At 42.3% G+C, this 72,089-nt stretch overlaps 4 protein-coding genes across 4 annotated transcripts; 1 reads left to right on the top strand and 3 right to left on the bottom strand.

The window, feature by feature from the left end:
- Positions 1 to 21,577: 21,577 nt before the first annotated feature.
- Positions 21,578 to 23,168, bottom strand: LOC133900044 (leucine-rich repeat extensin-like protein 5). The gene has a single exon (XM_062341125.1). The coding sequence runs from the start codon at positions 23,003 to 23,005 to the stop codon at positions 21,857 to 21,859; it is 1,149 nt and encodes a 382-aa protein (XP_062197109.1). The 5' UTR covers positions 23,006 to 23,168; the 3' UTR covers positions 21,578 to 21,856.
- A 1,230-nt stretch (positions 23,169 to 24,398) lies between these two features.
- Positions 24,399 to 26,605, top strand: LOC133900631 (probable protein S-acyltransferase 6). The gene is made up of 3 exons (XM_062341826.1): positions 24,399 to 24,858; positions 24,989 to 25,171; positions 25,300 to 26,605. The coding sequence occupies exons 1-3, from the start codon at positions 24,739 to 24,741 to the stop codon at positions 26,365 to 26,367; spliced, it is 1,371 nt and encodes a 456-aa protein (XP_062197810.1). The 5' UTR covers positions 24,399 to 24,738; the 3' UTR covers positions 26,368 to 26,605.
- A 19,004-nt stretch (positions 26,606 to 45,609) lies between these two features.
- Positions 45,610 to 46,989, bottom strand: LOC133901060 (uncharacterized). Its single transcript, XM_062342356.1, has one exon. The coding sequence runs from the start codon at positions 46,810 to 46,812 to the stop codon at positions 45,904 to 45,906; it is 909 nt and encodes a 302-aa protein (XP_062198340.1). The 5' UTR covers positions 46,813 to 46,989; the 3' UTR covers positions 45,610 to 45,903.
- An 846-nt stretch (positions 46,990 to 47,835) lies between these two features.
- On the bottom strand, positions 47,836 to 58,449 carry LOC133901061 (ATP-dependent DNA helicase At3g02060, chloroplastic-like). Its single transcript, XM_062342358.1, has 15 exons — positions 57,764 to 58,449; positions 57,120 to 57,345; positions 56,011 to 56,256; positions 55,426 to 55,560; positions 54,957 to 55,081; positions 53,578 to 53,717; positions 53,028 to 53,098; positions 52,113 to 52,274; positions 51,662 to 51,748; positions 50,513 to 50,686; positions 49,582 to 49,626; positions 49,291 to 49,461; positions 49,009 to 49,194; positions 48,446 to 48,801; positions 47,836 to 48,348 (listed from the first exon to the last, which is right to left on the bottom strand). Exons 1-14 carry the CDS (start codon positions 58,366 to 58,368, stop codon positions 48,700 to 48,702), a joined length of 2,475 nt encoding a protein of 824 aa, XP_062198342.1. The 5' UTR covers positions 58,369 to 58,449; the 3' UTR covers positions 47,836 to 48,348; positions 48,446 to 48,699.
- Positions 58,450 to 72,089: the final 13,640 nt, after the last annotated feature.

Here is a 72,089-nt window from a genome sequence, read left to right on the forward strand (position 1 = left end):
GTCTGCTTAGGGAATTGAAATAACATCTATAATATCGTGCTAGAAATCTTTCACAAAATATTGATATTTCCTGTCTTCTATTCAATTATTTGATACATCAGAAAAAATCCTATATGATACTTTATTTATGTGTGTGATACCTGAACCGGAGTGGCTTTACCCTGTCTCGGTCTAAGGACGATGTGTGACTTCACACGTGGAACTCGGTACGGTGCCAATTGAGAAAGGAATTCAAAATCATCCTCCGTGTCCTTGTTTATTATACTCACAGACCAACTTGTGGCTTCGTACACTAATAATCTTATTGTACTCCAGAGTCAGTCAGTGATTAGTAGCTACTGCAGATGAGATGAAAGTGGACCTAGACTAGTAGATCTGCTTTAGCTTTTACATAGGTTTTCCTTTCTCGGTCTTCCAACTTTACCGTGGAATGTAAGTCGAATCGTCCCTACGCGCACGTCCTTAGTTCTAATGACGGGCCTAGCATTTTCAAGTTAAAGTATATAATTAAAAAAAGTATTCGATAACTATAAATATTAAACAGTAATAAGATCTAAAATTTTGAGTGGAAAACAATAAAATTTACAGATTTACTACGTTTCAATCGATTGAAATTAGAGCTTTGTTTCACTCGACGCGTTATCCACCTGATCGTCCAATCATACGCCTGTTTTTTATCTGTACTCAGTCAGGAATTTTTATCTAGCATGTACTAAAAAATTGTATATATCTCTACTATAAAAATATATTATTCACTTGTGAATCAGCTTTTTTTTAACCATTAGATCTTCATCCAACAGTTATTGTCAAGTAAAATATACTTTTATTTTCACTCTATTGAAAATTAGTAGCTCCCTATCATTTATTAGTATCAGCAAGATTTTGACTACATATCACTGACAAGTAATATTAGCAGATGTTACTGTGTGCAAAAACTAGAATGCTTATTGACTCTGTTGTTATTACGGATTTACTATGATTCAATCGATTGAAATCAGAGCTGTATTTCACTCGATACGTTGTTCATCCGATCGTACGTCTGTCTTTTGATCTGTACTCAGTCAGAGATTTTTGTCTGGCATGTAAAAAAATTGTATATGTCTCTACTATAGAAAAATATTATTTACTTGTGAATTAGTTTTTTTGTCAGCCATTAAATCTTCATCCAACGGTTACTGTTGTCAAGTAAAACATACCTTTATTTTCACTTGATTAAAAATTAGCAACTTCCTCAAGATTTTGACTACATATCACTGACAAGTAATATTAGCAGATGTATGCACAACAGTTTTTTTGAAAAAAAATATATCTGTACAACTGCAGTCATCTGGACAGATAGATGATGAATCCTTTGCCAATTGCTATAGTCACTTCAGTCTATGAACAATATGAAGTCTAAAGTCATGTAGACAGATTGTAGGAAAGAAAAATTGCAATCATCTGGAATTAGAACTAACTAGCAATGTAAAGGTCATCTGGACAAATTGTAGGAAAGAAATGTAAAGGTCTAAACTCTAAATTAGCAATATGAACAACAAATTACTAGATTAGCAATAATGTCTATGAACAACTGAACAAATCAATGAATCACCTTCAGAATCAAAACTAACTCTGATGGGTGCTGCCGCAGCCGTCACACTCTGCGTCGCCGCCGTTCATCTCGGTTCTGAACTCGTCACTCGTGCGTGCGTTTGCCGTTTGGGGTTCTGGGCACTGGACCAAAGGATTGGTCGATTGGCGATTGAGCCAGTGGCCAGTCCAAACAAGGCACTGCGCCGGTGGCCAAGACCGCAGGCGTTGTTTGTGACGCGCGCGCGTGCGGTCAGGTCAAAGCCGGGCAAGGGGCCGGCCGATAGAGATGCCGGTCAGAGCGGGCGCTGCATTGCTGCTTTGCCCGCCGTGCGCTGCCCGCGTCGGCGTCGCCTTGCTTGCATGCACCGACCGGCCGAGCTGTCCTGGTGTGTGTGGCCGCGACGCAGCGCGCGCTCGGCTCAAACACATCACAGCTGTTGAAGATCTCGGCCCGGTGGCTGGTGCTACATATTTGACTGGAGGGAGTACTGTTGTCCAATTGTGTAGCCCGTGTCGATTACTAGTATAGACGCTGCTTCGCAACCGCCGCCGATGGCCTTCGTGAACTCGCTACCCTGGAGGAGAAAGAAACTAGTGATGTGCACCGGTGAACGCGTGTTCTACTTCTACCTAGCTCCGAACTGGCGGCAAAAAGAGCTATGTATGCGTTTTATCGACCGTTTGATCTGGTTCTCGATCGACGGTTGTGATACCTCCTCAAGAGAGGGGTGCAAGGAAATCCCTAGCTAGCTAGTCTACGTCTTCCTTCTTTAGTTCTTTTACCTGGCAATAGTGGACCACGGCTTGCTAGATGTCAATAGCGGTGACTGGTAGGTGGGCCCACGGTGTAAGAGCGGACCTCACATGTCGATGACTGTTAATACTATATCACAATCATGTGGCATGGGCATCCCAGTTTTGAGTTTTGACCTGGCAGTCAAAGATGCATGGGGCCCAGCAGTGGATCGATCCGGGCTTCCTTATCTACTCCAGGCATCATCCTCATTGTTTATCTAGTCATCGATCAACATGTGGCTTTTGCACGCTTATCTAATCTAATTGCATTGTAGAGTCAGGTGACCAGTAGCTGTGCACACTATGTATATCTATACGTATATGTGACTAAACTAAATTTTAGTTACTGTTATGCCACCTCTATTACAATAAAAAAAATAGTAGAGTTATAATCCGCAAGATAAGAAGTTATAATTAGACGTAAAAAAAATTAAGTACAATTACGTTACGAATGAACGTAACGTTTAACAAATTTCTTTCTTAATAACGTACAACATAAAAATATATATATGACTAAAAAAATTTATTTATTTATTTTACTATTCAAATTCGAGATTCACTATTAAGATAATGATAAGTAATATTTATCATAAGCGCGAGACGATGTAAAGATATAAAACTAACTCGTCCTCAAATATTACTATTTAGATACTATTCTACGTGCAATTCTATATTAAGAATTACTATTTAGATACTATTTGATACTATTTAGATATTATTTAGTACTGTTTGCACACTGGGTCAACAGTAAAGACTTGATTTAAAATTATTAAAATACTATTTTGAATAGTAACAACAATAATAAAATATTCAATATTAAAAGTGAACTTTTTTTTTCTTTTTTTTCACTAATATTTAGTGATGATATTCAGGATCTTTACAGGTTGATGAAAACCAACAATTCAGCCGGTTACCCAATAGTCATAAAAATCCTACTCGGTACTTACCATTCTTATTGCTAGGTTATTTCAGAAGTAGCAAAGCTTTCCCTGGATATCCTTAGTCATGAATATATGTGATAAGTTTTTATCATCATCCTAGGTAGTTCCATCCAAAGGGAACACTTTTCTACGGACACAGAGTTCTCCTTTCCCTATTATGGCTATGCCAGATGCAGGGATTACCTGAGAACTACCGAAGATGTTTCTCCTATAGGGTACATAGTATAAAAACTCATATCATATAGACAAACTAGAAAACCAAGGGTTTTTCAAAGATACACTACTTCATTTCCATAAGCATAGCTTACAAATAGTTTTCCCTTTCAGGAACCCTAAAAACTTACACACGGAGGATTACCTTATAGAGGTGGTAGCACAATTTCCTCCTTCAATATAGCATATTTTACAAGTGGACTATTACTAACCTATTTTATAAGTGGACTATTACTATGAATGAGAGAGAGTGCTATGGATACTCTCCCTCTGCTCTGAAGGATACTTGAAGGTTGGTGGTGCGGTGTCCGGTGTCTGAAGCTGCCTTTTATAGCCGCGAGAGGGGCTCTTTCCTCCTTATTTAATTTTATCTAGGTAGTAGACAGGAATCACATAGCCTGGAATATATTCACCTACCGATGGAATACGTCTGCCGACAAAGCATGAAAACCACGTGAACCCACGTGAAATTGTCTTTTGTTCGCTTCTGCCTGAGTGAATTCACTTATTGGTGTCTTCGTCTTCATATGAATGCCTCCGGCTATTGGTGTCTTTAGATCTATCGTCTTCTGCATTGCATGTATGGGTCTTTCATGCCCCAATTATTGATATTACTTATCAATACTATCGGTGAATCAGGAACCGGGGGTCCCCGAATCCCGAGGCTAGACCAGCAATCCGCCACGTGGCGCCATCCCGCGGAGTCTCCTCCGTGAGGTAAAAAAGATTAAGTCCCGGGAGAGGGCGCTCGGGGCCACAGTCAGTGGTCCCCGAGTACCCAAGTTCCCCGATGTTCTGCGAAGTCTAAGTGCCGGGAAGAAAGTGTTCGAGAAGGTGTACGGTGACTCCCGAGCACCTAACTCCCCCGACGACCAGGAAGGTTAAGTACCGGGAGAAGTGTGCCCGGGGCCGCGAGCGGTGGCCCCCTGGGCGCCCAAGTATCCCGAGGACCCACTGAAGGAAGTTCCGAGAGAGAGTGCTCGGGACTGCGTGCGGCGGCCCCCGAGTACTCGGTCCCCCGAGGATCCTTACAAGTGTGTCCGGGAGAGAGTGCTCGGGGAAGTGAACAGTGACCCCCCGAGTACTCGGTTCCCCGAGGACCAAGAAGGGCATTTTCGGGAGAGAGTGCTCGGGGAGGTGAACAATACCCCCGAGCACTCGGTTCCCTGACGACTCAAAAAGCCTCCTGACAGTGGCCCCGACAGGGGTCCGCTGATGAGGTGTCGGCCAGTCAGAGGCCTGAGGCCGCATTTAAGAGCGCGTGTGGCCTGTCACCTCCAACTACTCCCACCACGCTCGGTGTCAGTTCCTGCCACATTTTGGCAGAAGGGCGTGGGGTCATTAAATGCATGGGTCCCATCCCGTGCCATCTGGCCTGTCTCGGGATAACGTCATGAGGGCCGAGGCGTTTCGTCTACCGCGCTGCTGTGACAGGAGAACAAGACAGGACGGGCACGCCGGGCCGCTCTGCGGCTGTCCGGTGGGCCCTCTCCACGGCGCCCGTTGCCAGGGCATTTATGGTGATGGGCGACTGGGCGTGGGGCGCATTTTTCCGCCCCCGGTCACTTCGCACAGAGGCTATGATGACACCCTTTCCATTTATGGTGCCTTGGGACTCGTGCCCTCTCGTTCGGGGCACGCTGCTGCCGGCGGGTATTTGAAGCAGCCGGCAGCACGGACAAAGACAAGTTTTTTCCAGGCTTTGAAATCTCTGGGAAAGCTCTCCGGCACTCAAGAATACCAGAATAGGCTTTAAGCAAAGAAGAGAAGAGAAGATCGAGAGCACCAAAAGCCAATAAATATACACAGACCGAAGAACAAGGGGCCTCAGGCTCTAGGATAGACAAATATTCTTGTAACCAGTAACATCCTTGAGGGACATTCTCAGGGTATTTATAGTATCCATACAGGAGTAGGGTGTTACACCTCCGTGCGGGCCGAACCTATCTAAACGCTAGTGCATTTACTTCGTTCTGCACTAGGTCATTCCACCCCGCCGGTCATCGTATTTATACCCATTTATTTCTCCGGCGAACATATTCAGAATCATCCCCCCGGCCGAATCTCTAAAAAGGGGTCCCTCAGGATCCCTGCGACAGGAGTTAACCCTCCGACAAATACATCCGTACATATACTTTTTATTTTGAATTTTACCCATATCCAGCAATATCCATTATATCTTAATCTGAGAGTGGAATTTCAAATCTTTCATCATAAGCTTTCTTCATTTTTTCAAATTTATCATTCATCTCTTTTCTTAGTTCTTTTAGAATTTCTTCTTTCATTTCTATCTTCCATTGTAGTGATATTAATTCAATTTTTTCCTCAACTTTCCAATCTATATATGACACATCTAAAGGATCTACATCTTTCAACAAGCATTCTTTATATGCAGGCTTTTTTTAAGATCCTTCTTCTTTTATAATTTTACAAGGTGCTGCTGTTGTCATTTTTTAATTCTTTGCTCTTTTAAATTTCTAAATATAATCTTTTGCAGCTGGTTCTATATAATAATTTACTCCCAAAATTTTCCGAGCTTGATTTAAAACTTCATCAATATTTGCATATTTTTTCCATGACATTCCTCCTAACAATTTTGTTTCTATTTTTTGAGAAAATATTTCTTCAAATGATATATATATATATATTCCTGGTACCTTGCCATCATATACAACATATATTAGCTTCTGTTCTATTACCTTGGGATTATCTGATGTAGGTAGTACTTCATTTATCATATGGAAATATTCAGCACGACTGTTTAATATTGAAAGCATATATCCATTCTCTTCTCGTTTATTGTTATATTGATACCAGAAATTGTCTAGTATGCATTCTTGAACTTCATCTAGGATTATATGATCCTTTGGCTTAAATTTATATGAATTTGGCAGAAATATTCTGAGCTTATTTTCAGCTCCAAAACTGAAAGATTCAAACCCGCTAAAATTTATGGATCTCTTCATAACTGCAAAACAGATGATCGAGAAAATAGGTTAGGTAACATATTATCCTTTCCTTTTATATGTTCAAAAATAACTTTATAGCTATTTCCAGAAATAATATCTTCAAACAAAACCCATCTTCTAATAGAACTCTTCTTACTATTGATTTGTTTATAATATCTACATATTGCTTTACAGTCTGTTCTAACTGTAAATTCTCTGAATCCTAAATATATTTGGAAAGAATTTATTGCATATATTATTGCTAATATTTCTCTATCAGTATTGTTTACAGTTTTTAGCTTATAACTTCCTGAAGCATACCTACATATTTTTTCTTCTGTTTTTGGTGAATATTTATTAGGTTTTTGTTTTAATATAGCAATACATCCTTCTTTAGAGGCATTAGTTTCGATAATAAAATAATCATCATCTAAAGGTAATTCTAACGGTTTTAAGTCCTTAACTTTTTCCTTTATCAATTTTACTAACTTCATATCTTCAGAGTTGAAATACTTTTGACCATTCTTTCTTAACTTTACATATAGTGGCCCAGCAAGCTTGGCCAGAGTATCTATATAGTTTCTTGCATAATTTACAATTCCTAAGAATTGTTGTAGAACCTTTCTTTCATTCATGAGGTCAAGGAATTGTAAGATTTTCTTTGCAATATGCTCTTGTAGATATATTTTACCTTATCCTATCTCATGTCCAAGGAAATTAATTTTTTCTTTACAAATTTTCATTTTCTTTTTGAATAATATTAATCTATTTTGTTCAATTTTTCTAAAAAATATTTCAAGATGAGCAATATGTTCATTATAAGTTTTTGAGAATATTAACAGATCATCTATATAGGCTAATATAAACTCTTGATTTTCATTAAAAATATTTTGCATTTTCCTCTGAAATAATGCAGACGCATTTTTTAAGCCTAGAAGCATTACAAGCCATTCAAAATATCCTTAGGACATGTGAATGCTTTCCATTCTATAGATTCTTTTGCCATCTTGACTTGCCAAAACCCGGCTTTTAAATCAAATTTTGAAAAGTATCTGCTACCTTGAATCCTATTAATCTATTCTTATTTATTTGGAATATTATATGCATCATCCACAATATTATCATTTAGCCTTTTGTAATTTATTACCATCCGTGATTTTCCCCTTACTATTTTAGAATGATTTCTCACTATAAATACCGCTGATCTGTGTGGACTTTTACTTTCCCTTGTTGCCCCTAATTTTAATAACTCCTCAACATGCATTTTAAACTCTTTTATGTCTTTTGGAGTGGCTTCTATAGGGCATGTTTTGATTATATAATCTGGGTTTATTATGTTAATTTTACATACAATAGAGTTCTTATCCCAATATTTCATTGGTATTTCTCCAATTATTTGGATATCTTCCAATCTCTGTACAATCTTCTCTATATCCTTTTTAGATTTTTTTTGTCTCTATATCAGTTTGGTGCAAATGATTGTAATCCTATGCATTCTACACAAAAATTGTTATGTAATACGGAGTATTCTTCTAAGCTTGTATTAGACTCGTTTTCTTTATGTTTGTCTGAGAACTCATTGTCTATATTACTACCTTCAAGATTTTCATTTTCAAGATCAAGATTGATAATTTTTTGGTGTTGCGTTCCACCACACTTTCGTACTTCTGAGATATATGAGATATTATCTTGGTATGAAATAAATGTGATACCTTGTTCATGTATAATTGTGGTTTGTAAAGAATATTGTAAAAACCTTAATCCAATTATCATATCATCGTTTATCATAGATAGGTCTCGTATTGTAATTTCATCTATTATGTATTCTGTGCCATTTATTAATACATCAATATTGTATGCTAACTGGTTATTGATCTTTTTTACTCCTGACATATCAATGGAAGTCTCTGCTTTATTATCATCTATCGTATGTACTATTTCAGGATATTTTACAAAGAATTTATCATGAATAATATTTTATGTGCATCTCGTGTCTACTAATGCCAATATTTTATAGGTAATATTTGGCCTTAATTTTACCTTTACTGGAATTCTTATTCCTAATATTTTTTTAAATAGTAACTTAACTATATACTTATTTCCAAAATTTGTTATAGCATCTTTTAACTGGATTATCTTGTCTCCTTTACTATCTTTTAACGCTATAATTTGCTCTTGGCATTCAGTATTTTCTATGAACTTATCTTCTTTCAAATCTGTATTGTCCATTTTGGTTTTCAGATCCTCTAATTCTACTTCTAATTTATTCACTTTGTTTTCTAATGTTCTTACTCTGCTGGACATTATTTTTTCATCTGGTTCTATCTCTAGCTCTTTTCTCTATTTTTGCTTTTTTGCTTTCAAGCATTCAAAGCATGCTTGTTTTAAACATATGCTGCATGTAGCTCTATTTTCTTGACTTGGGTAGTATATACAAAAAGCACATTTTATATTATAATCCCCCTTTCCTCTAATCCAATCATGACCACAACTTACTTGATCTATTATTTCTATTTTTAGACCCGCTAATTCGTCTATTAAGTCCATTTCATTATTACTTGACTCGTAGTCAGTCTCATTGTTTTTAATCTCATCAGTTTCTATGATTGAGTATATTGACTCATCGTCTTTGATTTCATCATCACAAACTAATATATTTTCATTTACACTATCTATTATCAAAACTCTTTCCTGTTTTTCATATTTGCTAGAATATCTTTTCTGATCCTTATTAGGACAAGTTCTACTTAGGTGGTCAGGTGAATTGCATATTAAACATCTACGTGTCTTGTCGTAATTTTTTCCTAGGATTATAACGTCTTACGTTCCTCTTATGTAAAAATAGAGGTTTATTATCTGATCTTCTTAGAAAATATCTTTTCTTGGTTTTGTAATTATTATTATTCTTTCGTTGAGGTCTATAATATCTTCTATTCTTGTGCCTTTCTTCCCCATAGGTTAATGTATTTGGATTATTTTATTGCAAAAATTATAATATGAGTGTTTCATGGATCTTTGTGCTTGTATATTTGTGCATATTTTCTTCAGTTGTTTAAATACAAAAGTTATGGTTTGAGATATATTGATAACTGCCCCTTCAGTTTCCTTTTTATATTCTTCAAATATCATGCTCCCTAAGGGATCAGGTAATTTATTAAAATAACGTTTAACTACTCCCTTGTTATCATTCAGTGACTTCAAGGTGTTTGAACTTAGTAAAAACCCGAATATACCTTTAAACACTTGGAGTTCTTCGAATATATTTTTCAATGAAGTTGTTGTCATATCAACCATGACCAAAAAGTAAATAACGTCAAAGGCCTTCTCAACTTGTAGTATTTCTTCATTGCAATCAATTTCTTCAAACTGTTTCTTCCTAAGAGCACAACATTTTACTAGAAACGATGGCTCAACACCCATTTCAGAAGCAAGGTCTTTGGCAATGTTCAAACTAGATGTATACACTTCATTTCTATACTTCTCAAAGTATTTACAGTCAATTTGGTGTAAGGCAGAGTCGATGCACATGGATGATAATTGTAACTTCTTACTCACAGTATTTACATGAAATAAAATATCATACCAAATAATCATACCAAGTATAAACTCAAAGCTACCAAGAAAGTCGAATAATTGTTTTGCACGCTCTTGTCCTTGTGTTCATATCACAAGCTTGACGTAACTCAGATAAAGCTAACCTTAGATGAGAAGCTTGATATCTAATTGCTTTAACACTATTTATTCGACTCTCCCACGGGTATTTCTCAATAATTTCACAGTTAAACTTGGAACATGATCAAGTAAAACTTTTTATCTTTTGATAAACCAGAAAATAATATATATATATATATTCGTTGCACAATACCGATAAATGAAACAGATTTAACACATGATTTTGCCATGTCACAAAGAGTAAGATTAAGTACAAAGCTCTTGGATTGATATCAAGCAACTATTTTTGTACCCCTGGTGTTTTACTTTCATATTTGAACCGTTGTTGTAACCTTGACCCCTTATATCATCAATATTAAGACCAAAAGGACTTCATGGACTCAAGCAATACATTAAAAAGCCCCAAACTAGATGTGTCATCCACCTTCAAGAACCCCAGAAAGTACTCCTCAATTTTTGTTTTTCTCTCAGACCTATTAACACATCTAACTATCAAAGTCATTTGTTCTTTATAACTCATATCTGGGGTACAGTCAACGATAATGGAGAAATATTTGGCCTCTTTTACAATCTTTAAGATAGTATTTGTAACATTGGAAGGCAAAAGAGAAATCAACTCATTCTAAATTTTATGATCGAGATAATGATAATGAATTTCATTGTTTTGAATACGTCTAAGGTGGTCTTGCATTACCAAATCAAATTATACGGTCATCTCAACACAAGCTAAGAAATTACAATTATTGTCATTGTAAAGTTGCTCAGTGGATCCTCTAAAAGCCAAATTTTGTTTACCAAGATATTTCATAATGGCAACTATTTGTAACAAAACTTGTTTCAACCATTCCTTCTCTTTTGTGATTTCCTGTTGAAAATATTTGTCAATTGTTTCATTTTTTCTCAATCTAGTTCTTAATTCATTTCAAGAGTTCATGCTAGTAATATGCTCAACACTAGTTTCATGTTCTTTGAATCTTTCGCTGAGATGCCTCTAATCTCTAAATCCATTATCTTCTAATGAACTCTCGCTATTGTTAGATTTGAAAATCTTACAACAGAAGCAAAACACTTTGTCAACATGCTTAGAATAAACCAACCATTTTCTATCATGTACCTCTCTGTTGTTCATTATTCTAGAATAATGAGCATACAAAAAATATCTTGAGTTACCATCTAAAGGGAGTTTAAGATTTTCTTCTCTTATAGGTCCCGTCTCACTAAAATATGTCCATTGCTTTTGTTATCAAGATTACCCTAATTTCATAGATCATACTTATCCATAGGAAAAACTGGTTGTTCATCAACACTAGTAGATGAATTAAATATATGCTTATGATCACTCATATTGTTATTATCTCCGTTGGTGTCCATATTTTCTTCTGTAGGGCTTGGTCTTCTCAATTCACATTAGGTTGTTCCTCCACAGCAACTATTGCTAACTCATCCGGATTCCTTGAACTGCTCGCATTACTCTTAAAAAATTTGTGAATAGCTCCCTTCTGTGATTCTATGAACTTATCTACTTGTTTTCTTTTTTTTTCCTTTTTCGATATCAAATGCATGCTTTCTAGAAGACATGATATCAAGAACATATTAAAAATTAAAAAAAAATGCATTTGCGGATTTGCGGATGAAATACTGAAAGGGTCACCAATTAGATGACTAAGGTAAGTCACCGTCTCACCGAATGCAAGTGCTTCAGAAAGTGCACACTACATGACCACTTCACAACGAACGCGGATTGTCGAATTGCTAATCATGAATTCACGATCAGTCATGGTCACGAAGACCTCAACCCTAATCAAGTGACATTGGTAATATTAGGCATCAGTGCATGTGCATCACACCTAATCTTAATTCTTAGGATGATTTTATCGAATGCTAAACGGAAACCACTAAAGCCAAAAAAAAACCAACATATGGAACTCGAACTTACAGAAACAACACCAATTAAGTGACTCTAAGAGCCTACAGTAGAGTGGCAGACCGATGGCAGCAAACCGATGATTCACGCAAATAGGCAATCAGGCCTGGCGGGGATGTTCAAGTCACTCGCCAGGAGCCCAGCCACCAATACGAGTCACGTTCACGGAATCATAGGGAGCAGCAGCAGCATCGCAGGCCTAACAGGGGAGTCAAGGAGACGCAAAGGTGAATGACCGGACGAGAGGTCAACGGCAGGGATTGAGGGACGCAAGTCGGCGCCATTTGTCGCAATGCCGCCAAAGCTTCTTTTGCCTGGACCGCTGGATGGGCTGAATGGCTGATCAGCAGCAGGGTCGGCTTCCTTTGGGTCGGGCCAAAATATGTAGACTGCTACTACATATGGGGGGCTCCTAGGATTTGTGGGCCCGGAGCGGCTGCCCCGCTTACCCCCTTAGGGCCAGCCCTGGTTGGGCCTAGGTGTATAATATATTCTACACCTAGGATGTACAATAGCATATATATATATATATATATATATATATATATATATATATATATATATATATGCATATATATGTGTGTATATATGTGCATATATATACACACACTACTAGTTTATTCTGCGCCTAGATGCCTAGGCTCAACTCTAGTTATTATTGTGTCACCTAATTACAACTAAAAAATATGTCAGTTACAATCCACTAGTTAGACTAGTTATAACTGCGCATTCAAAAATACATAATTACAACACGAGAAGCTAACGATTTATAATCAGTTACAATTACTCTCTCTATATATATAGCCATTCACTCTACGCAAGGCCAGATCTGCTTTAGCTTTTCATAGTTTTTTTTTTCTCTTGTCTGGAAATTTCTCCCCTTTGGTCATGCCATGCTTTCCAAGAGACGGTGAGTAGTAGATCCGAAACTGGCTTGCGTGATGCATGCCGCATCTTTATGTCACGTAGTACTACATGCTATTGTGACCTACCTCGTGCAAACTTTGGTGCCACGGCGCTAGCTGTGGTGAGCACCGTGGAATGCAATATAATGCGTGGTGTGTATGACGTTCTTCTACTGTTCTCGGCTCTAGCATTCATGCATGAATGGGTTTTTGGTGGGATACAAGTACAAACTAGTGAGTAGAGACCTCAAGGATCACACCCGGACATGGACATTGGAGGTTAGATAGGAACCGAATTGAGTGAGACTTTATGGTATTTGATGTCTAACACTTGATATTATCAGATCTTATTATAGCTCGGGATAAGGGTATTTATAACCTATATTTAACCATTTTAGGGATGTTTATGATTCAGTCTATATAGGAGTATATTTCTAGGATACACATGTCTTTTACACCGACCTTAGAAAATAATAATTAATTTATATTTACTCATCACTATTGCAGACTCTATTGTGGCCATCTCTAACAGAGGAGGAGGTTTCCACTGCTACAGTACCATCGAAAACAATGTAGCACTCGAATTTGCTCTCCAACAGATGCAATATCTAGTGCTACAGTATTGAGGAGAGAGAATCTAGCACTCTCAATTTGCTGAAACACTGTAGCATCCGTAATACTGTTCATAGAGGTTGACTGTGGGTCCGGGGGAGGAAAAAAGTAGTAGAAGGTAGAAAATAGGGTAGTTGTTGGAGATAGAAAAATAAAGAGTACTGTAATAGTGTAAGAGGATGCTGTAATAGTATTATAGGTGATAAATTTTTAGAGTATCTGCTAGAGATGGTCTAAAACGGTACTACGTTGAAATCCTTCATGATCAGAATCACGCTCATAAAACACTCGGTCCAATGGCTCTTCTTCACAAGAATCTACTCCTTGATCAAAGGTTTCCATTGACACTCCATAGTTAGCTCTATGTCATCTTCATGATGGCTTTTGTTATCCTTGTCTTTGTCTTTTCTAGACCGAAGTGGAGGTCGATATGCCACTCCTCCAACAGTATCTAATGGGAATTAGGGGGCGTAAAGGAAAAAAAATGTGAACACTGAGGGCAAGCCATTTCTTAGTGTTTTATTAAGTTGTGTGTGATCCTCGAACGGCGTGAGTGGGCTAGATGAATTCTCTGCTCCCACAAACTAGGCGTCGCGACCATACACCACATCAAGATCAGAGCCTATCTTTCTCCATCTTAAGAGCTCCTTTGTAAGGTAGGATTGGAAAAATACAAGAATAGAAAAAACATAAGAATAGAATAAAGTGACGGGTGGAAAACAGAAAATTAGAAAGAAGACTTAGAAATTTTTCAGAAATGACTGTTTGGATAATCCATAGGGAAAACATAGGAATTGTAGCCATGATAAGCGTGTTTTAGTTTATTTGCTTAATCAGCCATCTATAAACATATTTTCTACTGCTCATCAATAATTAAGCCCCACTAATTAGAATCATCATTAGCTAATAGCAGCAGCATTAAGTTCCTTGTTCTTTCTTGTATAGGAATTTTACCAAGAGGTTTGAGTGGATGCTAAAAATCCTATGAAATCAGTGTGCAAACGAGTGGATTCCTACGGAATACTATTCATGTTTCTTGCAAGCCAAACAATATGATAGGAAAATTTCCTTTGTGAACAGTGTTCCTCAAAAAAATCCTGTAATCCAAAGGACCCCTTACAGTAGGACGATGGGTCGAATTGCCTTGTTGCTGACCCTGCAGGCTGCAACACAACATCCGATACTGTTACCCGGGAAAAAGAAGAAAGACCCATCTGCTACTGTCGCAATCAAGCAAGTTCCCATGTGACCAAAGCGGGGCGGACAGGTCAGAGCGTTGCCTTGCCCGCCGTGCGCTGCTGTCGCCTTGCGATCTTGCATCGACCCACCACCGATCTCGATGTGGTGTATGGTCGCGACGCAGCGCACGCGCGGGCGGCTCAAATACCTCTAGCCGCACGTGTGCTCGGTCTGGTAGTTGAGAGAGAGAGAGAGAGAGAGAGAGAGAGAGAGAGAGAGAGAGAGAGAGAGAGAGAGTGGACCAGAGTGTGCTGCTGGCCTGGCTTACTGTGTTTACTCCTTTTTCTCCTTTTCTCCAGCAGAAAAAAAATGTCTAAACTCTCCTCATTCCACTCTGACATACTCCAGCAGGCAGTCCGGAGTCGCTAATCATCTTCTCTTTGCAGGGATGGATCATGATCGATCAAACAGCGAGTCCAAGTCAACACACCGCAGATTGCAGTGGAGCAGTTAGGAACAGAGTGTTTTTCCAGTGATACTGCTAGATGGCGTGTATTATGATATAGCGTGCTACTAGATGGCGTAGTTAGATGCCAAATCATAAACAACTCCAAGGATGATCGATGCTTACTCCAGTTCAGTCACTGATAACTGACCGGCCGGTAAACAGCTTCCAGATAACGCAGAGCAGCTGATCGACCAGCAAGCGAGCGAACCACCTTTCACGGGAAGATGATCAACGGGCCGAGGGAATCTTCCTCTCAATGTTAACCCACGCAACGATGCGGCTAATAATTGAAAGGAAACTCATCTGGAAACCATTCCTGCAGATCGAGGACAGCAGCAGCTTACTACACCTCACTGATCATGTTTGCTGCAAAGTCAGTGAGTTGCGCCCAAGATTCAGAAGCCATTTTGCCGCCATGAATCGACCTTGCCCAAGGTTCAGAAGCCGCAGGACAGTGCGTGCCAACGGCCGCTAGGTACAGGTACAGCCATGGCCGCCATGACGCTTGTCGGAGGCCGGCCGAGACGAGCTGGCAAAGCTGAAGCTATATATGCAGGCAGGCATGCAGGCCGGCGACGGGACGGGAAAGCGACCACGCCGCGAAGGCCGAGAACGGAAACGCACGTGCAGAAGCGGCCATGGCTCCGTGGGCGCGTGCGTGCGGAAAGGTTGACAGGACGAGAGCTCGATGTGTCAGTATGTGGACAGATGCAGTACCAGACCACTTGCCCGGCCGATCATGGCGGACGCGCGTGCGTCTTTTGGGAGTACGAACGTTGCTTGACGCGGACAAGGCGCCGGGTCCGGGTGGAGCAGTCAGTGCATGCTCCGTAGGAGTGTACTGCTACTACGAGGAGAATCAGCTCCATCGTTGACGAGGTGTCCTGTCCAGATGAGCTCTGCTGCAGTCGCTGCACTGCAAAATCCTGCGACGGACCATGGTACAAGAAGCGCCATTCTTGCATGGAGAGAGAGAGAGAGACCTGGCCGGACATGGGCCTCCATTTGTGGTTTGTCACACAGTCACCTTGACGTTTGTGCCACCGTACGTGTAGTTCAGCTGTATTTGGGCCGCACGTTCCTTTTTCGAGAGTGAGTTTGCTGGCGGCCCAAAATGCTGCATCTTTTCGTCAAGTCCATTTTAATTGCCATTTCCCTAATAAAAAAAGAAGAGGAAAAATGACTGCCCCAACTCAAGGATTCGAATCTAACTCAGGTTACGTTTTGTCATTTGAGCAGCTACATCAATTGTTCTTCAGGGGCGATCCAACTCACGAATGTTCACCTGGGGTGTGTTTGGTCTCCTGGATGAGATTTTGTAAAAAATTGTATCGTACAAGTAGACTGAGTAGAGTTATATTTGTTGCTAAGAAAAGTGTTTGTCTAGTTGTATCTGTCTGAACAGATTAAACTGATTTTCTGTTTGATTTACTGAATTTGAGTCTGCATGAGTAGATGTAAGAGTTAAGATTGTAATTGATTATTTGTATAAAGAAGATTTTGTGACACTGATAAGTGAACCTGTCTGTATAGGCGAATGCAAAGCTTGTATCCACTTAGCCAGGTTGCAGAGCTTAACTCCCAAGCTATGATGAAGCTGTATATTTACATCCACTGAGTCATACTGCAATAGTGGATATATGTAACTAAACATATTTTTTAGGATTCTACTTATCCGTTGTACCAGGTAGGGATGAAAATTATACCCAATTACCCATTTACTCGCTGGTAAATATCCTAATAGGGTTAGACGTGTTCCATATTTAATACTCACGGGCACACATGTGGGCTAAAAACACTACTCGATGGGTATACGGATACGAGTATGGGTAAGGCGTATCCATACCCAGCACCTGTTTACCCGTCTAACTCCCTGACATGCTCTAATCAGTGGCAGACCCAGGATTTAATAACTTGGTATTCAAGCACCAAAAAAGTTGCTTCATCCAAAATAGAATTGGTCCACAATAGCTTAAATTAGGGTACAAATGATCCAAATAGTCCAAATTACAAAATATGTAAAGAAAATTACAATTCAACTTTGCATTTCTTCATAGCTTGGAAGAGATTTATGATGTCACTATCCTTGACTTGGCAAAAAATTAACGCTCCAAAAAGGTAATCAAGCAATCATTCAAATATTGATCCCCCATTCTATTTGTCAGCTTATTCTTCACATAATTCATCGAAGAAAATACCCCATCAACACTAGCAGTTGCCACGGAAAGAAGTAATACCAATTTGAGAAGCTTGTACACAATATCATAGTTGAGATTCTTCTTTGTTTCAACAAGCATAATTAATAGCTCAACAAGATTTTTCACTGCTCTAAACCTTTCATCTCTACACATATCAGTAACAAAGTATGCAAGTTGAAAAGGAAGATGAATCATTTCAGTGCTTGAGAAATCATTAGGATAGAACTGAGTAAGCTTAACTAATTTGTCCTTGTCAAACGCAACGATTTCTCACTTGCTAGCTGCTGCAGTGCTGTCAGCAGCGTCGCGTCGGTGTCTGGCTGCCTGCGTTGCCTCGAGGCTCGAGCTTGCTGCCTTGCTTTGCTTCAGGGGCTCACTGGCCGTCCAGTCTCCAGTGTCTGAGTGTCCTCAGTCCTCCGGCAGTCCAGTAGGCTCCACCGCTCCAGCCAGCTGCCAACAGACAATAGTAGAGCAGAGCAGGTCGCCGGGTCGATGCGCGAGTGCGTGGCTAGGCAGCGGGCGGCGCGTGCTGGCGTCCTAGTGACTAGCGTGCGCCGTCCGCTGTACAGCCCTGGCCAATTAGCGATTTGGGATCGAGGAGCAAGCTACCTAGGGTTTCTTCTCGATCTCGAGTTGGGGGATTGCGTTTGGGCTGGGAGCGTCGAGTGGTTTATTCCGCTGGGGCCTGGGTGATGGCGTGATGCCATGGCCATGATGGGCTTTTGGCTGGCTGGTGGGTGTTGCTTTAGGGCTGAAAAAAGATCCGGCCCAACTAAACTATATAGATTCATGTATAGCTTCTATATACTAGATTTTTTTGCAAAAAAGTTGGGTATTCAAATGAGTACCCTTGCATCATAAGAGGTCTATCCTTGGCTCTAATCCCTGCCGCAAGTCCCTACCCACCACCCCAGCCCTACCAATCCCCTTCATCCTTCTCCCTGTCGCCACCGCTTAGAGTCTCAGCTCTCTGCCACCCGCCGCCTAGCTCACCACCGCTACCCCATGCCCCGCTCACCGCGCCACCTCCCATGCCCCAGCCCTCCGTGACCATGATTCGGTGTAGATCAGCCACCGCCCGGCTCATCGGTTCCCCGCCGCAGCCTAAGTCCCCGTCGTTGCTCAGCTCCCTGCAACCCCTACACACCTAGCCCTCAGTACAGTCATAGATCTGCCACTGCCTAGGTCCCTGCCACCTACCACCACCTTGGTCCCATCACAGCGCCACCCGCCATCGTTGGTTAGGGCGGCCACGCCGGTTGCCGATTCGCTCTTCGTACAGAGGCGATGGCTGAGGATCCCTGCTTCGCCGTGGAGCTGTCCAAGCACCAAGTCACCAAGAAGGTCACTACCATCAACGTCGAGTCCGTGAGAAGGTCCATGCCAGCAGGCAGGTAATCAGGTATGCCCGCAGACAATGGGTTTGTTCTCCATTCCTTGCACGTCGACATTCACAGGTATACCCACGGGCAAACAAAAATTCATGAGTACAGATATATGAAAGTATTAACTGTACCCACCACACCTGATTGTCATGCCTAGTGCCAGGATAGGGAAGATGCGAGGAACCAAACACATTACTAGCATATTTCTAACTTCTCCTCTGTCCTCCGTTTACATAGCCAGCAAAACTAAGCTTCCTTTAGCAAAACTTCAACTTATAGCGTTTAAATATCCACTTTTGACTTATATAAGATTAAACAATCCTTTTTTTGGCAAATAAGGATGTAATCAGATCGGATACAGAAGTATATCAGTGATCCTATATTCTATCATATATTTTATTACTCTGATTCAAGGTCGGATACAGATAATCTCGACCAAGAATACGTATTGAATATGTGACAAGTCGGATACAGATAAAGTTGATCCCAAATATTTCTTTAGATATTGAGTAAAGCAACAACCATATATATCGCATATGTTATGATTATTTAACAATTCCACATATCCAAAACTCTACTATATTAGCGGCTCAATAAGCAAATTAGCAATATATTGGTGGAGAGAAGCCAGAGAATTTATGAGTGTCTAATATACTGGCTAAAGCTTTTATTAATTATATGGACACATTATAAACTTTAAATGAAAAATATCTCAACTACAAAGTTATAGACCTCATCGAGAGCTATAATTTTTATATAATATTATCTCCATCTAACTCCATATGAAAAAGATACGCACATTGAAAGATAGGCTTAGATAATCTTTTGATATGCGTAATTTTATTCTCGTATATTCGATGTTTGAGGTACCTATCTCCCTAAATCAGACTCCAATATCCGAAAAAAACTTCCTAAATATTCATTTTTCATTCTGAAAGTATCCAAACCCCTTGGAACAGTTGGGAAATATCGACCGGTTCAGCCAATTGACCTAACTTATTTGGATTCTCAAAGTAGTCAAATGATCCAAGAAGGAAGTGTATCACAGCGTGCGATTTTCATCCATGCCTGAAAGAAGGGGAAAATACAAAACTCTCCCAAAAGTCACTTGGATTTTAACTTTCCCCCTAAAAATTGTTTTGTTAAAAAAAACATCCTAAAGGTTTGATTTTGTTATAAAAACACTTCTAAAAATTTATTTTTTTAAAAAAAATCACAAAAAATTCTAAAAAAACTAGAGACAATTCTAAGACCTTTTGTGAAATCTTTTTTCAAAAATAATATCTTTTGCGTCATATTTCATGGAGAGTAAGTTTGAAAAAAAAGAAAAACATGCAGCTCATTTATTAATTCGAGTTAAATGCATAGTTAATTATTTACTAATCCAAAATTTACGAGACAAATTTTTTTAGTCTTCTTACATGATTCTCTATCTTCTAAAAATACATGAAATCTTGAAATAGTTATTGTAACGTGCAGGATTGAGTAAATGTGTTGCAGATATATTAATTCATAACTAATCCATAACACCCCCAAAATTAGTGAAACCACTTTTATTAGTTTACTTAAACAATTATTTGTGTAGAAAAAATAATGGTAGACATGATAAAGTTAAAATAACATGACTTAATAAATGAGCTGCACATTTTTCTTTTTTTCAAACTTCCTCTCCATGAAATATGATGCAAATGATATTATTTTTGAAAAAAAATTCATATAAGGTCTTCTAATTGTCTCTAGTTTTTTTATAGAATTTTTTGTGATTTTTTTTGAATTTTAGGGGGTTTTTTTCAACAAAATCAAACTTTTGGAGGGTTTTTTTGCAACAAAACAATTTTTGAGGGCGAATGTCAAAATTCAAGTAACCTTTGGGAGGTTTTTGCATTTTTCCCCTGAAAGAATATTCCCTTTGCAACCTGCACTGCAACACGTACACGGTGATCCATGCAAATTTCTTGGCATCGGCGCGGCACAAGTAGAAGCATCAATGCCTGCTAATAAAAAAAACGTGTGGGCCCCACCTGTCATCCAAATGGTGGAGGCGAACGTGCTTGACACCTAGCGAAAGGAGGATTATTTTTTCGTTTTCTTTATTCCCAGGCTGGGCCCTGCTGCTGCTCTACACGCTGGATCCGGATCCCTATATTAAAATCACTTTCGTGGTTGACACGTGAATCTGACTTCACGCATTAGCGACAATATGCGATGTCAGGATCCTTGTTCATACACGCTATGGCTCGAAGCCAAGTGACGAGTTATGGGCCAGTTTTTTCTGGCTTCGATGCCCAAGTGAAGGTTGTTTGGAGAGCGAAAATGTGACCAGAAATCGAACAATTCTTCAAAGAATTATTCGTTTCAAATGTAGTTTTTCGTTGCTCATCTTGGTGCTTATGGCACATATACCATTCCCAAAGATGTGGAGCTAGAAACTAGGATGTGTTTGGTTGCGGATCCCAGCACGCCAAACTAAATTTTAATCACATCTAGACAATTTAGCCTCCGTTCGGATCAAGATCAAAATTTGTCATGTTCTAAAAAAAAATTTGGTTGGCCAAATTTTTTTATAACAAATTTAGATAAGATTTGAGCAACTCTTTTTTAACTAGCCAAAAATTTGATTTAGTCTCAAACCCAGCGTTGTTTTCTTCGCCCTGATTTTGGTACGACCAAATTTTGACTTGCTTGTCGAGATCGTGAACCAAACATCCCCTGCACCCTGCTGATACAACTGTGACCAAATTCACGGAATAATGCACAAATATCTATATCATTCAGGCTTCTTTGAAAGAAGGAAAAACGAGTCCGAAAAAGAAAAATGTGCGGTTAGTTGACCCGAACAGTTGTTGCCTGCATCCGCCGCTGCATTCCGACATCGCACGAGGGAAGTTCGCTTGATCACAACCAGCACACCATGGCCATGGGCCATGGCACGAAACGGCGCAGCAATCTTGGCAACATCGCCGTCACAGTTCACAAGACTGCAGATTGATCCGCCGAATTCTTCCTACGGGTATCGAGTCCCCGGCGGTGGGTAGTAGTACGGCGTCCTTGCCGCGCCGTCGAGCTCGGGGTGCCGTGTCCCCGGTGGAGGGTAGTAAGAGCCACCGGAAGGCTGCTGCGCCGGGTAGTACGGCACTGCACGGTCCACTGTACTTGGCAGCGGCGATGGCGCCGATCTTGGAAATGGTTGGTAGGCTGAGCCGGACTCCGGCGGCGGCGGGTAGGTGCTGGTCGGAGGGGCCAAATTGAACGCCGGCGGTGGGTAGCCGCTGGGCGGTGGCGGCGGGTAGTTGGTGAGTGGTGGTGGCTGTGGCGGGTAGCTGGTGATGTAGTGTGCCGGAGGTGCCGGACAGGCTGTGCATGACACCGTTGCCGGCGGGTATGATGTAATAGGCGCCTTCGGCGGTGGGTAGTTGCTGCTATTTGGCGCCGCAAACTGTGGATTCGTCATCATAGGTTGCGGCGGCAGCGGAGGAGGAGCAGGAGGGTAGCTGCTCGGCGGCAGCAAGTCGTGCAGCGGCGGGTAGAGAGAAGCGGACACTGGTGCCCACGGCGGCGGTGGCTGCGGATAGCCGCCTCTGTGTGACGCAAAGTTTGCCGTCGCTGGAGATAGATAAGGTGCACTCGGCGGAGGCGGCGGCGGAGGCGCGCAGCAAAAGCTCGGAACTTGCTCGGGTCGCGCGCCGTCCGGGACCGGGTAGAGATGCGGCTGCGGACGCACGCCGCCGGCGCCGCCGGTGATGGAGTAGGCGAAGCTGATAGTGCCGTTCGGCTTGCCGTCGGGGGCGCTCACCTGGTAGCTGACGTGCCGTAGCGCCGCGCCGTCTCCAGCTCCTCCACCTGCTGCCAGGCCCGCGATCGGCACGCCGGCCGTGCCGACGAGCTTGTTGCCGAGGAGCGACACCTGCGCCTTCACCTCGAACTCCACTAGCTGCTGCTGCCCATCTCCGTCGAGGTCGAACGCGAACACCGCGCCGTCCCAATCCGGGTTCTCGCCGCCGTCGGGGTCGGGCCGCGTCTTCTCCCTGCGGCCGACGAGGGAAACCACGGCATAGAGCGGTGGCTTCTGGAAGGGGATGAAGGACTTAACGCCGCGGCAGGAGATGGATCTGATGGTGATGCGCCGACCGCCGGCGCCGGAGGCCGACGACATGGCCAGCTTCGTGTAGCTGGGATTGAAGCTTAGAGCGGTGGGAACTGGGAAGGAATCTGAGGCTGGCTTGGACGATGGATCTGGAGTGTGAGTGCCTTGCAGATTTGACCTAGTTTTCTTCTTGGTTTCTTGGATCCCGGAGCAGTTAATATTTGCTGATGTCTTTGTTTGTGTGACTGTTCTTGGCTGCAAATGGACATTATTTTTGTTATTTTTGTTATTATTCTTTTTTTTAGTAAAGATGGGAAAATACATTTCATCTTTAAATTTGTTCTGCTGTCACTTGCACGTTTCTTCAACTACGCTCTTACAAGGAAAAGAAAAGGACTTGACATTTGTCAAATGATGATTTTTTTCCAACTACGAGATAAAAAAAGGTTTCAAGGTACAAAAGCTTGCGTTTCATTGCTTACTGAACCTTTTGAAAATTAAACTTTGGACAACAGATTTACAGGCAACAAGCTGGTGGTTTCCAGTATGTTTAGGTCACCTGTGAGCAATACATTACATCAAATATTGCACTGGCTCTCAATTAATATTTAGATAATATGCAATCATTTTTTTTTCATGAGACTGAACATCACATTTCTCTGAAATAGATATTTTATCTGCAACACTCTTGACTTTTTTTCTTCTTCTGAAAACAGGGAGCATTCTCAACAAAAAAAAAACATAAAAATGTTCCACCTTGCCTCTTCTTCCTCGAGTAACACGTACCGTGACATGACTACACTTTTCTCCTTCCTCCTTTTCTTGTTCCGTTTTTCTTCTTTGTTTCTCCATTTGTACATGACATGTTGGTGTAGTGTGACTGCGAGAGTCCACCGCACACATGTAGAAAAATATTCGTCAACAAGTGAAAAAGGCCTAAAGACTTATCTTCAAGCAAAAAAAAAATCTGAATACTACTATTTCAGAGTTTTAATTTCTAAATAGGCCAAAATGAGCGGGGAGAAAATAGTTGATCAATAATCGTAGCCAGGAACTTCCATGGCCTGATGAACAATAGTATTCAGATTAGATCATCACTAATCCGTTGTTCATCCTCTTTCTTCCCCATTGTTCACCAATAAATAGTATTCCAATGTAGCTAGGAACTTCCATGTCCTGATGAACAACCGTGTTCTTGCCATTTTCTTGAAAATGATGCCGGCTGTCTCATCTTTCCTGATTCCTTCCATATGCATGGCCAAAATCAGGGATTTCAATTTCGTCATCAGATGATGAAATGATTGAAATTCATGAAATTTTATAATTTTTGTCCTCCGCCCTGTGAGTCCACATGTTAGTGAAAGAAAATTCTAAAATTAGATTTTTCGTTATCCTTTAAATTTTTCGAAATTCGGAAAATTTCACCAAAAATTTGGCGAAATTTTAATCGCCGGCTAAAACTGCTCCGCTGATGTCTTCCCTGCTTCTATATATGCATGGGGTTCTTCTCCGACATCGGCCGCCTCCCTGAACACGCCTTTCCGGAGCTCCGAACACGCGTGCTATCTTTAGCCATGGCGATTCCCCTCCTCCGATCCTTCGTTTGCACCCCCAATAACAACCACGATGCGCTATAGCTCCCTCCTATGGATAGCACAATGATGTCTGAAAGGGCAAAACGAGGGAAGCTCCCCCTCCCTCCTCTCCTCCCACCTCCATTCCGGCCGTTCTGCAAGGCCGGCCCATGCGGCTGAGGTGACGACGCAGCGGCGATCACCAGACCGGCTGGCGCACCGGAGACGATGAAGGGGAAGACGCTGTTTAAGAGCCCTCTCCACCGCAGCCACCTCTCCGACGCTTCCAGCACCTCGTCGGCGTCCGTCGCCACCCACCGCCTCTACCAAGTCTGGAGAGGAAAGAATGTACGTCGTTGGTTTAATTCAGCCCGCACGTTCTCGTCGGCCGGTCGGGGATTCCCACGTTCCGAACAGAGATGGTTGTGATCGTCGTTGTCTGAGATGGTTTGGTCGTCTCGTGTCGTGCATGTGGCAGATATTCCTCTGCGGCGGGCGGCTCATCTTCGGCCCGGACGCCAGTTCTATCGTGCTCACGGTGGCGCTCATCATGACGCCGCTCGCGCTCTTCGTCGCCTTCGTTTCGTTCCGGCTCGCCGAGCTCATCGGGAAGCCGCTTGGCCCCGCCGTCCCGGCGACCGCCATCGCCGTCGGCGCATTCGTGAGTCCGTGACACGTACCGCACCGTCAATCATGGATCCATGTACCTCGCCCAAAATTAATTTCCTCGACCAAATTTAGCACAGCATCGTGACGCCGCCATTGCGGTGATCGAAATCGATCGTGCAGGACGTCGTGGTGCTGGTGCTGACGTCGGGGCGGGACCCCGGGATCATCCCGAGGAACGCGAGGCCGCCGGACCCCGAGGACCGCCCCGGAACGGACAGCTCGGCATCTCCCGCGGCGGCCGGCGCCGGTGGAGGCGGGGGCGCGTTGTGGTCGCTGCCGCCGACGCGCGACGTGTACGTGAACGGCATGGTGGTGAAGGTGAAGTACTGCCACACGTGCATGCTGTACCGGCCGCCGCGCTGCTCGCACTGCTCCGTCTGCAACAACTGCGTCGAGCGCTTCGACCACCACTGCCCCTGGGTCGGCCAGTGCATCGGCAAGAGGAACTACCGGTTCTTCTTCATGTTCATCTCCTCGACGACGTTCCTGTGCCTGTACGTGTTCGGCGTATGCTGGGTGAACCTGTTCCTCATCACCCGGCAGTACGACTGCAGCTTCGGCCGCGCCGTCGCCGAGTCGCCGGTGTCGGGCTTCCTCATCGTCTACACCTTCGTCACCGCCTGGTTCGTCGGCGGCCTCACGGCGTTCCACTCCTACCTCGTCTGCACCAACCAGACCACGTACGAGAACTTCCGGTACCGGTACGAGGGGAAAGCCAACCCATTCAACCGCGGCGCCGCCGCCAACCTCGCCGAGATCTTCCTGTCGCCGATCCCGCCGTCGAGGAACGACTTCCAGGCGAAGGTCTCCCTCGCCGATCCCGACGCCGCCGCGCTCTACTACTCACTGGGCCCGCTGTCGTCGGAGTCCAGGGCCAGCTTCTACACCAGGGGCAGCCTCAGCTTTGACATGGCCAAGGCCAGCTTCGACCTCGACTACTCCGCCAAGCGCACCAGCGTCGCTTCCTCCGACTTCGGCGACATCTACGGCCAGCAAGCCCACGGCGCGCTCGACCGGTGCGCCACGCAGCAGCAGCAGCCGCGGCACTCCATCTTCGGCGCCGTCCCCGGCAGGGACGGCAGAAAGGTGGACGACGAAACGGACGCGGTCACGGCGGAGCTCGGGACGACGATGCAGTACGGCGCCGCCGCCGGCCGGCCGCACGGGAGGGAGTTCGAGGTGGTGTGAGCGAGTGCATGGGAAGAGAAGAAGCAAGTGCCGTTAGTTCTTTCCTGGGGATGCGATCGATTTGCGTGTCGCGTTTTTGTGTGGTGTACGTATACGTACGTGCATGTAGCCTCGATCAGCTTCGTCCTCCTGTTTGGAAATGGGATGGTTCATAGCATTCTGCTTCCATGGTACAGTGTAGTTTCAAGGCGTCATGTATAGTTGTACACATGTAGACTGCATACATACACACGTGCATGCATCCACATGAGTTGAGGTTTGGAGCTGAATGCTCAATGCTGGTTAGGATATATATACGGAGATATAAACGTGGGAAAAATAAAAAAAAAACCCTCAAAAGTTATTTGGATTTTAACTTTCCCCTCAAAAATTGTTTTGTTGAAAAAAAATCTCGAAGGTTTGATTTTGTCGAAAAACACCCCAAAAATTCAAAACAAATTTTAAAAAAATCACAAAAAATTCTAAGAAAACTAGAGATAATTCTAAGATTTTTGTGAAATTTGTTTTCAAAAATAATATCCTTTACATCATATTTCATGGAGAGTAAGTTTGAAAAAAAAAGAAAAACGTGCAGCTCATTTATTAATTCGACTTAAATGCATAGTTAATTATTTACTAATCCAAAAATCATGAAACAATTTTTTTTAGTCTTATTACATGATCCTCTATCTTGTAAAAATACATAAAATCTTGAAATAGTTATTGTAACATGCAGGATTCAGTAAATATGTTGCAGATAGATTAATTCATAACTAATCCATAACACCTCCAAAATTAGTGAAACCACTTTTATTAGTTTAATTAAACAATTATTTGTGTAGGAAAAATAATGGTAGACATGAAAAAGTTAAAATAACATGAGTTAATAAATGAGCTGCATATTTTTCTCTTTTTTCCAAACTTCCTCTCCATGAAATATGATGCAAAGGATATTATTTTTGAAAACAAATTTCACAGAAGGTCTTATAATTGTCTCTAGTGTTTTTAGAATTTTTTTGTGATTCTTTTTTTTTGAAATTTTGGAGATTTTTTGCAACAAAGTCAAACTTTTGGGGTTTTTTTTTTGCAACAAAACAAAAAAACTTTTAAGGGGAAAGTCAAAATCCAAGTGACTTTTGCAAAGTGTAGGATATACCCTTCTCGTGAATGAATAAATGATGAGAGCTCCTTACTGAAGTATTTATGTCCGCATGCGTGCATCACATCTGCTCGTGGCTTGTATGTCAGAGCTTTTTTTTTTTTAGCCCACGTTGCATCTGCATCGAAGCATGTAATGTTTGCATGAATACCGAAGTATTCACCTTATGTGTGTTTGCATAGTATAAACAAGATAAAGTATTTATTCTTACCTTTCGCAAGTATTTACATGTTTTTATGCTTTGCTTGAGGGTTTATTTCTTTATCCAATGCAGGTTTTTACCTTTGCGCATGACATATCTCATTTTTACATACCAAAGTGTTTTACTCTTTGCATACTCACATCACATGTGCTCGTTTTGCATGAGTGCCGAAGCATATACTCTTCCGAATATGTGTCATAACCCTTCGCTTGAGGGACTTAATTCATCGTTTGCAGGTTTTAGCAATTCGTATAGGGTTCTTACCCTTCGCTTGAGAGTTTTCATTCTTCGGTGTGACGAAGCATCCATCTTTCATATATGTTTTATTTTTCATATGGCAAAAAATATGCTTCATACATTGCGTTTACGTGCCAATGTGTTCATTTTGTGTATATTTGCATGAATGCATACTACGCGCATATATACGCTTTGAATGCATGTATATGTTCACTACTCACTTGCGATGAAGCGCATCCTTTTCATATATCTGCATAACGTCATCACTCGGGAATGCATATGCTTCGAGCGTTTTGCATTGCATAAGTGCATCGAGATATTTATTCTTCGCGTATATTTACTTTTTGAATGCTCGCATATGTATCGAAGCGTTTATCCTTCGCACAATTGCCGAAGTACTCATTTTCTTTATGCTTGCATTATTTATTTGCATCGAAGCACATCCTCTACAAATACAGGAATCTCACCTTTCGCGCGGGGGATTATCCATTTTGTTCAATATTCACCTTTCCTTTGTATGTCGAAGCATTTTTTCGCATATGTAGGTTCTTACCCTTCCCTCGAGGGAATAATTATTCCTTGTACACAGGTTTTAACCTTCGTATGAGAAAGCTCCTATTACTCATATATAGGAATTTTTAATTCACATGATGCAGCTTTTCCCTCATATACCGAAGGTTTTATCCTTCGCTGCTACATTTATCATTGTTCTAAAACATTTACTCTTCGATTGTACTCTTTCATGCATTTATTTATCACATGTACAAAAGATGGGGGCTAATAGTGCCTGCCCCAGCATCGAAGGCAAAAGAGACCTTCAGAAAAAAAGGCAAAGTGTTGTTTGACCTTAGAACAAAGGCAGCGTACCTCTCATCTTAAGACAAAATAAGGGGGCTAAGAGTGCTTACCCCCGCACCGAAGGTAAAAGAGACCTTCGAGAACTAAAATTCAAAGTGCTGCTTGACTTTAGAACAAAGGCAGCACACCTCTCGATTTGAAATAAAGGACAGGGGCTAAGAGTGCCTGCCCCCGCACCAAAGGAAAAAGAGACATTCGGATTACATCAATGCATTTAAGTATTTATTCTTCATGTGCACACATCTAACATACATATATTATAATGTGTTTTTCGTCTCCAAAAAGAATGTGAAGCAACTATGGTCATGTAGGACAGGAAGTCAAAGTGTCGCTGCTCCTTAGGTAAAGGCAACGCACTAATTGACTAAAAAGGCGAACAACGACCCATTAAAGAGGACCGAGGTGCCACCCAACTTCAAGTAAAAGCAACACTCCACTCGGACCTTAGACAGTAAGTCTTGAAGACACGACCCTTTGCACTCCATGGAGCCGAAGGACCCTTCGTACATGGGGCATTGCCGACCACCTTCATCGACAGTGGCTACTACTTCAGTTATGTTGACCCTTTCGACATCGACTCATCGTTACCTTCGTCATCGGCATCGACTCAGATAGAGTCGCCCTCGCCTTCAGCTTCGACATCATCGATGAGACTCCAGATGGAGTCCTCGATGGCTTCACCCCCGTCTACTTCAACTAGAGTTGCCTTCGGCCATGTTCACTTTGGCCACATTGACTTTCACGTCGACTAAGGGGGCTTCAACCGATGACTTCAGCCGCGACGACTATGCCTCTGTTGACTCTGACTACGTCGACCAGAGGGGCTTCAGCTGACGACTTCGGCCATGATGACTACACCTCTACCAACTCCGACCACATCGACCAGGGGGCTTCGGCTGATGACTTCGATCGCAATGACCACACCTCTATCGACTCTGACCATGTCGACCAAGGGGGCTTCGGCCGATGATTTCAGTCACGGCCACTACGCCTCCTTTGACTCTGACTATGTCGACCAGAGGGGCTTCGGCTGTGACGCCTTCACATGCGTCAACCACGACCACGACCGCATCGCTAGAGGGGCTTCGGGCACATAGACTTCGCCTCCATCGACTAGAGGGGCTTCGGCCATGACAACTTTGCCCACGGTGACTCTGACTACGTCGTCCAGGGGGCTTCAGCCGATGACTACAGCCAACACGACTACGCCTTCGTCGACTCTGACTACATCGACCAGGCGATGACTATGGTCATGACACCTTTGCTTTATCGACTTGGACGTCGACCAGAGGGTCTTCGGTTGTGATGCCTTCACATGTGTCAACCACGACCACGACCATGTCACCAAAGAGGCTTTGGGCATGTTGACTTCGCCTCCGTCGACTATGACTCCATCGACCAGAGGGGCTTTAGCCATAATGACTTCGCACATGCTGACTCTGACTACGTCAATTGCGTGACATCCTTCACCACTCACGAACACCGGTCAAGAGGGGCTACAGGGGGCACCCAGATTAAAATCATGTCCAGGGTCCCAGGAGTTTGGCCGGCACATGTGAGCAGGGATGCGAGGACATCATTGCCTTCACTAGGCCGTGGTAGTAGCTTTCAAACTTGGCTACATCGACTACGTTGAAGCTACGCCCGCTGAAGCCCCGACGACAGCCTTCGCCAAGCACATCATTGAAGATCGCCGAAGCCTTGATGGCAGCCTTCGCCAAAAACGTCATCGAAGATGTACCTTCGACTTCGACTGCAGAGGAAGAAGCACCTTCGCCAGCTGTCGAAGTCCTTAGCCTTCGCCCAAGACCCCTTCGTCAGGCAAGACAAAGCGTAGTTATAAGAATGTATCTAGCTCTAGCAGTCATGTAAAGAAAAATCAGTACCATGTACGTGCTCTTTTCTCCATGCCTTTTTTTCTCACTGGATTTTTGGGATAGAGTTTTTAGCGAGACATACATGGTGACTATAAGTCTGGACCTTTTCCTAGTTGTAGCTATTCGCCTGTTGTCCCATCAGAGCTTACAGCTGAGGGGCTATTATTGGGGGAAAGACCCAGACCCACAAAGGAGCCTATATAACAAAGCAGCTCATATAAAGGCCTAAGGGCCTTTATGTAGTATTTGTACCCCACCAAGGGTTGGAGAGAAAGTTTCGCTTCTCACCCTCACCTATGTAAAGGATCCAAGAGGTCAAGAGAGAGGAGATCCCTTCCACATCCACTTTTTCTCTCTGCCCCGATTGAACCCTTCGGTATTGTTTATGGAAATAGTTCCAACAATTAGATTATTGAAACTTGGGTTGAAAATGATCAAGAAGATATGACTTTCCTTCTCCAAATTCTTCTTCTAGACATTGGTCGATTTCAGGATCCTCTGGATCCTACACGAAATCCTCCGATTCTACAAAGCGCGATTACGATTAAAGTGGGCGTATGTTATTGAAGAATCAAATAACACCAAATGGAAAATCAAATAAGCCCTAATAGATACCATACTGTGATAGAAAGATATATCTTGAATTTAGATGAATTTAGCCGAAAGAATAATAGAAATCGGAATCAGAACAGAGAAGTTAGATTCCAAAAAGATTAATCTAAAATTATTTTGAGAAATTCTAAAATGATAATATTCATAATTAGGGCCATAGTGGGTCCCACTAAACAGTACTCTAGGGTCCCACTGAATAGTACTCTGTGGGTCCCACTGAACAGTGCTAGGCTAGGGCTTGATTTGGATTGGGTCGGGCTTTGGTCTGGGCTTGATCTGAGCTTGGACCAGAGTAAAGAAGGCCGACCTGTTTGAAAAGGGCCTTCATCCACTGGGCAGCACTAGCAGGCCGGCCCGTTAGCAGGCTGAGCCGTGTCCTGCTTGGCTGGGCCGCGCCGACGTGGCCGAGAGATCTGCGTGACGCACGCGCGTGCTTGCCGGACGGAGCGGAGCAGAGAAGGGGCCGGAGGCGTGGTACACGGCTGCGCTTCACCGGAAAGCTCGCTGGAATGGGGAAGGAAGGGGCTGGGGCTCTACGAGATCCTACGGCCGGGTGAGTACGAGGGGCAGCGACGGAAGAAACGGACAGCACTTCCCCTGGATTAGGCATGATCTTCCTGCAAGAAAAGGAGCCTAATGCTCCTGGGGCTCGTCGGCACGAAGGCCGACTCACACAAAGAGAGGGTGGAGTAGTTGGCGGTGGCCACACCGCGGCGGCGGGGAAAAATTCCCACAGACACAGACCCCCTAATAAACTACGGAGAGGGGGTATCAAGGAGTGGGGAGGCTCACCGAGATCAGAGGGTTCTGCATGTGGCTGGCAGTGGAGATCCCGTCTCGGCGGCGGAGCAGTCTTTACTCCGAGCTCCGACTCTCCACGACGTGTGCTCAAACTCTCGCGCGAAGCTGAAGGGCAAGCTCGGGATGTGCTGCAGATCACCCTTGGCTCCTCCGCTCCTCGGTTTCCAGCGTCGTGAGGGATGGCTCGTAGTGGTGGCGGTGGTGTGGGATGCAGACGACAGAGAAGGGGAAAAGGGCCTACCCATCTTATAGAGAGAGAGAGAGGAAGCAGGTGGTGGCATCGAATCATCATCCCGATGAGCAGAACGGAGGGCGGGGCGGCGCCCACTGGGAATCCCGCGGTGCGTGGCCGCGTGACCGTCATCCAGCCGGGGAGGAGTGACCACCGAAGTCGCATGCTGTCAGCGCATCACCTCGAGCTGCGCGCTTGTGAGAGCAGAGAGAGGGAGAGATGACTGGAGAGAGCAAGGCCGGCCGGAAGTCGTCGTACCTTGATTACAGGGAAAAGCGGCGGCGTGACTATGAACAAAGAGAGGAGAGTTGGAGGAGGGAGAAAGAGCTGGCTCGTGGGGTTCACTCATCGGTGAGGGAGGAGAGGGAAGAGAAGGGGCGCACGGCTAGGCTGCTGCGCGTGGCACTGGGCTGAGACGGCGTGGCGGCGGCCCATGTGCGTAGAGGAGGGGAGGGAGGGTCGGCTAGGCTGCTGGGTTGGGCCCGCGCAGAGGGGGAAGGGGCCAGGCCCAGGGGAGAAAGAGAGAGGGTGAGACGGGCTAGGTCAGGAAGGAAGAAGGAATGGGCCTAGAAAGGAAGGAAATGGATTTGAAAGGGGGATTTGATTTGGTACTAATTAAAATAAGTTTATTTGAATTAGGAAATGGATTTGAAAGGGGAATTTGATTTGGTACTAATTAAAATAAGTTCATTTGAATTAGGATTTGAATTTGAATGTGATGTCTTGATTTTTGGGAGATAAGTGATCTCAAAGTATTTGAATTCTGACAGAGTTCGATCTGATATTGGATTCAACTGAATTTGAATCTATAGATTAGATTTGAATTTGAGAGATATTCAAATTCAAATCTCCACATAAAAAACCATAAAAACCAATAAACCAAATACGCACATGGTCATCTTAATGCAATTTTTAAGTTTAGAAATTAATTCGGTGCACACTGGAACACTTGCCAATTATTAACATATCTGAATATATATATATACCAACATATATGACAATATGGCTCTTTTTCATGAAACAACATTTAAGTAAAACATTGAAAAGTAATATTGATTAAGTAAAAGATAGTAAATAGAGAACCACCTCAATATTCCAACCATCTTTACTTATCCAACATTCCAACACCTCAACCAATGTTCCCACCACCAAGGTTAACACATCTCAATCATAGTTCCCACCACCTTGATTGACTCAACCTACCAAACCATCAAATTATAATCATGTGAGGTGTTCCTTGCCACTCGTAACCGTGAGTACGGCTGATTAACCAGTTTTACACTCACACTTTACCCACAAGTCATGATCATACTCTGTTATCGGTACCCGTCAGTACCTTATATATTTTCGAGGTGTGCATCTAGTTGACCACTTCAAACCTTTACAATGCCCATCTCAGCATGTGCATACCCGCTAAGGTTTCACCACCGCGTGAATACAACTCATCAACAAAAGCCCTGTCTTGCGTCAATCGAACACCCCAAAAGTACACCCTTCTGTTCCACACAATCGGATGCTCTACACAATGCTGAGAGTATGCAAATTAATCAGCTAGGCCCGTTCCATTTCAAGCTTGTGGTTGTATCATTTACATGGAAAGATCATTCCATGAACTGGTCCTTAGATTTGATCAAGACTACTACATCCCTACAGTATAACCTATACCAGTCTCTTCAAATCATTGCTCAAATATGTCATCATCTTTCATCATTGTTGCATGGGACTATTATCAAAATTCGTAGAGCCATTATCATGATTACCATCCCAAAGCAAGACTAAGCATCATCTACCCTCCCATAACCTAAACCATAACCTTGGCTATAAGGATGATAAGGGAAAACTAGGAAAAAATATATCTCTTGGGATTCCTAACAATTTATTAGCATGCATGTTTGTAAAATAAAATATTTGTAAAACTGAGATAAATATGTTCAAAAACACAGCTTACCTTCACAATATTTAGTTGGACCTGCAAAGTCTCAATCATATAGTACTTCTAGATCCTCCGAAATATTAGTATCTACTCGCAAACATAAGCAAAAAGGTAACATATAAACACCAAGATCGAAAAAAAAATCAATTATCACACAACAAACAATATCACACATGATCACGCTTTTTCGAACAATCTGGTGAAAGAATGGGTCAAAACAGAGCTACGATTAACAAGTTACAACTCAAAAAAATTAAAATAGGACAAAAACTATTATCTAAAGATAAAATTATTTTTCTAGAAATTTTCTAGAATTTTTCAAAGTCATCTACGATTTTCTAGGATTTTTTTGGATATTTTAGCATTTATTTGAATTATAAAAAATATATTAAACTACTAAAACATTATTAAAATTATTTTCCAAATTAAACCTATTTTAGAATTATTTTTATACTAAAAAAATAATTATTACATAATATTATAGGATTTATGATGTCAGCAGATCATAAAACAATTAAAAGAAAATGCTAACTAGGCTTGCTGACGCAACAACTTTTGCCGTGTGACCTACTACGTCAGCAAAAAAGACTAACGTGGCCTACAACTAAGCAGGATGATGTGGCAAAGACGATGGTGTCACGGCCGGTAACGGCGCCGTCTAGCTTCATTAAATCCGAGCCATCCATCTCGGAAATAACGGCTCACATCTACTCTCACCAAAACTCAATCTAATATGGGCCCTACAGATAGATCCAACAGGTGAGATCTCACCTCTCCGTTCTCTGGCGCGAAAATGATGGTGAACAACTTTTCTGTTGCGGCGCCTGACCGAAGACTCACCGGAATTGAGCTACGGCGCTCGGTTTTCCCTGACGAGCGCGAAAACAACAGCGGCGGGCTTCGTAGCTCGATGTTGTAGGGTTCCTATGGCGTATTTGCCTCGGTTCTTCAGGGAAAAGCTGCGGTTCTTTGGGGGCACATATTTATACATTGGGTGTGTGAGAGTTCTAAGTCAATCTGATTTAGGGTTCTGTGGAGTTTGGCTTGCGCACGTTCAATCCAAATCAATTCTCCCTTGTTTTATCTCTATTTCGGCTCGGTATTGAGGGCTTTTGCATAGGTGTCCTTATGCAACACGAATGAGCTTCTAGAAGGTCTCCACCACGTGGTTCTTGGCATATTTGATCGGGACTCGTCGATGTTTTGGACTAGGCATAGTAGAGAGAGGGGAGGGGATCGCAGGAGGAGGGAGATGACTCATGGGCCTAGGATGTCAGTGACTCAACACGGAGAGAGGGAAGAGGGGGAGCAGCTGGGCCGGTCAGCTCCGTGAGGCCCTGGCGGAGGGAAAGAGAGGAAAGGATGTTGGGTTGGGTTTCAGCCTAAATGGTTTTCTCTTTTTTCCTTTCTCTTTTCTATTTCTTTTCTTCTTTTCTCTAGGTATTCTATTGTATATACTTGTATATATTTATACATATACATCATATACTCGTGTGTGTGTGTGTGTGTGTTAGCTCACAGAAGCAATCAAGCGATCAATCAAATAATTATTTATATATATACTTATATATTCTTATATAAAGAAAATAACCCTTTCCTAGGTATATATGCCTATACATATATACACATACACATATATACATGTATGTATACATATATGCATATACACACTTAGGGTTTATTTAGTTTTGAAAAGCCTTTTATTTTCTTTATATAAGAAGTTTTCTTTATTTCTTTTGGTTTTAGAAATTAGGCTGTTGCAGAGGATGAGTAATATTCGGGCAGAGTGGAGAGTGGATCGGAGATATTAGATGGAGATCTAAAAGCCCAAACTATTTTGACGTGCATGGTGTTAACATTTAACCAGATTTTTTTATTATACACTAGCAACACACGTGTTATAAACATATGGAATCAACAATATTGTAATGAGAGCCAAAAATTTATACAGGTGCATGTGTAATGCATCGAATTAATAATCTCACCCAGCAATACACATGTTGTCAATATAAATTCAACAACAAGTAATTACAAGAACATGGATATATTTTTCAAGAAAGCAAATTATCAAAGTATTGCAATATCATCCAAATTTAGCATACCCTTCTCAGAGCCCAGATAATTTATCCAAATAACTGATTTCGTGTAGCTCTAGAAAATGGGAACACAAGATTCCGAATTACCTATTATTAAAACATGATGCCTCTCGTGTATGTTGTTCATGCATGCATTAAAACCGTAACATAGCTATGATATTTAACTACCTTTTAACTAATCCTACATGGAAGAATCACTCCACAAGAATCAAACATCTAAAAATTAATTGAAATAAAATATCAAAATTGCAGTTGAAAAATATAATAGTAAGAAGTATTCCATACCTGAAAAGTGAAAATAACTCCTGAAAATATCTTGTGCCAAGTGCTAGCTAGGATCTTGCACTTTCTTTCATAGACTCGTCGTTATTTTTCAATTCCAATATTTTAGAGTAACAAGAAAAAAAATTAAAGCATCTGATCCATGACCACCTAAATATAACATAGGAAATAACAAACAATTTTTTCACATAGATTGTGTTTGGCATATGGAACTGAAATTATGGCATTTCAACAAACAAGAGATGTGCGTAAGCGTCCATGAAAGTTAGAACCAATAAAGCACATGGAAAAATAGTCTGGTACACAAGAACACGAGCAATCCAACAGACCGTAGATCAAATGGCAGAACGGATGCCTCACCTCGCAACATCGGTAGGAGGTGGCCGCCAGCACGGGATCATGGCATGGGGCAGTTGCGGATACACAACAGCGGCATGGGACGATAGTGGTCCCCCAGAGGTGGCATAGGTAGAGCGAAGTAGGAGATCAGCATAGGCGTATATGTGAGGAAGTGATGAGATAATTGTGACAAGCAAGAAAGATTTATGAGAGGAGGAGGTTTCCAAATTGATCATAACTAATTGATTGGGGTGGTATTTTGGAAGGAGATTAATTGATTTGGGCTGTATTTTGGAATGAGATTAATTGATTATTTGATATAGATGAAATGAAATAGTAATATATTAAGGATATTTAATGTTGATAGCATCCGTTAATTGATTGCAAATACAAACTGATTGAAGATTTCCAAATTGATTGGGGTGAAGGTGTCGTGTGTTGCATCATCAACAGATCTCAGCAGTTAGATGCAATGGCATGGCATGGAACAAATCCTGGTTGTTGGATGTGATCGCTGAGGATAGATCTAAAGGTGCTGGTTGTTCCATGTACACTTTTGTGAGTTGCACATATAATAGTTTCAACTCGTACTTTTTATAGTTTAGATACATAGATAGATTAGTCTAGATAACAAGATACACGCAACTATTTTGGATTGTACCTCCAGGTCGAAAATTGAGAACGACATCCTGCAAGTACATGAAGAACACTCCATTTCTGCATGGATTGTACCATTTTATGTTCGAAGTCCATGAGTGCACCGGAGACATGTAAACACATTAACGCAGCCAAGTTGATGCTGTGTATACAGTGTAAGAAGCTCTAGAAACATCTCAAAAAAGAAAAGGAAAAAAAAGAAGCTCCGGTAAAAGTAATCATCTGGACAGAATAATTGGCTTAACTGTCACTTAACAGGTGTCACAAATGGGTTATGCACGGTTTCGTTCGATCGTTGGTATCTGACTGTACTCAAACAACAAAAGGTCCATTTCATGATGCAACGTGATAAACCGGCAGTTTGGCAAGCACCCATAAAGCTGGAGCAGAGTATTGCTAACCTATGCATCTGTTTGGAAAGTTAAGCACCGTCAACAGTGGCAACCTTCACCTACAATAGAAAGAATAAACATAAAAAACGTCAGCTTTGTGCAACTAAAATAACAGATTAGACACTTTTCAGGAAAGATAACAGGACTTACATTTGATATACGAACCCAAAACCACGAGCTCATGCACTTGCGCAATGAACCACCCGGAACTTCCTTTAAATAAAAAAACAACGGAAACTCATTCAGGTCCTACTCTACATTCTTTATTGCCAATATCATGCCATGTGTGCAGCTTCTAATTCGTGCAAGATTTTCTTTTAAGGAATTTCTTTTGTTCGATGTTAGTAAATCCTCTTGAACTTGTTTGATCTTTCACTATCATGAGGTTGCTCATACCTTTGCAAAGCATGCGCTCCATTCAGTTATGTTGAGAGCTCAAAGAGAAGAAAAGTTTGGCAACTGACCCTCTTCTCCTTCTCTTACCTGGTTACAAGTGAGATGATCAATAGCATCCACAGCCTTGTAAAGATAAGAAACTTACAAATCCCACATTGTCGATTTCTTATACATCCGGCAACCGATGCCGGTCCAGAAAGCTAAGTTCATTTCGAACAATCAACACAACAAACGGTTACTCAAGTTCTTATAAAAAAAACAACTGATCAAATACACAAACAATTAATCACTACACATCTTGGCTGTTGGGCACAGGCACTGTGGCTTGTTTGGTTTCCCTCTTCCCTGAAGGCTTTCCCATGAGGCATGATGGATATGTGCTAGCTGTGAGGCCAACAAGACCTACCAGGGAAAGCCTTCAAGGGAGAGGGACCAAGAGAGCCATGCCAATTGTCACACTTGGTTCTAGACTTACAGTGCAGACAACATTGGAGGCGCATGGAAATGAGAGAACTTAGTGGACAGTTATATAGTGTTCAGAAGCTACTATGCATGATGCAGTGAGCACAAAATACTAAACTAATCTCACCAAGACAAGCAATAACTGAGGTATAATTAAACAAAAAGGTGCTGGTTGGATTACAGGGTGGTAAAGTGATAAGCATAGGCTCAACTGCCTAGAAAGAGACCATATGCTTTACCCGGTGGCAGTATCCTTTTAAGAGAGAGCTTTGTCCAATGGTATCTGACTATGCCATCAATTGGCCCGACTCATGGTTACATTTGATTCCCAACTGCAGTTAACCACTATCTTTGATGTAGAAACACCTGGTAGTACAAGGATACAAAAAAAAAACAATCAGCTTTAGTATCAAGAGAAAGTTAAACACTTACATTCCTGTGTATGATGTTTACCTGTCTTTATTCATAGACTTGACACCTATGCATAAGACAATAATACAGCTTGCCACAGAAGTTAAATGCATCGAGTAGAGTTGATACTTAGCCACATCACAGGGTTCAGTACCCTCTTAGAAGATGCAAGATAGAATCACAATTTTATTTGTAAAGCATGCCAGCACTTCCCTAAATATTAATATCTGAATAGCTAAGGATTAGATGTGCTGGCCATGTTAAAGTAACATACTTGGATAGTTGTATCAAAATGCCGTGGTGCAAGGAAGGAATGATCATATGGTTCCCACTCACCACTACATGGAACCACATGGAGAAAATTACTCGTCACAAAGATTCATATACTCTCGAATACGCAGGAGAGTTGCGTATCATTGAAATAAGAAGAAGTAAAGTAACTACAGATGGGTTTACACAACGACACTCGGCGGGTCACAAAAGCTGCTCGTTCGAGAAAATGTAGATGAAGTATTACACGATTAGGTAGCTACCAACAACTAACCGAAGTGGTAATCAAGTGACCGAGCCAAAAGAACGTAGCCTAGCCATGATGGTCGCTAAGTGCTTTGCCTCGGCCTTGCACCACCGACCAATGTCATCTCTGATGAGAGCTACCAAGGAGTCCGAGGAGAGATGCGGTGGTTGTTGAAGATGATGTTGTTGCGCGATAACCAGAGCCTTCAACAAGTGAGAAGGACTAATGAGTCCACTCCTTTGCGAAATTCAGTAGCAACTCGGTGTCGTAGGTTAAGCCACCAAGCAATGAGTGGAGTTTCCGCCATCGGCACTTGGATCCCCAGTATCCACCACCATGCTTCTCTAGCCAAAGTGCAATGAAGAAGCAAATGGTCGGTAGTTTCTGGTAGCTGCAAATAATGCATGCAAGAATCATGCACCTGGAGTCCATGGCGGTGCTTACGGACTGCCGTCCAGAGCCGGTCATGAAGACCAAGCCATACAAAGAATTTAACCTTGGCGGGAGCCCGAGTTTTCCATACCAAAGCAGCACCCTCAAATCGGACGGAGCCTTGGAACATTGCATGATATGCCGACTTGGGTGTGTATTTTCCTGTAGTCAATGTGTTACCAAACCTATAGATAGTGTACAAGCGCCGGTATAGACAGAGGACCAGTAACGTCTCTAACCCAATGTTGATTGTTTAATGCCTCCATGCCTCCATCATTGTCATTTTCTTGGCGGTAGAGGGAGCAACACAATTGAATAGCTCAGGGGAGATAGCTTTGATAGATTAGCTATTGATCCAGGAGTCGGTCCAAAAGAAAATGGAGGTGCCATCTCCTACCTCAAACCTGGTTGATGCTTCAAACAGTACGACAACCTCTCTTTCGTGATGTAATGGGAGTAAGGCCCATGGTTTTGTAGGGTCACTCCGTTGGCACCAAAGCCATTTGAAGCGAAAAGCAAACCCAGCTAGTCGGAGGTCTTGAATACCAAGTCCTCTGAATCCCAACGGTCGGCAGACACGAGACTAGGAGAGGGAGCAGCGGCCTCCTATCATTGCTCTATCCCCTCGCTCATAAGAAAGCCTTTCGGATCTTATCAATCTCCTTGATCACCCACGAGGTCACTGCAATGGACAATAGTGTGTGCAAAGGAGTTGATGAGAGGACGGACCGCACCAACGTAGCATGCCCTGATTTGGATATCTACACAATTGACAATAGTGTTCTGAACGTAGCAATTCAATTGCCGCATAAGCACAAGTTCAACCAGAGACCGGTGGTATTCACCTAGACACCCACAGACTAACTAAATCAGAATTTGGTAAGAATCTCTACTGGGCTGATGTACTAAGTGACCCTTTGGTTTAAGGAGTAGCCAAAAGGTTTTTCCACCAACAAAAAGAAGCACTAGGTGAGAGATCCATAAAGTGTAGATCTGGTGCACAGTTGGTACGATAAATAATTAATTGTCAATGTCAGTATCTCTAGAGGACACCTTTTGCTGCCAAGCATATCTCTGATAAGTCAATAGAAGATTCTTGCAGCTAATGAAGAAAAGTTTGCAGCACAGTGACCCCGGGAAGCATACGAAAACACATCATTAATTGGATTTACTACATGGAAAAATTGGTCTCATAGCAGACCGATCTAAAGATAGAACAATACCCATACCATATATTAAACTAGAAATCAAACTCAATATATAGAGATTTCATAGATAATAACAAAACACAATGTCATAACTTGATGAGAATATTTGTTATTACATAAAGGACCTTCAAGGATTAAAAGGTAAATAAACACCGTAGCCAGCGCGATCTTCTTATTCCGCATCTTCCACAAACAATCGATGTAGAGCACCAACTTAGAATTCTCCGCCCTCGGAGTAATCCTCAAAATCTTCCCCGATTGAGCATTATGGTTATAACAACTTTGAGTACGTCTCGTATCCTGCAGGTTGTGGTAAAAGACAAAATGAAGGCATTCACAATAACAAAGCTTATCGGGGCTCATTTGCATAAAGGCGGAATTTAACAATGCATTTAATAAAAGTGAAAGTCAATATATGAATAAAAAACCACATCAAGAATTACTCCTCTCGACATAAACCATCTAAACCCAAGTTGACCACTTCAAACATGGTTTCCACAACCATGAATGAACCACCACCCCGAAGTTGACCACCTCAAACCATTACTAGTGTATCCTAATCGTGTGTTGCATTTATCGCCGCTCATAATCACAAACACGGCAGATTAATCAGTTTTACACTCTGCAGAGCTTGTACACTTTACCCACAAGACGTGTCATCCTATTTTTGCTGAGTATTCGTAGACCGACAAAAAGTCTTACATACTTCTGTGGTGTGTGCTAGGAATCCATTGCAAGTTCTTTACAAAGTCTATCCCAACAAGTATCTACCTGCTAAGGTTTCACTGTCGTGTGAATAATACCTCAACAATGGAAGTCCCCTCTTGCACCATAGATCCAGGGAAATTATAATTTTGTTTCCCATTCCACCATCTAGTCTACACTATGTTGGGAGAAAAATAATTAGTTGGCTAGACCCGTCTCATACAATGCTTGTTGTTGTATTGTAAAGCTCGATCCGATCGCACTATGAATCGGTTCTTAATCAAATTGATTAAGACTACCATCAACCTGCCCTTAGCAACTCAAACCACCCTCTTACTAAATTTTCTAGTCCATGTTGCTAAAAAATATTATTACAAAATTTATCTCATGTTGCATAGTACCATGATCAAAATTATTATACTAAGTGTCATGATCCAACTCCCAAAAAAAACTAAGCAAATTCTACATTTGATCCCACCAAAACCGAGGCAACAAGATAGATTCAGAAAGAATAAGTCAGGCCTATCTTGGGTTTCCCATCGAAAACTATAAGCGTGCAACTTTGCAAAACAAAAACATTTAAAAAATTTAGGAGCAAAATGCATCAAGGACAACTTGCCTTCACCCTAATGCTCAGCGAGTTCCTCGACTCCTAGTCCTAAAAACATGCAAACTCCTCCTCCTGAGCATCGGCATCTAAGCATAGAATAAAACAAGCAATAAACATCAAGAACCAAGAAAAAGCAAAAAAAAAAAAAACACAAAACAACTCAATTTATCACTTTTATAATTTTTAGTGATTTATTGGAGAAGGGAACGATTAGATCAGAGTTGCAACGGTGGAGATATGACTTGGAATGGTGAAAGGAAGGTGTATGAGTTTTCTTAGATTTTTTAGAATTATTTGGATTTTCTAGCAATTAATAGGAATTAAAAATAATTGTTAGGAATTAAATAAACTTTAAAAGGAGTTGAAAAATATTTTCCTAAAATATTTTACTAAATAAAAACCCATTTCTTAATTTATTCTATTTATTTAGAATTTTCCAGAATTAAAACATTAAAGAAAACCTATTTAAAACATCAACATAATTATTCTAAATTTTCTAAACAATTATTATTAGGAAAAGGGCTTTATTGTGCATGATGATGTCATCCTGCTGACGTGGCTTGCTAACTGGGTCGGTTTGTGCTAACTAGGCTGCCACGCCAGACAAAACGCGCATGTGGCACGCTGACGTGGGTGTGCTAACTTGGCTTCGACCTAATTAAATCTAGAGTGTACGATCTACATCCAGTGGCCGAGATTGATAGCGTGAACTAGTATGTAATCAATCTAATCCTAATTGATCTATCACGATCCAACGACGGGGGAGAGGACTCGCTACCTTGGCTCCGGCGGCTGGGTGACGTCGACAATGAGGGTTCACGGTGGCACAAGCTCGGGAGGTTGACGGAATTGCGCTCCGGTGCTCAGACTGCGAGCTGCTGAAGAAGACCCTAGGCGACAGTGATCTCGTTTTAGGGGCATGTGGACGTCGAGGAGGCTCACAACGGCACAACAAATGGAGCTCAGCGGGAGCACTCTCAAACAACACTAGAGCTCTGGGAACCCGAGAAAGAGTGCGAGGGTGTTAGGGATGCTCAAGGGGGTCTCAGGGGAGGGGGTATATAGCTTGGGGTGGCAAATTCGAGTTGAGCTAGGGTTCGGTGGATGACTGGGATTTCGCATGACTTCCATTTTCCAAGCCCCGATCCCTTCAATTGTGTGGTCTCCTTCCCTTCTTCTTTGTCAAGCCTTCCTCCTATTCAACTACGGGGGATTCCTTTTCTTTTCTCGATGCGGATTGAGCGGGTGCATCAGTTAGGCTGCAGAGAGAGAAGAAAGGAAGGAGGGGGTGAGGTAGAAGGAAGGTCCAACATGTGGGCCCAGGCGTGAGAGAGGGAACGGGAGTTGGACGCAGCGCGGAGACATGCCGAGGAGCGGCTTTGGCCTAAAGCGAGGCGTGAGTGGAGGGGAGAGGAAGGGAGGGGAGCAGGCTGGGTGGCTTGGGCCGGGATGCACGAAGCTGGGCGGTTCGGCCTACGGTGCTTGGGCACGGGAGGGAGGTGGGTCGGAGCCCGGTTGGGCCAAGGGAGGTGGTTCGGCTACAGAGAGAAATTGGGGGGTGGGGTTGGGCTAAGAGGGGAAAGGGGCCCGGGAAGGTTTTCTATTTTTCCTTTTTGTTTCCCTTTTCCATTTCTCAAGCATTTCCTTACTCTATTTTCCTTGCAAATTCATTGATCACATTAGTTCCTTTATTTGGTTTATGCAAAAAAAGGCATTACGAATTCCATTTCTTGAAGAAATTTCCAGGTGGCAAATTTGGGGTGTTACAATACTACGGGCTTTCAAACATACTGCTCAAACACTACTGGTTAGTTGCACGGTTTGCTCCATCCACCACTGTTATTTAACCAGCAAAAGAAAATTTGCTTGACCGCAACCACAAAAGAGGAGACGAGAAGAAAATAACACATGGTTTGCCACACTCGACCGAGAAATACCTATATATTACGGTTATATATGATAGACAGCAAAAAAGGGAATAACATCCACTATACAATAAAGGGATCATTTGCAAAATTCAAGGATAAATCTGAAGGTGAAAATTTGCTCAGCTAACTCCCTAAGTAATATTATCTTCTGCAACGAAAGATAAGGATATGGGTGAGTAGCACATAAAATTGATAATAATGCATCATGACAAGCCTATCACTAGCAGAAATATTCTTTTCACTAGTTAAAGATATAGGCTAAGAAAATGCAGTGAATCATGGTAAAACTGAATATGGTTCTTGTCAACCTTACTAATTACCTTCAGTTTGCTGGATAATCCTTTTCTTCATGTTCTAATAGAACAATTGAGAATCCATACTAAATGCAACAAATCACGCGGATACAAATCTAGCATTGGTGTCCATATGGCCTGCAGGTGGTGAATCATCCTCTTGCTTCAGAGCAATTCCAGATTTCCAGTTGCATCAGTTCATTGTTTATACCACTTTATGAATATGTAACATATGATGCATGCACCTAACATCATCATGAGGTTATCAGTGGTTACTTCAACTTCTCTCATTTCTCTCACATTTGTGGGTTTCTCAGAACAAAACTGCAAAGAGCTCATGGCGATAACGGCGGACCTTTAAAGCATAATAGAATCCTAGTACAATGAACTCAGGATAAATAGCATTGGATAGATGCACTCATACAATTCAGCAAATGTGTTTTGCAAGGTACCATGAAGTTTATTCATGAACAAACATTGTGCGCACAAAGAGGTTTGGCATATGGATGCTGCTTCAAACAAAGCACAACTTCCGCAGACAAACAATGCCATGGTCAGTGCAGCTAATGAAGCCAGTAATAAACGAGTAATAATGGGAATGAAATCTCATGATGGGACTAGACAGGACTACCAAATACTACATTGTATACATCAGCAAAAGCAATGAGGTCAGTGGAATGACCTACAACAAATGTCGAGCTATAGATTGGGCTCCATTGGCCAATTCAACAAGGCAATGGTTCCACAGGTGCCACTAGTACCCTCTTTAGCAACTAAACATCAGCGTTCCTCAGAACAAATTCTGCCGCCATTTCGACCCAAATCTCCCATTCATTTCGGGGAGTTGACACCTGAACAAGATCAGATAGACGGGACGATCAAGATGTACCTAGTTAATCCAGTACAATGCATCCTGTTTCATTCCTGCGCCACGCTCTTGCCAACGCCCTTCCCCGGCAAATGCTCCATCTCAGCCATTGCTCCAGCCGACGCCACCGTGGGCAATGCATCGTACGATCCATTATGTCTCTTCCCCATACCAGCACCACCGCCGGCACCGCCGTCCACCCCGAACCACCTCGCCACCCCGAGGCAGAACCCGGCCGCGACGGCGGCTACGATGACACAGTGCACCGACAGGGCAAGGTCCATGACGGCGACGGCCCTGAGCCTGGCCTCTTCGACGTCGCATCGCGTGGCCGGCGCCGAGGCGCCGGCGTCCATGAGGCGGTGGCAACCCGCGGCCACGCACGCGTCGACGTAGAGGCTGAACCCGCTTTGCGCCGCCCAGAGCCCGCCCACTGCTCCCGCACAGGCCAGCGCGGTCTCGGCGGCGAAGTGGGCCGGGGTCCTCGGCGTGGAGAGTGAGGACGCGAGGGAGGCCCCCGCGGCGGCCAGGAGGAGGAGGCGCGCGACGGCGAGCGCGTGCGGCTGGAGGTCGGTGGCCGGGAATGAGGCGGCGAGGAGGTTTGCGGCCCGCGCAAGGAGGAGGAAGGGCAGGGAGAGGAGAAGCGGGCGGAGGAGCGGGAGGTGGGGAGGGAGGAAGGGCAGCGGGAGGAGGGGGAGCAGCGGCGGGAGGAGGAGGAGCGGGAGGAGACCGGAGGCGGTGGCGGCGAGGGGGAGGAAGGGGAAAGGGAGCGCGAGGAGCGGCGGGAGGAGGCGCAGGAGGGGGTGGCGGAGGACGCGGAGGAGTGGGTGGTTGTTGTGGTGGTGGAGGGAGGAGGGGGAGAGGTGGGAGACGGCGGCGAGGAGGAGGTGGGAGAGGGAGGCGGCGAGGAGGGCGAGCGCGAGGGCGAGGTGGCACGCGAGCAGCAGCGCCTCCGCCATTGGGTTTGGTTGGGTGCGGTGCAGAGGAGGGGAGGGAGGAGGCCGGAGTTTTGGACAGGTGAGCAGGGGAGGGCGGCGAGAAATGCGGCGGTGGGGCTGAGGGAGATCGCGGTCAACCGTGTCCGCGAGGACGACGGCGGAGGGCAGGAAAGGCAACTCCGTATTCTACTTATCTCTTGCAACTGATGTTAATTCTCTCATCAAATCTACTCCACTCCGTTCAAAAATAATATACGTATTTTTTTAAAAATAAACTTTTATATGCTAACTAACAATGAATTAAATTATAAAAATATTTAACATATAATAAATTATATAACTAGATTCATAATTTAAAATAATTTTACACTATATAAATTTTATATCTATAAATAACATATTTTATAAAAAAAAAGTTTAATCAAAATTCAACTTCGAAGATCAAGTTAAAAAATACATATACTATTTCTAAATAGAAAAGGTATAATTTTTTTACCTATTTTAATATAAATCTCAACTGAACGACCCTAAAAGCTCGTACTTCCGGCGGAGGGGTCCGTTTCCCGCCGGGTACTTACACCGACAACACTACCGTACCGTGCTCACAACCCTCGGAATAGCACACAAAAATTCAACCAAAAAACACATGATGTTTACACTTCTAAAATACCATAAAAAGAAACAAAAAAAATATAACTATCGCGGAATAAAAAAGTTAATATTAAACGTTGTAATTTGTCCTCTTCGTTCTACTTGTATCCGATATCGTTTCAGATACTTGATAATAACACACTCTACATTATCAAATTTGTTCTGGATTTTTCATGACCACGTAGGTGCTCTTATACGGCTTGGAAGCATAACAGCGCAGTAGATTTTCCATTCGACTAGCCCCGCTCTCTTTTTTTTTATAGGAATCACTAATTCATTTTGAAATGGATTAGTGATTCCGTATAAAAAATAGTCATTTCATTCAAAATAAAAAAATATAGTCATTTCTACAAGGACTAGTTTACCAGCAAACTTAGCATCCAGCACACAAAATAAATAAATAAAAAGTCATTTCATTCAAATTTCCCATCTAACAGATCGGAGTGTGGTTCTGCAGTTTTCTTTTTCTTTTTTGCATCATCAATCATCTACTATGCTAAGCTACAAAATTTGAAGGACAAATCTTGCTGTTACACAACTTGTTGTGCTAAACCACTAATCAGTGTCACTATCTGTTTGGGTAGGCATTTACAACAAATATATTGACTTACAGTTCAATTGGGCCCAAGTTCCCCTCTGATAGCTAATGTTTTTTGTCAAACAAATGGTGTCAGGTCAACAACAAGGCCCTAACAGCTAGTCAAGTTAACATTTCGATAGTTCATCTATCAAAAATTCCTAGAAGAATTTTGAATATGTTCTATTTTGTCAGGTAGAATCGCTTCCCAATGGATTTAACTATGTCATGCTGCATCTGACGTTAGTGACTGCGCAACACGCAATCCATCGACCACCGTTATTAGCGACTGTAGAAATGCATTCTGCGGCTTCGCATCGAGCATCCTCCTGCAAATTTTGCAGGAGACGTCACATAGGGAAGGCAATACAAGGAATAGTTGTCAAAGAACTGCAAGAACAGAAGCTTGAAGGTTCAAGAGAATACCAGTTTGTGTATAGGTTTACTCCGTTATGTTAACAACTTTGATGGAGCTTTTCTAGAATAAGTATTGCGTATGATTGGGCATGCCTTGGCTTGCCAGTCCCTGAGTGCCAATACCAAAGCAAGGAAGAACCATCCGTCGCAGACTAAACAAATAGCCAAGATTGCTTTCTCAGATAGACCATTCTCTTGAGCATGGATAGTTTATTCCCTGTCATGGTAGTGGCGGAAACCTTCACTTCTGATGACAGTATAATCTAGTACTTCACAAGGGCTGGTATTACAGCATAGCAGTCTGCTAAGCAGTGGAAAAGCCAGTTCAGAATTAGTGTGTCTGGCAAACTGACGAGGAGTTCAGCCTACAAAAAAGAGCACAGTTGTCAAAAAGGAATTAAAAATGGACATAAAATGTTAAAAATGGTAGAAATTGAAAATGTAAATTCAAGTTCCTCCACGTACACCTAGAAAGGGAATTTATGTGCTACATGTTTAATAAATTGATAATACTTGTATATCTTTATGTGCTACATGAAATTATATGTTGGGACACATGGATCGATCTTTACCTTAATTTCCTTTCCAGCGTATGATAGGGAATTTCGATATGCTTCAGAAGTCATTGCTTCTGTCATGAGCCTAAATACCTTCTTGTTCATGTTTGTTTTCATGAGGATAATTTTTCCAGATGGATATACCTGACTGATACCAAGATCTGCTGCCATCCGCCTTACATAGAGCTTCTTCAATAGCAACTGTAAGAGAAGGAAAGTAACACACAACAAAGTAAGCTACTAAACGTAAACCGTCAACTCTGATCATGGAGGCATAAAATATTAGCATCGGTGAACCTCCATATCACGGGGCTCCTTTCCATATCGTCGACGAAGGTCTTCTGTGAATTGTATTAAAGTCCATAGATCTTTCTCTGCAGCTTTTGCTGCTTCATTGAGCAATTCAACTGGATTTTCAAGGTAACTTATATATTCAGAGGAGAGATGCGGAGAAATGTTTATATCCAGCTGCCCAAAGAACAGAGACATTCAGACACTTGGTTTGTATAAATCGCAAAATATCTTGACAAATTTATTGCATAAAAAAGCTATTCTACCCAAAAAGAGAACTATTTTTTTTTAGTTCACCTGAACATCTTTGTAAGGAACGGGTACAAGACAAAATTTATCAACCTGAAAGAGTAGAAATAATCTTGTCAGAATTATTGCGTGAAATAACATGTCATGCAGTAATTAAAGGTAGCTCACAAGTGTACTCATTTTTTTTATATGAAAGCACAATTCATTTCACCCCCGGTAGTTGGAAATTGGAATTGCAAAATATGAATATACAGGTTGATGCATAAGGACCAACTAAAATTGCCCTAATTTTTTCGAGAACGTGTAGTGCACGTAAAACTGCTTAAGTGTCTTTGAGTAATCCCAAGAGTCAACAAAGACAAAAATGTGCATCCATGAAGAGGCAAACAAAGACATAGAAGGGTTGGGAAAAGGGGACTACATGATCAAGAAACTACTATAAGAGGAAGCAGAAAATTGTTCACAACCAGAGTTCTCGCCTTGGCCAAGAAATATGCACCTTCAGATTCTGAGAAGTGAACTAGCTTTACTGAAGTGAATTTGCAAATGTATATACAAGGACTAGAACAATATCTTGCATTGTTAGTGATTTTTTTTTCATATCAAATAGCTTTGCATTGTTAGTGATTTTTTTTTCATATCTGAGATGTTTACAATGTGTTAGGATACACCGTTCAGAGTGTTTCAGAACTTGCAAGTTGGGTGGATGTTTCTACCTTTTCCCAAAAAACTTACAAAATACAGTTTCCATCATCATATTGCATCAATAAGATCATTTGTCTGATAAAATTTCCTAGGCAAAAATATTTTATTGCTTAAGGTTCAACATGATGTTAGATAACCTATGCCATGAATGCAAAATATAAACAATCAGAGTAACACAGTCTATTACAGGTCCAAAAGCATGCAGTAAATACACCAATAAGAGAACAAAATGGGGGGAAATTATTAGTGAATTCTATGGATAAAATGAGAATACCTTTGACAAGCTATCAAAAAGCATATCAAAAAATAGATCGATGCCGACATTTGCAACGTCTCCAGATTGTTGCTCACCAAACAAGCTTCCAAACCCCCTAATACCCATATCCTTCTCTGCAACATGGAAACCTTGACCAAGGTCTGAATGCTCTTTGATAGCTCCAAGTCTATCCTGTAGATGGAAATGGTAAATAGCTATTGAAGAGCTGAAATATATTGGGTTGGAGGGCAAATCACATACTTTAGTGGGAAATAAAGTTCGCAACATTTCGTGTAAATGGGAGGTGGGCCTCCATTGTCCATTTAAAAATAGGATAGTTACAGTTTTAGATTCCACATAAGATGATCTGCCATCCTTCTTAAAAGAGTAAATTATGGGCCTAGGCATGAATGTATGATATACAAATGTGATTAAATTCATGCATCACGGAAGTATTGCAGAATCAAGTGGGATGGGGGGTGCTGGTAAGGACGGATGACTGCTTGTAAGACATTTGGTTTCTATAATCAAACTGGAGTAACAGTGTTTTGCTGATAAATCTACTAATAGTTTCTTTGTGTCAAAACTAAATACCTTCACATATGTTAGTGGTCAAACGTCAAAGTAGTCAAAAGTTGACTGCACATGTTCTGGAATGATATCTATTTTGGACCAGAGGTAAACAAATTAAACAATAATAATTCCTCACAAATAACATTGGATCCCTGAAGGCAGTGAACACGGAGCACTACAATTTAGTTCACTGCATTTGGCACCAGAATAAGGCTGGTCATGCAAGTTGGATAAGGAAGCATCAACGCTAAACCTGAAAGTTAGTTGACTGGAGTAGTTCCTTTAGGTTGTGGTGTTTTTAGTCCTTGTGTGTGCGTGTGTGTGGCGCGAATGTTAAACTAAGCTAAGGAAAGTGTGTGCGTGTGTGTGGTTTCGGTTTCTCCTCTAGAGGAGAACATGTGTATTCGGTCCGTTTCTTCTCTCATTAATACAAAGATATGCAGCTCTCTTGTTTGTTCGAGGGGGAAAAAAGGTTGTTCTTAGAACTTCCACATATTGCATAATACCCTCATGTACTTACAGCATCAGAAAGAAACGCTATGCAACAAAATATTGGATACAAAACAAATTAGAAGGTGTTACTTTCGAGCTCACCATTGCAACCCTTGAGAGCAAAGACTTATCAGTGTAGAAGAGGTATGCAAAACCTTCTCTGCCTGATCGTCCTACTCTTCCTCGTAACTGAAGGAAAGGCAAAAAAGCGAACTTGAGATTTAGGGTCATTCGTTAGAAAGCACAAAAATAGCTGAGGCACAAGTTAGTTCGAGTATGATAACAGTATCTCGCAGCAATCTATGTAGAGAAGATACAAATCAGTTAAGTATGACAAGTTGATAACAGTCTACAACAGGAGCAAGCCAGATACCCTTCTTTGTAACTCAATTTGCATAAGTGCAGAAAGCAGATATTCTAACAAGATGCCCAGTTAGCTATTTGTCAATTAAGCATGATTCAACCATTAATCATATAAATATGATCTAAGCTTTGATACATGAAAGAGTTCTGCTACAAGGCTAAGAAAAAATGTACAAGAAAATAAAGCTACCTGATACAGCTGCGCGAGTCCAAATAGTTCAGCATACTGGACAATCATTGTATTAGCATTTGCAATATCTATTCCACTTTCAATGATATGTGTGCAGACAAGAATTTTGACTTCTCCACAAGCAAATTTTTCCATAGCTAGTTGTATGGTCTTTGACACTTTCTGTGGAAAAAAATTGACTAGAAATTTGGTCAGCGGGGCCAAAGCATCATTCATCTATGCAAGTAGAACATAAATTGTAATCAAACTTGTGATAGCAAATGTAGTCCGCCCAAGATATTTCCAGGGAACAGTTAGCATTAAGATAAATACTTGAATAAAGTTGGCAGCTTAAGCTTAAAAAGATGAATCAAGCATAGAGCCATAGTTGGCAAAATTATATGAGTTATAGAAGAATAAGATCATCCGTGCGTCCCAGATAGAATCTCCTGTTGAATTAATTTGGTCAATAACCAACCACACCAGGATATCATACCCACATCCCACAATGAAAGATGCTAAAGCTAAATTAGTGGGCAATTCTCATTTTTCATCTTGGTTTTTAATACAATGCAGGGTACACAAATATGGATAGTGTTCACTAAGGAGAAAGCAATTACGAAATAATACCTTCGTTCTTTTTTACTTGACGTTTAGGACATCAATACGGTCTCCAATACACATGTTGTAAGTTGTAACATTGCTTTTTATAATTATTTCTTAGTGAAATTTGTTAAACATATAATCATATGAAAGTATTTTTCATGGCAAATCCACTCGTATCATTTGCATGTGTTGAATCCTAGCATTTTTTGTGTACTAATGGTCAAAGTTTTTTAGGTTTGACTGCAAGCATTCTAAAACATCTATTTGAGAACAGAGGCAGTAGCACAGTAAAGCAGAAGTTGTGTTCCTTCAACAGCTTAGTCAACCTACCTTTCCATGAGCAACATCAATTGGTACATCCGGCAGAGAGTCCTTGAGAAAATGCAACACATCGTCTATTGCTGTTGAATAATGAAATGAAATATGAGAAATGCATATGCATGTTAAAAGGCAACAGTGCACTATTTTTACCAAAAAGTCCATATAAGTGCATCTCTTACAATATCAGATCCCATGCACCATATGATATAGAGAGAAATCATATGCACAGTTGTAAAACGAGACTTTTAGCGATTCAGCTGAAAGAGTTGAAACCAGAGTGTGGTGAAGTTCCAGTTCCTATCGTTCAACCATTCAAATGAGATATCAAGTAAACAGGCTAAATCCAAGTTAACCAAGCCAGTTTTGTACCAGGGATTTATCTATTTAACATAATAATTCAGTGAATTTGAAACTCAACCAGGCCAACTGTTTCCTGTAATAACAAGCCAAATTTACAGAAAAGTAAACTGAAAATTATTAAGAACAATATTTTCAGGTTCATGCATCATGAGGGTCTATCATGAACAAAGTCATCTGAAAAGATAAAAAAAGCTGTGACCTTTTATTCGAGGTACGACATAGAAAACTTGACCGCCACGCTGCAGCTCAAACTTGATAGCTGATAGAGCCCTTTCTTTACTAAATACTGACACATATGTCTTTACAGCAACTCTTTCAGGTGGTGGTGTAGACATTAAACTGAAAGTAGAAATATACTTCTATAAGAAAAACAGAAAATGAAGTATAAAAATTGAATGCAACTAAAGTGTTTAAGTTATGAAGAATAACATATACATGAAAACTATAGAATAACATTGATCTATTTTTCAAGCATATCATCTACCGGAATCACAGTAGTGTTCATTGTTGACTAATTTGTAGCAAGCTATAACATCCATGAAATCTAACATGCAAAAATGGAAAAAATCCACAGATGGTATTCTTATAGAGATCCTTGCACTATTACAAGAAGTTTTATTTGGAACCATAAAGTAGAAAGGCTAGCTATTATTCATCTTTTGAACGAATGTCATCCAAAATACAGTAACACCATTAAGCCACATCCTTTATATTTATATTTACATTAACTCCAGATGGACAACACTCCAATGAGAAATAGCAGCAGATTGTTATGTTGTTAGGGTAAACACTCGCCAGGAAGATAGCCGAGCGGCGTCAGCTGCTAAGGAAGGGATTGGACTATAGATTGAGGAGACTTAGAACTATAGGCAAGACATAGGAGAAGGGGACTAGGAACTAGATTGATCTCTCTTTCTTGATTGATTCCTTAATCACATCTAACGCCGTGTGTTAAATAGTGTGACCCTATATATATACACGCTATTTAACGCGTTGCGCCTTAAATAAGTATTTAACATGCTGGCCAATTCAACCTCGTCGAATCAGCTCACAATCAGAAAATCCCTTTTACAAAACCTGAAATCACACATTATAAAACAGGAAAACTGAAAACAGTAAAATCTTTAATACAAAACATGAAAACACATATTATAAAACAAGAAAACTGATGATCGCAAAATCGCTATGACAAAATAGGAAAACACTCATTCTGAAACCGGAAAACCAACTATAACTTATCTCTAATCTTATCGCTAATTGAATATGATTTAGACTACTAACTAATCTAATTTGGCTAGGTGCTATAGTAACATGTGCTACAGTAACTAATAGCTCTAATCTGTTCCACCTGCCCATAACATATGTTCTCAGCGGGAGCAAAACTAGATCACTCAGCAAGTAATATCTTGTTGATTTCTAGTCATAATCATTAGCTAAGAATCATCTTAAGAAAGCAGTGGCAACTAGTAACCATTGCACTATGCAATAAACCATCTCAATTAATACTCTAAAAGAACACAATATCTCATCTCAACAGGAAGAAAGGTGAAAGTACATGGTACTGCAACCACACCTTACCTTGCATCACGGAAACCAGTCAAAGCCAGATACAGAGTACGTGGAATGGGTGTTGCGGAGAGTGTAAGAACATCAATAGAAGACTTGTATGATGCAATCTTCTCCTTCTGTTGGACACCAAACTTCTGCAAAGAAGAATGATGTAGTTTATGAAGATATATATGCATAAAGAAAAGTAATACATAGCAAATTTTGATTGGACCCAAACTTTCATGCAAGATGTCAATCACAGCAATAAACTATGGTGAATTAGATATCATCTAAATTTCAGAGAATCAGTCTTGCAACCTTTGAAAAAAAATAAATTAGTTAGATTTAAAATAATCATTTTTTGTCCTTCACCCAAATCATCATAATCAAAATATGCATAACACCACCAGGCTAGAAAAGCAACCACACAAAAATGACAGCAAAAGAAGAAGCATTTCAAGGACAGAAAAAGAAGAGGGATTAAGATTTATAAGAGTACTTGTTCTTCATCCACCACTAGGAGACCAAGATTGTTATAGGCCATTCTTTCTGTAAGAATAGCATGAGTTCCGACAATGATGTGCAAATCCCCATTCTTAATCTTTGTTAATAGCTCATCTTTCTCCTCTTTGCTCTGCACAGAAGAGATTGCCAATTCACAAAATTGATAGAGTTGACCTATTTAGTAAATAAATTTATTTGATGATATAATTCTTTGATAGCTGGGGGCCTGCAAGGCTTGCAACCCACTTGACATCAACACTAGTACACTACCATTACAAAAGTTACTATCAGAAGAGAAAGGTAAGAAAAGAATTTTCCTTAAAATAAATTTGTATAATAATTTGATAATTAAGAACATTCAGTGACAAGATAGTACATGATTTTTTTTTTCACACTTCACGTTAGACTATTAGGAATTAGGAGATTAGGGTACAACATTATCTAGGATCAGAATGGATATATGTTTTACTAATACTTGTTTGTTAAACAATACTATAAACAAATAGAGTATTCCGGAAGAAGGGAAACGAATTTGAAATGTATTGCAGTATGACTAAACCTGATTTCTAACATGGCATACCTGGGCACCACTAAATATGGCAACCTTTATATCAGGATAGTTGGAAAAACGCTCAGACATTACATCATAATGTTGCTTGGCAAGTATTATAGTTGGTGCGAGAACCATAGCTTGATATCCTGCAGATACAACAGTGAATATAGCACGCATTGCAACTTCTGTTTTGCCAAAACCCACATCTCCACAGATCAATCTATCCATTGGTGTTTCCCTTTCCATCAGATCTTTCTCAACATCTATAAAAGCCTGCCATTAGAACGAACACCATTTAAGCCAGTATGTCAAGTTTATTGAGAACATTTTGTCATGCTTACAGTAGTACATGAATTACTTAATCAAACATACCACCACAGAAACTAGAAAAACTTTATCATGCCCTAGTGGGAAATACAGAAAATCATAGCAGAAATTTTGAGAAGCAAGAAGAAGATATCAATTACAAGCAAGGCTATCAGAATTCTGACCCTAGTCAGGGCAATTTTCATGTTAACAGGATCGGGGTAGTAGGATCCTAGTAGAAATATTGTGATTGGTTCTATCTCATTTAGATCTCACACAGAATTGGGATACAAACAGTTCCACGGATTACAATTTTAGGATATAGTGAGCATGATCCTCAACCTTGACGACAAGAACTAACATAACAGTAATGCATACCATAGGTTATGCCATATTGAGTGGAACATCTCTCAGATAGGTGGATCACAAGTCGCAACAGGTGCCTTACACATGAATGAATACACAATTCAAATATGCTTAATCAGGTGTAAAAGGATCTGAAAGGCTTCTAAGTTCAACCCAAGTAATACCAAATACATGTGTGCCGGAGCTCAGGAAGCAATCTAACTACAATTTCTGTACATTTCACCCTAGATGTAAATATCCACCGGGCAACGGGATGGTTTTTGGACGGAAGATATCGTGCGATGTTGAACAAGATCTAGAGGCGAGTAAATACACACATAAGCAATCATCAGGGTATCAGTTGGTCAATAATCTTTGTCAGTGAAATAATAACAGCAACTTTTCTCTTGTACAGAAAAGAAGGGAACACGAACTCATGTTTTTAGAAGGGAAAAAAATAGCATTTGATTCAAGTAGACCTAGACCTGGCTTTGGTCTGGAGTAGGCTCATAAGGAAATTCAGCAGCAAAGTCATCCATTGCCGCTGGCTTTGGGTATGGAGGTCTTCTCTGCCTCATCCTTTGCAAATACAGTTCCATCAAGTTGACAACCATCTTCTGAACAGCAAGCTTCCCTTTTAGTCTCCTCTTCTCCCAAGTGGAATTATCATTCAGCTTGCTCAAATTCCGTGGCCTCTTCTTCTCATGAGGCCTACAAAAGACATGAATCTGGATAAATGGTCAACGTGAATTTTAATTTCCAGTAGAGATCAAGTGAATCCCGGCTGCCTGCTATGGAACAAACAAAAGCAAAAAAATTGTAATGTGCTTAATGGGGTCGAGTGCGGCGGTGCATAAAAATCGCAAGGACATGAAGCATTCAGAAATTGAACTTGCCCATTGCAGGATATCGGAATTGGAAAACCGCTAGTACTCCGAAAGTTACAAGTCTAAATTTTTATTATTGGCACCAATTAGCATTTTCCAACTGGATTATTGACAGCTCAATAGTTGAAGGCACACATTTTTTTTCCAATTTGAAAGAGCTGCACGGCATAGAAACGATCTAATGTAGTAACATACATCAGAGCTACAGACTAAGAGGAAGGTGGGTGTGGAGGGTGGCATACAGGTTGTATCGGTAGAGCATGCGCGCGGCCTGGTCGACGGCGAGCTTGGCCATGGCGTCCGCGTACTGGATGAAGACGTAATCGACGCCGTCCTCGGCGCTGATGCAGGCGAACTTGCCGATGCCGACCTTCTTGTGCACGACGTACTCCCCGGGCTCCAGCTCCCGCGGGTCCACCCGGTGCCCCAGCGAGCTCCCCGCCGCCATCCCCTTCTTCTTCTCCCCGCCGCCTCCGCTCTCTCCGTCCTCCTCCTCTCCGTCGTCGCTCTCCGACTCGCCGCGGAGCTGGCGGAGGCCGAGCCGCTGCTGGTCGCGGATCATGCGGAGGTAGGCCTCCGCCTGGACCGGGTCGACGGGGCCGGGGGACGATGGTCCGCGGGCAACGGCGGCGGCGTCGCGGCGGCGGACGATGGCGCGGAGGCGGTGGTTGAGCTGCGATATGTCGTCGGGGGCGACGGCGGCCGAGGCCGCCGTCGCCGTGGCGGCCGGGGCCGCGAGGCGGAGGCGAGGGAGCGGGAGGCGGACCAGGGCCGGCGGGTGGAGGCGGAGGAGGAGGAGCGGGAGCGGGGCCGCCGCCGGCGCGGCGCGAGGGGCGGGCGTGGCCATGGACGCGGACTCGCTACTGCAGGGGCGGGGACATGGGAGGGGGAGGGGTTTATGCCATGCCGGCCGGGAGCGTGTGGATAGTGGAAGAGGCGGGCCAACAGATAATTCTTGTGGTTTGCGTGGACCGGGTGCATGGGCGGGAGATTTTTCTTTTCTTTGCTTTTTTTCTCCACGGAACATTAGCTAGGGATAAAGTGGAGCCATTACGGCTCTATATGAGACAGCTGAAACTTATAACTTTTTATTGCAAAAATAATTTTTGCTAAAATCTGCTTATGGTTTATGCTAAAAACTATTATCTTTTATAAAAAAAATTCTAAACACATCGGCTTTTTCAAAAAAAATCACTCTCAGTCATTTTATCAGTTTTTAGTTCATTTTATCAGAAATCAGCTTTTCAATTTTTTCAAAATCAGCAATAAGACAGCATGTTTATTTTAGCTAATAATACACTATGTCAAATAGAGCCTATAGCAAAATGACAGTTAATTAATTAAGCTAAATTAGAGTAAACCAATAGATTGCTCCAAACTAGGTTAGGTCGGGACAAACGAGAAGAGGCCAAATCCATAGATGGATTCGTTTTGCACTAGCCTTGTCCAAGCTAGTTGCGGCCCTCTCACTGGCCAAGCATGCAAGCTATGTGCGCAAAGTCTCTGTGTCGGTGAATCAGGAACCAGGGGTCCCCGAATCCCGAGACCGGGCTAGCATTCTGCCACGTGGGCCTTCCCGCGAGGTTCACCTCCGCGAGGTACGAAAAGACTAAGTCCCGGGAGAGGGCGCTCGGGGCCACGAACAGTAGTCCCCGAGTACCCGGGTTCCCCGATGATCTGCGAAGACCAAGTGACTGAGAAGAAAGTGCTCAGGGCCGTGAATAGTGGCCCCGAGCACCCAAGTCCCCCGACGACCAGAAGAGCCGAGTACCGGGAAGGGTGTGCCCGGGGCTGCGAACAGTGGCCCCCAGGCACCCGAGTACCCCGAGGACCCAAGGAAGGTAGTTCCGGGAGAGAGTGCTCGAGACTGCGAACAGTAGCCCCCGAGCACTCGGTTCCTTGAGGACCCGAACAGTCAATTCTGGGAGAGAGTGCGCGGGGCCGTGAATAGTGGCCCCTGAGTACTCGGTTCCCCGAGGACCAAAAGAGGGTGTTTCCAGGAGAGAGTGCTCGGGAAGGTGAACAGTGACCCCCGAGCACTCGGTTCCCCGACGGCCCAAGAAGTCCTTCGTCGGTGGCCCCCACAGGGGTCCAGCGGTGAGGTGTCAGCCTGTGAAAGGCCCAATGCCGCATTTAAGAGCGTGCATGGCCTGTCACCTCCAACTTCTCCCGCCACGCTCGGTGTCAGTCCCTGCCATATTCTGGCAGAAGGGCGTGGGGACATTTAATGCACGGGTCACATCCCGCGTCATCCGGTGCGTCTCGGTATAACATCGCAAGGCCCGAGGCGCCCCGCCTGCCGCCCTGCTGTGGCAGGCGTACAAGACAGAACGGACACGTCGGGCCGCTCTGCGGCTGCCCGGTGGGCCCTCTCCACGGCGCCCATTGCCAGCGCCATTATGACGACCGAAGACCGGGCGGGGGGCACATTTTCAACCCCCCGTCACTTCGCGCAGAGGCTATGATGACTATCTTTTCATTTATGGTGCCTTGGAACTCGTGCCCTCCCTTTCGGGGCACGCTACCGCCGGCGAGTATTTAAGGGAGCCGGCGGGCACGAACAAAGACAGCCAACAGAAGACCCCAGAACAGAGGAACGCTCGAACTCTCAAACACTTGCTCAGAGACCGAAGAACATCTTCGTACAAGCATAGAAGCTGAGATCACCAAAGAACAGGAGCCCGAAGCTCTAGGATAGACAGATATTCTTGTAACCAGCAACATTCCTGAGAGACATTCTCAGGGTATTTATAGCATCCACACAGGAGTAGGGTATTACGCTCAATGCGGCCCGAACCTGTCTAAAAATCCCTCCAGTGCATTTACTGCATTCTGCATTAGATCATTCCTCCTGTCATCGCATTCATACCCATTTATTTCTCCCGCAAATATATTCAGAATCATCCCCCCGGCCGAATCTCAAAAAGGGGTCCCTTAGGATCCCTACGATAGGAGTTCACCCTCCGACACTCTGACATTTCCCTCTCCTTCCATTTCGGATATGGCCAGAGAAGTGCAGTGCTAGGACAACATCATACATCGGTGCGGTTTGCGGAACGAATCTAAGAAAGATGAGTGTGGTAGGAATCTATATTTCTACACTCCTATAAAATACATGAGTTGTCGTAGATTCGATCGATCTTCATCATCCATCCGGGTTGCAAAGTTAGACTCTATTTCTTCTTCTAAAAATATATTTAATCTCTCATTATGTGTCTTCCATATCTAGATCTATACTCCTATAAAATGCACGAGTTGTGAAAGATCCGATCAATCTCCACTGTCCACCCGAGTTGATCAAACGGTCACCTTGCAAAGTTGGACCACATTTATTCTTCCAAAAATGCATTTAATCTCCTATTATTTTCCTTACATACCTAGATCTATACTGTTATAAAATACACGAGTTGTGGCAGATACAATCGATCTTCGCTGTCCACCGAGTTGATCAAATGATCACCGTGCAAACTTGGATCAATTTCTTCTTCCAGAAATACGTGTAATATCTCATTATTTGCCTTCTATACCTAGAAGTCTAGTGTATATCTTCCATACATTCCAAAAATACATTCAATCTCTCATTATTTACCTTTTATACCTAGATGTCTAATATTTGTCTTCTATATATTCACCATTAGGTTTCTCAAGATGGTATGCTGCCTCACGCACTTCGCCTATAACACTGGCATTTTCTAGAGATAGTGTGTCATTGCCCGCATGTCACCTCCACCGTTGTTTACCACAAAGGTCGTCTCCATCACGCTACCTTTATACTAAGATATTGTATGAGAATTATTTTTATCACTTATAAATTAGTCACCATTTTGATCCTCCTCACAACATTGCTACAGAAGAACAACTCTGGACAATACGGTCTCCTTCACCCTCATGTCCAATTACTCGTCATTCTCCTCCCACCTGAAATTACATGATCATATTGTGAAATTCGTGTATACAAATCTCTCTTTTGTTATGTTATTTTTTTTTACTTCTTCATATTTTTATATCCTGAATTGATTTCACGTGTGTGAAACACATGTACAATTGCTAGTGTTATATAGATGTCATTTAGAGATACGCACAGTGACAGGCCCAATATTTTCAAATTAGATGTACATTGTTAAAAAAATATGTCTAATAACCTAGCCATAAGATTAAAGCCTTAGCCAAGCCATAATATTCATATAACCATATCATATCGATATAGTCATCATATTATTTGTAATAACTCCCCCAAGCCAAGTCATAAGATCAAAGTTGAATATGATAATCAAATGGGATCACAGGAGCTCCTGATATTCATATATATTTAGGTTAGAGAACTCAAACATAATCAACAATGCATCATGATTCATGAGTCAGAACTCAGAACTTTTACCCATCTTAGAACTCTAAACTAGCAATATGAACAATAAATTATCAATACGAAGTATGAAAAAATTAGCAAAAGGTTATGATTTTTCATGGGAATCATAATTCCTTCTTTGATGTGGAAAAAGATTCAGATTTTTTGTTTCCATTGCATTGCGCAGATGTGAAGGTTTATGGAAGAAGATAGCCTATGCAATTTGCAGGGAGGAATAACATCTATGAAGTATGAATCACATAAATACATAATAAATCACCATTAGAATCAACTGACATTGATGCGATAATCGCACTGCATCACTGTGGTCATGCCCTGCTGTGCTCGCGCCGACGCCGCCCCACCCCACCACACTCATGCCCGCCGCGCCACCGCTGTCGCCCTCCATCTCGATTGGGCAGGTGGAGATGTAGGTGGAGTGGTGGACCGTGGAGTCATGGATATAGTTGGGTACATTGGCCGCTAGGGCGCTAGGCATGATCTGTGGGCATTGCATTGGCCATGGGCGCTTGGTGTCACCTAGGGACTGAAGAATATAATATATACTATTTTTTGCAAATAAAAATGATGCATATATGTACACTTATGACCCAATGTAGGCTCGCCCTTGGATACGCGTAGTTAAACATTATAAATTTTGAGCACTAACATGCACAAAAGTATTTCTCGCCAAAAAAAATGTACAAAAAAGTATTCCTTGCAAAAAAACATACACAAAAGTATAAAGATTCATCACATGAAAATGATTTAGTAGATTCTTTATGCAAATTTTTTTTAAATGATTATATTTTCAATAAATTTTAATAATAAATATTTAGAAAAAGCAACAATCAAAATCTCGGGACTTGGCCCATGTATACGCATTTGGATGTCTCTTGTGTAGTCTCAACTATATAAAGCACGAGTTGATTCCCGCGTCACTTTGAGTAATTTACCCACTTTTTCTATTTACTTTTCTCCCGATTTTGCGCCTGCTCTACTCCGCTGCCCTGTCTCTCTCCAATTCACAAAGCTGCTCTCTCCTCAAGTTGCTGCATGGATGTCGCCCTCGCCCTCGCGTGGCTCCCCCTTCACGTCTCTCCCTGATTCACAAAGCTGCTCTCTTCTCGAGCTCCATGACACTTTTCCTCCCTGGCCAATTCATCCTCTGCATCCTCACGGCGTCCTAGCGCCCATATCCAGTGGGGGCCCTCCCTCCCCAACCTCGTGGCGCTCCTCCCTCCGTAGTTCCAGAATCTCAAGCTCCACATCACGCTTCCTCTTAGTCCAATTCATCATCTGCATCCTCCATGACGTCCTGGTGCCCAGATCAAGCGGGGCCCTCCCCAACTTTACGGCACTCCTCCCTCCGTAGTTCCAGAATATGAATTTTAGTGCATATGAGTGATTGGAAAATTTCACTCTTTTACGGCAAAAAAAGTTCAATATCTTACTAATCTTTGGATTGTATTTCGCAGGAGGCATTTCTTAATCTAACTAAGCCCGACATGGAGGGATCGAGGCTTTTTTTGTTCCTGGTAGCATCATCTTTGTGCCTATCTGTTGGGGTAAGTTGCTGCTGAATTTGTACTTGTTGATTGCCATGAATATTGGATTGATGAGAGCTGCTCTCTTCTCGAGTTCCTGTGTGGATGTCACCCCCGCCCTCATGCGGCTCCCCCTTCGTGGCCGCCTCCTTGATCAGTGGGCTTGATGGTGTCCTGCAACGACTAGGGGTTGTCCTTCGTGGATAGTAGCGCGTGACTTCGTCCCTTTGTACGCTACACTCGCCGACAAGTTCGCCCTCGCCCTTGCTAGATTTCCCTTCTCATTCTTACGTGTCACAACATTAGTAGGGTGCATGACAGTGACTACAGCGATGCCCTCGCAAAGGAGGGCAGATCCATTTGCAAGCATTGGAGCGCACAGTCCAGCCCAACAAGCAACAAAATGAGCCCTCCCTCATAGTCCCCCGACCTTAGGGGTGCAAATTGATAAACCTACGGGTAATCATCGACCCTCTTTATTCAACTTATAACGCTAATTTTATCAAAACGAGCAATATTTCAGAAAATTAGTGTAATTGATTGAACTAAAGAGGATGTAGATGTACTCTTAGGTTAATTAATTTGCCCTCCTACGTGCCCCCAACTGGTTGCAATCAGTGGTGAAAAAGAAGATCGATTTTGTGGACCCCTAACTAATTCTCTTTCAATTCCTTGGCTTTTCAATGACTACTTGAAATCCCCTCTCTTTACCATTGCATACCAGGCACGCGCTTGATTTTTGTATGTTGTTTCTTTCCGTGTTACATGCCACTACAACTCTCCAGGTTTGCAATCTCAAACACGGGCTTTGTTCTAACATCAATTTCTTTGGTTACAAAGAATATTAGGTCTGAGAGAATTAAAAAGAAGGGACCGGATAACTGGAATTGGAAATTTTGGTTAGATGTTCATGATAAGCCATAAGCTCTCCTTGAGACTCCGGCTTCAGTTCATTAATTTCAGTTCCAGTCCAACCAATTTGTCAAACATCCATGTGAGTTTGTTCCTTCTGTACATGCTATTTATATCCCAGAATATACAATCCTATATAATTCACCAGTTGTGACAAATTCAAACGATTTTCACCGTCCACCCAAGTTGATCAAACGGTCACTGTCAGAGGGTAAACTCCTTGAGCGGGGATCCGGAGGGACTCCCTTTGAGATTCGGCCGGGGGATGATTCTGAATCCGCTTCGCAGATGAAATAAATGGAAGTAATGAGATGCAGGTGGAATGGAACGATCAGATGCAGGAAGTAGTAAATGCTCCGGGGATTTTTAGACAGGTTCGGGCCGCACTGAGCGTAACACCCTACTCCTGTGTGTATGCTATAAATACTCCGAGAATATTTCTCTGAGTATCTGCTAAGTTACAAGAATATTTGTCTAGTCTAGAGCTTCGTGCTCCTTATTCTTCGGCTGATCTAAGCTTCTGGCTTGTGTTCTTCGAGACTTGTCCTCAGCTCAACCTTCGTTGGTCTGAACTTGACTCAGTTCGTACACTACAACTTTCCTTTCTCCGGGGAGCCCGTCTAGCTTATATGCCCGCCGGGACGATAGCGTACCTAAAAAGGATGGCGCGAGTTTCAAGACGCCATAAATGGAAAGCAACCATCATGGGCTGCTGCGTGAGGTGACGAGGAGGGTTGAAAACGCGCCCCCGTCCGGTCTTGTTCGTCATCATGCCATTTTTCAACATGCGCCGCAGGGAGGGCCCACTGGGCAGCCACCGAGCAGCCCGGCGTGCCCGCCCGGTCATAGCAGGTCTAACACAGCAGGGCGGCATGCGGGGTGCCTCAAGCTCTACGACGTTATCCCGAGGCGTGCCGGATGACGCGCGATGGGACCCGTGCATTAAATGTCCCCACGCCTCCCTGCTAGGCCGTGGCAGGGACTGACAGCGAGCGTGGGGGGAGAAATTGGAAGTGACAGGCCACGCGCCCTCTTAAATGCAGCATAGGGCCTCTCACCAGTTGACACCTCACCGCTGAGCCTCTGTGGGGGCCACCGGCGAAGGACTTCTCAGGCCCTTCGGGAACCGAGTGCTCGGGGGCCACTATTCGCAGCCTCGAGCACTCTCTCCCGGATATGCCCTTTCTTGGTCCTCAGGGAACCGAGTGCTCGGGGACCACTGTCACGGCCCCGAGCACTCTCTCCCGGAACTGACTTCCCTTAGGTCCTCGGGGGACTCGGGTGCTCGGGGGTCACTGTTCGCAGCCCCGAGCACCCTCTTCCCGGTACTTGGCTTTTCTTGTCGTCGGGAGACTTGGGTACTCGGAGGCCACTATTCGCAGCCCCGAGCACTCTCTTCCCGGTACTTGGTATTCTCAGGTCATCGGGGAACTCGGGTACTCGGGGACCACTGTTCATGGCCCCGAGCACCCTCTCCCGGGACTTGGTCTTCTCGTACCTCGGGGAGATAACCCCCGCGGGAGGGCGCCACATGGCACTCTGCTGTTCTGGCCTCGGGACTCGGGGACCCCTGGTTCCTGTGTCACCACTAGTCACCGTTTAAAATTAGATCTTATTTCTCTTTCCAACAATACATTTAATCTCTCATTATTTTTCTTTCATACCTAGTAGATGTTAAATATGTGACATTCTTATATTCTAAAAATACATTCAATTTTTCATTACAGTTGCTAGTGTCATCGAAGTCTAGAAGTGAAGGGGAGGGAGGGAGCAAGCTGACGAGTTCACAAAATCCCAGAAAATATCCATTCACAAGCCTTTTCTACCCTAGTGAACGCAAATAATCCTATGTCTATAAAAAAATGCACACGAGACAACCAACACTCTTAGATCTTTAAACATTTATAGACGATGTTACATATCCAATAACCCAAATTTTATTCAGATCTTGTCATTGCATCCAAAGGCCGAGCTTAGAGAAGGCCATGGCATGTACCCTGTCGTTGGCGGATGGCGGCACAGCTCAGCCGGCCGAGGGTGTTGGGGAACAGGTTGACTACGCTAACCTAAAAATAAAAAATTTCTACTACATTCATCCAAAAAACCATGCAAGTAAGAGATTATAGATCGTTACCACTTGACGCGCAATGCAGCGGAAGAAGAGTTGGAGTAGACCGATCTAACGGTTTGTGTGTCAAACTCCTCGAGAAGCTTCTCGATCAGATCCGCGATCAGCTCCGTGCAGGTAGTCACGCTCATCGACCAACTCCGAGCATGTGGTTGTGCTTCTCGACCAGTTCCTCGAGCAGGTCTATCGCGTCCTCGACCAACTCTGAGCAGGTGGTCATACTTTTTGACCAGTTCCTCAACTAGGCGAGCAGCTATGTCGACTAGGCGAGCAGGTCCTCGACCAGCTGGACAGAAGCATCACAATCTTCGCACCGAGGGGATCAATGCCGCAATAGCAGCATCGCTTCTACAATATCCACACAAGTAAGACTTTCACTTTAGGTATAAATGTTATTGAAATTAATCTTACTACTTGTCCTAATGATTCATGGGTATTTGATACCGGTGCAATGATTCATACTTGCAAATCGTTGCAAAGACTAAAAGGACTAGAAGTATTGCAAGAGGCGAGGTGAATATTAGTGTCAGCAATGGAGAAAAGGTTGTTGCGCTGGCTGTTGATACTTACCCCTTGTCTTTACCCTCAGGATTAATTTTGGAATTAAATAATTGTTATTATGTTCCAGCCTTGGCAAGAAACATTATTTCTTCTTTATGTTTGAAAGAAGATAGTGATTTTGAAGTCATAATAAAGAACGAGTGTTGTTTAATTTATTTAAATGATATGTTCTATGGTCGTTGTTTATTGGTGAATGGACTCTATATTCTAGATCTTGAGGATGCACCTGTCTATAACATTAATGCGAAGAGGCTTCGACCTAATGATTTGAATCCCACTTATGTTTGGCATTGTCGCTTAGGTCATATAAATGAGAGGCGTATGGAGAAGCTCCATAAAGATGGTCTTCTAGCTTCATTAGATTTAGAATCATTTGATACATGTGAATCCTATTTACTTGGCAAGATGACTAAGACTCTTTTCACTGGTCAAAGTGGGAGGATGAATGAATTGTTGGCCCTTGTGCATACAGATGTATGTGAACCAATGAGTTCACAACCAAAGGTGATTTTTAGTACTTCATTACTTTTACCGATGATTTTAGTAAATATGGTTACGTCTACTTAATGAGGCACAATTTTGAATCTTTTGAAAAGTTCAAGGAGTTTCGGAATAAGGTACAAAATCAAATGGCAAGACAATTAAATTTCTATGATCAGATCATAGAGGTGAATATTTGAGCCATGAGTTTGGTGATCATCTAAAGCAATGTGGAATCATTCCATAGTGGGCTCCACCAACAACGCCTCAATGGAATAGGGTATCTGAACGAAGGAACCGAAGCTTGTTAGACATGGTCCAGTCTATGATGAGCCAATCTGATCTTTCATTATCCTTCTGGGATACACTCTAGAAATTGCTACGGTTACATTAAATAGGGTTCCATCTAAAGCTGTAGAGAAGACGTCGAATGAGATATGGACTGAGAAGCGTTCCACATTGTCTTTTCTTAAGATATGGGGTTGTGAGGCTTATATAAAATGTTTGATGTTCGATAAGCTTAATTCCAAATCTGATAAATGTTTCTTTGTGGGGGTATCCTAGGGAAACAAAATGATATTATTTTTATAACCGGGAAGAAAGCAAAATGTTTGTCGCCCGGAACAGTGTCTTTTTGGAGAAAGAGTTTCTTTCAAAGATAGATATGGATGGAAACAAGTTCTTGGGCTATTGGATCTATCATGTATAATATGCTTTGTACACACTCGAATGTCTCCTATGCTCTGAGTGTTGCTAGAAGATACCAATCAAACCCAGGTGAAGCTCACTGGGTAGCAACTAAGAATATCCTGAAGTACTTCAGAAGAACTAAAGATATGTTCCTGGTCTATGGAGGTGAAGATGAGCTCATTACACTGATGCTAGCTTCCAAACCGACAAGAACGCTTTCATATCACATTATGGATTTATGTTTTGCTTTAATGGAGGCGCGATGATTTGGAAGAGTTCCAAATAAGAAATGTTTGCCGATTCAACGACGGAGGCCGAGTACATAGCAGCTTCTGAAGTCGCAAAAGAGGCTGTTTAGATCAGAAAATTTGTTTCTGAGTTGGATGTGATCTCTAGTGCATCTAGTCCAATGGACTTGTATTATGGAGATATCAAATTAATAATGTGAACACATGTTAGAGAACATGGTGTTAGATTGACCCACCTTGAGACACTGTTGAGATGCTATTTATTGTGCCATCAATTGTAGTTTTGAATGGGGTACCTACAGAATCCTTTGACCTGAGATCATCATTGATTTCATAGAATATGAAGTAACACACTTAGGAACTTCCAAGCGCTACTCCGTAACTAGATAGTTATAAAAATAACTTTCGGGTATGCTATGAAATATATCTTGGGATGTGAGCGATCAAAATAGAATTTGCTCCTTCTAGATAACGGGAGAGATATCTCCGGACCACTCAATGTGGATGGATTAAGAAAGTGCATGGCCATGCCTATACCCATGTGATTAAAGAGTTGATCACAACAAAGTAATCCACTATGAGATCGAGTGAATGGTCGAGTTATCACAAGGGTGGCACATATCTCGCTTTGAGTTCTATTGGTATCGTGTGGTAAAGGGATTGGTGCATGAGTATATCAAGGTTCAACTGATATGATCTTTATGTGCATTCGTGAGTCAATATGTCCTGTTAGGTACCACTATTGATTTGCAATTTGAAAATGGTTTCTATGTAGCGGCCGTTTATATATGAACCTAACATGTCACACACTTAAAGGGATAGACTTTAAAACTTGCATGATCGACTCTAGTGCAAGTGGAAGATTGTTGATGATATACCCTAGAGACGATTGTATATGCAGATTGGATTTGCAAGTAAGATTTAATATGATTAGATGTCCATTAGGGTTTAGAGTCATGATGAACTTTAATATGATTAAAGACCAATTAGTGTGCTTTATATTAGAGGGGGTAGGGGTCGTGGTTGCATTGATTTGACCACCAAAACCCTAGCCGCCACTTGTTCCTGAAATTCCTACAAAACCCTATCCGGACGCAGTGCTAGCACACCATCATACAGCGTTTCATCCCTATACGTGTGGATACTTGGGGGTGCTGCTATCGTTGCTGCGGTGCTGATTGGCAACAAAGTGGTCAATGAGATCGACTACTTCCGTTTCGTGGTTACAGAGGTAGCCGAGGAGCGACATACCTGCTCGGAGCTGCTCGAGGAGCGATGTACCTGGTCGAGGAGTGTGACGCACTTGCTCGGAGCTGGTCGGAGAGTTGCCTCTTCTGCATCGATGTGCACAAAGTTGGATCGGTCTACTCCAACTCTTATTCCGCTGCGCTGCGCGTCTTATAGTAATGATCTATGATCCTCTACTCGTATGGTTTCTTGGTTGAACGCGATAGAATTTTTTTTATACTAACGTAACCTACTTATTCCCCAACACATATTATAATAACACTTGTATTAATTAAGAGGCTTGAGGCCAATATATATAGACATATACCTTTGGTGTAGTCTATGCATGAAACTATTTACAAAGAGCCTAAAATAGGCTAGGTATACATCTAACAACTTGTAACTTTGGACCCCGGATATTCTAGTATGCTCTTGTTGTTAGCTAGAATATATGGATGTTCATCTACATTGACCTCTTCGGTTACCAAATCTGAGGAGATCGAGCACGCATAGAAGCATTAATATTTGATGCGCAATCGGCACGATCGAACAGAAGTATCGAACCATCAAATTGGACTATAAGTTGGGGACTTGGGTTTTGGGCAAATTGGAGTCCTTGCTTCATTGATCTCGTAGCATTACACATGGGCATGACATAGGCCATTCATGGGCCAGGCATATTAGGCCAATCTGAGCTGGCATAGACATGGTCATGACATATATGCCACTCATGGGCGAGGCAATACACGTAGGTATAGCTTCAGCTTCGAGATTCATACTAGATCTAGAATTTGTATAAAATAAAATATTTAAATTTTTATTTTTTGTTCAAAATAAAAATCAGATGAGTCAATCAAATACTCTCAATTCATCTATAGTCCTGGATCTAATTTTCTTAGAACTGGATATGACTCGCTTAAAAAAAATCTTTGGATCCGGTTCCGTGCCAAATAGGCCCACACTACCTGATACTTGAATACTCCCGACAGACCAAACTCGTTACGAATAGCCAAAAACACGTCAGGGAAATTCATCCTGATGTGGTCCCGTCAGCCAAATTACATCAGGGTTGGCCTATTAGGGAAATTGAATTCCTGTGACATAATTGGGTCAGAAAAACTAATCCTGATGGCTCAACGTCAGGATTAATTTCCCTGACGTGCTTGGCAGCGTCAGCTATAGTCAAATTTCCCGTCTAAAACATCAGGCATTTGTTTTATATTTTTAGATAGTTAGGCCACGTCTGAAAAATTATAGTTCTTCTGCTGAGGTCAAATATCGGTCAGGGATATACCTGGCTCCTTACCTATTAGTATTACATACACCACAATCTAGTAAACAAGGGCATCATCATCACACATGTACATGCGGCTGTTCTTTCACACATCAACCTGTCACACATAATTAGGCCAATCTCAGTTGGTTTGATGGGGGTATTGGGGTAACCTTAGAAGGTTAAACCAGTGTCAACTTGCAAGGCTAACCGGTGTCACCAACCACGGAGGCATATGGGGCATTTGGGTTTGGTCAAAAAGTCACTCGTGTCATAGGACACCGTGCTCATACGGTAGAATCCTTCCTCATTAACCGTATAAGTTAAAGGTTTATAAATATACTATTCTAAGTTAGTAACAAACCTGCCGTCTTAGCCATAATGTACAAATTTGCTGTTGCCATGACCATTTTCACTTTATGTAAAAACAACGAAACCTCCCCCGTCCAATTTCATGGAGTTAATAACCATGCAAACCTATGTGCTGTGGAAAATTGGTTCCTCCCTACATTATTTTATGAACTTCTGAGAATCTTATGGAGTTTTTTCTTTCTAATTTTTAAAGGTAACTATATATAATTTGAATAAACAAACATCGATAAAAATGTAATTATTTTATTGAATTAAAATGATTTCATTTTTGACAGAAGAACTTTTCTAGAAAATTATAGACGATTTTGGTGTTTGTGTTAAATATAATCTCAGTTAATTAATGAATTATCCTTATATCCAATGCTGGTGCACCTTGGATTTAATTTTCATATTTGAGGCTACCCGGTCCAGCCCGCCCATCACCAACCGTCTTCTTCCCCTGTCTTCTTCCTATCATCATCGTCGCAGACCGCACACTAGAGCATCCCCTCCTGATTCTCCTCCTCCTCTCCCTCTTGGCACTCAAACCTCAGAACAAGAGCACAAGAAGTCACAATATCTAATCCTCACCGCACTACACCTTGTTGCTGGCCGCTTGTGCCTTGTCCCCCACACCACCTTGAGCTCGATCTCATCCCCAAGCACCACCTTCTCTATTTATAAAAGCCAAAAGAACACATCATCATCTCCATCATTCCTTCCCCGCTCCACTCCAATGCAAGCACTGTCGCCGAACACCACTACTCACCTGAGCCCATCGCCACCTCACCCAACACCGCGGCTCA

Source organism: Phragmites australis, chromosome 19 (assembly GCF_958298935.1).
Source record: "Phragmites australis chromosome 19, lpPhrAust1.1, whole genome shotgun sequence".
In the NCBI taxonomy this organism is placed as follows: domain Eukaryota; kingdom Viridiplantae; phylum Streptophyta; class Magnoliopsida; order Poales; family Poaceae; genus Phragmites; species Phragmites australis.

Bases quoted from the DNA above. Each gene is read 5' to 3' on its own strand.
- LOC133900631 (XM_062341826.1), top strand. From the start codon at position 24,739: ATGAAGGGGAAGACGCTGTTTAAGAGCCCTCTCCACCGCAGCCACCTC. The intron at 24,859-24,988 runs GTACGTCGTTGG...TGCATGTGGCAG, and splicing joins AAGTCTGGAGAGGAAAGAAT to ATATTCCTCTGCGGCGGGCG. The intron at 25,172-25,299 runs GTGAGTCCGTGA...TCGATCGTGCAG, and splicing joins CCATCGCCGTCGGCGCATTC to GACGTCGTGGTGCTGGTGCT.
- LOC133901060 (XM_062342356.1), bottom strand. From the start codon at position 46,812: ATGGCGGAGGCGCTGCTGCTCGCGTGCCACCTCGCCCTCGCGCTCGCC.
- LOC133900044 (XM_062341125.1), bottom strand. From the start codon at position 23,005: ATGTCGTCGGCCTCCGGCGCCGGCGGTCGGCGCATCACCATCAGATCC.
- LOC133901061 (XM_062342358.1), bottom strand. From the start codon at position 58,368: ATGGCCACGCCCGCCCCTCGCGCCGCGCCGGCGGCGGCCCCGCTCCCG. The intron at 57,346-57,763 runs GTATGCCACCCT...TGTCTTTTGTAG, and splicing joins ATGCTCTACCGATACAACCT to GCCTCATGAGAAGAAGAGGC. The intron at 49,195-49,290 runs GTTCACCGATGC...CTTCTCTTACAG, and splicing joins AGGAGCCCCGTGATATGGAG to TTGCTATTGAAGAAGCTCTA.